Source organism: Xenopus tropicalis, chromosome 1 (assembly GCF_000004195.4).
Source record: "Xenopus tropicalis strain Nigerian chromosome 1, UCB_Xtro_10.0, whole genome shotgun sequence".
Classification (NCBI taxonomy): Eukaryota; Metazoa; Chordata; class Amphibia; order Anura; family Pipidae; genus Xenopus; species Xenopus tropicalis.
In genome coordinates this window covers 161,082,199-161,134,643 of record NC_030677.2, presented here as the reverse complement: position 1 = coordinate 161,134,643, position 52,445 = coordinate 161,082,199, and the positions used below count along the sequence as shown (strand labels likewise).

Sequence of the window (52,445 nt, the reverse complement as noted above, 5' to 3'; positions counted from 1 at the left end):
AAAATATTTTTGTTAGCAAGGTGGCCCCCTTTCAGACTGTCTTCCCTTTTCCCAAATGACTGATGGCTAGCACTCCACTTTTGCAATTATTGTACTTATGAAAATCAGTTTTTAAAATCTTAGTTTACCCATAAGTTTACTTATGTTATAGACCAGCGGTTCTCAACCTGTGGGTCGGGACCCTTTTGGGGGGTCCAACAACCCTTTCACAGGGGTCGCCTAAGACCATCGGAAAGTAGTCTTTCTGAGGCAAACACACCAGTTGTAGCAATGCAGGTCAACAGTACATTATATTGTAATTACTTTTATACACTTTAATTTTTTGGTGTTACTGTTCCTTTAAGGGCTCTGGCACACAGGGAGATTAGTCGCCCGTGACAAATCTCCCTGTTTGCAGGCGACTAATCTCCCCAAATGCCATCCCACCGGCGAAAATGTAAATCGCCGGTGTGATGGCATACGCAGCGGCGTGATTTCAGTGAAATTGCGGAAGTTGCCTTGAGAGGAAATTCACTGAAATCGCACCGCCGCGTATGCCATCCCACCGGCGATTTACATTTTCGCTGGTGGGATGGCATTTCGGGGAGATTAGTCTCCTGCGACAAGGGAGATTTGTCATGGGCGACTAATCTCCCCGTGTGCCAGAGCCCTAAGATTATCACTTTCTGTATCATGCTAATAGTAAATGTAAAGGTAAACTATCCAGTAAAAGTAGAAGGAACAATAAAATCACTGGGGATGCCAAGTTGTTGCACATCCCAGTGATTTTAGTCACTTACCTCCTACCTTGGGCTGGCGCTCCTCTCCCCCATAAAATTTACAACCAGCCCATGAGTCTGGTTTCTGAGAACTATGCCGTCGTTTTCTTCACCCTCAAGTTCACCACGCCTTGGGTATTGCAATTAAAATGCTGTTTTGGTCTGTGTTTCCTGCCAAACCCTTTATTACTTCATGTTTATCATGACCTAGCATGCTTTATTTGTAATGCAGGAGTGTGTTATACCTACCAAAGGAGTTGATCTTTTGCTTTATTAGTGGCTTCAAAGGAATTAGTCTTTCATACTGAGGGTTCAGCAATAACATGGAGAAGGCTGTTGTAGTGAGTCAGGTTATATTAAGGGAAACTATACCCCTGATTTCCCGAAATCGCGGAAGTTGCCTTGAGAGGAAACTTCAGCGCTTTCGGGAAATCATGCCGCCGCGTATGCCATCACACCGGCGAATTTTAATCGCCGGTGGAATGGAACAGCCCTTAGGGCAGGGGTTATTAATCACGCAGCTACAAATCTCCCCGCAATGCCATCCCACCGGCTAGAATGTAAATCACTGGTGGAAAGGCATACATGCCGCTGCAATGTCCCACAGTCGCCCGAAGTTGCCTTGAGAGGAAACTTTGGGCGACTGCAGGACATCACAGTGACGCATATGCCATCCCACCTGCGATTTACATTACAGCTGGTGGGATGGCATTGTGGGGAGATTAGTCGCCCGCGACAACAGAGATTTGACGTGGCGCGACTAATCTCCCTGTGTACCCCTGCCCTACCCCCTTACCAAAAGTAATGCTACTAGCATCAACATTTACAGTTCATTATGCCTTTTTTTAAAGCAGAAATAGCTTACCTTTAGCTTTACCTTTTATGGGTGTGGCATCTACCTTAGGCAACAGCATCCCATGAGGTGCCTTTGGCTACATCACAGGTTCTCCTTTAATATCACTGCCTTCCCTGTAACTAGTTTTATGGGAGACAAAAACAATTTGGATCTTTATTGTGAGTTTGTCTAAGGCTCATGCCACACGAAGCGTATGGCACATATTTTCGCCAAGCCGGAAAATGCTTACTGAGAATACGTGCCATATGCTTAAAACTCCCCCTACCTGTGCCTGCACCTGAATGAATTAAATACGCTTGTGTGCAGGCACATGTACCCGATAATACAATTTACTGCAAAGGGGATCATTTACTGCAAAGGGGGCCTTGATAAAGCCCCAATGTAATGGGTAAAATGTGTGTTGGCACTTTTTAGTTTCAAATCAGGTAGGGTGTCTCTCTTTTTTGTTATTTACCTGATGGGGATCTAGGCACTAGATGGGGAGTTGTTTTCATGAGGGGCAGGTTTGACCAATTTTTGGCCACTGAGACTCATTACTGGTGAGCGTGGTATTGGGTCACTGTATGTAATGTGTGAGGGTTTGATTAGGTGTGATTTCACACATTGATGGCAGGATCTTTTAGCCACTTTTTTAGATAGTGATATCTTGGTTATAGTGTTTCAGGAATCTAGTATATAATCCAGCATTCCACGTGTGTTATAACCCAGTAGTGCAATTGTTTACTGACTTTTTTTTTCTCCCTTTGGGAGTTTGATTTTTTCAATTTTTCTGTCATTACACATACTCATGGTGTGCATTTTATCTATATTGAATAAAAGTTATATTTTAACAAGGAACTTTGTCTTGGACATCTAAGAAGGGGAGGTGCATCTTTATGGTCATGCTTTTTCTTTTCTTTTGTAAAATAATAGGTACATGTAGCCGTTATCCGCATAAAAATGTGAGACTTTGCATTTTCTTGCGTTTTTATGTGGATATTGGCTACATGTGCCAGCACCTGAGCGTATTCAATTCATTTGGGTGCAGGCACAGGTATGGTGCGTATTTTCGGCAAGTGTTCTTAGGCTTTCCGAAAATATGCGCCATATGCTTCGTGTGGCATTAGCCCAAAGTATTTAAAACACAATAGAAGTTATATAATAAAAGGTGCAACCAATAATTATGTACCATTCACTGGTCACATGTTTAAAAGCAAACATCCTATTGATCATTATTAATTCCTGAACCTGGGCAAATGCTAATAATTTTATTACATATGGGGTAAATTTTTTATTCAGTTCATAATATTGCATGTGTGTTTGCCTACCAAAAGGTAAACAACATTCCTCTGCATCTTTTCAATGTTACAGTGTGTAATCATTCCAGATACTGCCCATTTGTGGCATCTAATAAACCTTTTCTTTGTCCAAATCATGGCTTTTGTTTGTAAATTCAATTTAAACTAAATAGAATAAATATACAGAAGGAAGGCTAGGCTTGATCAATCAATCGCCACATAGTGGACGCTTCCCCTGATACTTCACCTGCATCACCGTATCGCCTTTCTTCAAATGACCGGAAGCCAAATTTAACAGGTATTTTGTACTACAGCATTCAAAATAATAAATGGTTTGCAAGATAGAGCAATTATTGGGGCAGGGTAGAATATATTTTTTACTTGAATTTTTTTTGTGTTACTTTTCCTTCAAACTAAAAATGATTCAAATGACCTGATACCAATACAGCCAGCTTAAGATTGTAAGCTCTATGGGGCAGGGACCTCCTTTCTACTGTGCTTCATACCACATGGCACTTAATCTCTGTGAATTTATCCTTATTTATTGTATTTATAATAACACTTGTCCCTGTGTAATTGTGTATATTGTAAGATTGTATGGTACTACGTATCCTTGAAGCGCTTTATAAATATAATATATAATATAAATAAAGTTATACATACATTCATACAAGAAAAGAGTGGGGGTTGAGAGTTGTTGTATACTATGTACTGTACTAAGTGGGAAAGTATAAGCTTATTGAAATGATAATATTGATAATGATAATGTTGCTTTGTGTCTGCCTGGCGTCTAATCAAATGGAGACACAATGCAGATAGTTCCAGAATCCCATGCCTTAGACCTAGAGAGTAACAATATGTATAACGACATGTTAACTAAATTCAGATCACTTAGGGAAATGGCACATGTGGCCATTAATCACTGACTGACATGTAGAACAGAAAGGTATGACAAAATGGTTTTCTTTCTTAGGCTTAAAACTGTCTTTCATGATTTGCATGCATGTGAATTAGAGGTGGCACTGTGTGGTATTGGGTGTTTCTCTGCCGGCTAAAATACACTGGTGCATAACTGTTACATATGCCATAGGCTCTAGTCTGATGTCAAATGCCCATTGGGTGAAATGGAGGCACAGACAAAAACGACATATTATAATTTGAATGGGCTCAAACTCCCCCTACTTAGCATGCAGTATACAACAATACACAACCCCCACTCTTTGCTTATGCTGGCTGTAATAATATCATATACCAAATGAACACTTTTTGTGCCGTATGCCTTAAGATTAACAAACATTCAAGCTGAGCAGAAATCACACTTAAGGTGCCCATACACATGAAGGTCCACTCGCTTGGTGAGGTATCGGGGAACATGTAGGCTAATTCGATCGTTTGGACCTGGGGGATCATGCAAGCAGGAGGTCATACAGGCAAAGGTCAGGTCCGGCAGGGTATTGCATCACAATAATTGCATTGCTCAGACACTGGAGGCACACTGGGGAAATCAAGGGGCACCCAGATAAGTCTTCCTACACTGAGTTACAGTGGTGTGAAAAACTATTTGCCCCCTTCCTGATTTCTTATTCTTTTGCATGTTTGTCACACAAAATGTTTCTGATCATCAAACACATTTAACTATTAGTCAAAGATAACACAAGTAAACACAAAATGCAGTTTTTAAATGAGGGTTTTTATTATTTAGGGAGAAAAAAAATCCAAACCTACATGGCCCTGTGTGAAAAAGTAATTGCCCCCTGAACCTAATAACTGGTTGGGCCACCCTTAGCAGCAATAACTGCAATCAAGCATTTGCGATAACTTGCAACGAGTCTTTTACAGCGCTCTGGAGGAGTTTTGGCCCACTCATCTTTGCAGAATTGTTGTAATTCAGCTTTATTTGAGGGTTTTCTAGCATGAACCGCCTTTTTAAGGTCATGCCACAACATCTCAATAGGATTCAGGTCAGGACTTTGACTAGGCCACTCCAAAGTCTTCATTTTGTTTTTCTTCAGCCATTCAGAGGTGGATTTGCTGGTGTGTTTTGGGTCATTGTCCTGCTGCAGCACCCAAGATCGCTTCAGCTTGAGTTGACGAACAGATGGCCGGACATTCTCCTTCAGGATTTTTTGGTAGACAGTAGAATTCATGGTTCCATCTATCACAGCAAGCCTTCCAGGTCCTGAAGCAGCAAAACAACCCCAGACCATCACACTACCACCACCATATTTTACTGTTGGTATGATGTTCTTTTTCTGAAATGCTGTGTTACTTTTATGCCAGATGTAACGGGACACGCACCTTCCAAAAAGTTCAACTTTTGTCCCGTCAGTCCACAAGGTATTTTCCCAAAAGTCTTGGCAATCATTGAGATGTTTTTTAGCAGAATTGAGACGAGCCATAATGTTCTTTTTGCTTAAAAGTGGTTTGTGCCTTGGAAATCTGCCATGCAGGCCGTTTTTGCCCAGTCTCTTTCTTATGGTGGAGTCGTTAACACTGACCTTAATTGAGGCAAGTGAGGCCTGCAGTTCTTTAGATGTTGTCCTGGGGTCTTTTGTGGCCTCTCGGATGAGTTGTCTCTGCGCTCTTGGGGTAATTTTGGTCGGCCGGCCACTCCTGGGAAGGTTCACCACTGTTCCATGTTTTTGCCATTTGTGGATAATGGCTCTCACTGTGGTTCGCTGGAGTCCCAAAGCTTTAGAAATGGCTTTATAACCTTTACCAGACTGATAGATCTCAATTACTTTTGTTCTCATTTGTTCCTGAATTTCTTTGGATCTTGGCATGATGTCTAGCTTTTGAGGTGCTTTTGGTCTACTTCTCTGTGTCAGGTAGCTCCTATTTAAGTGATTTCTTGATTGAAACAGGTGTGGCAGTAATCAGGCCTGGGGTGACTACAGAAATTGAACTCAGGTGTGATAAACCACAGTTAAGTTATTTTTTAACAAGGGGGGCAATCACTTTTTCACACAGGGCCATGTAGATTTGGAGTTTTTTTTCTCCCTTAATAACGTAAACCTTCATTTAAAAACTGCATTTTGTGTTCAATTATGTTATCTTTGACTAATAGTTAACGGTTTTTGATGAGCAGAAACATTTAAGTGTGACAAACATGCAAAAGAATAAGAAATCAGGAAGGGGGCAAATAGTTTTTCACACCACTGTATATATAACTGAGGGATAGAAATTAAATAGACAGGCTTAAGTTGTCCAGTGCTGGCTGATCCTGAAAGCACAGAATCATGCACAGTGAACTAAGATGACTGCCTACACACCAGTATAATAAAATTTGAAATAAAAGAAGACATTATTTGCAATGTACACTGTGTAAAATAGTATTAAAAACTACACCATAAAAATCATGATATAATCCACTTGAGGGCTGCAGTCCAAATCATGGAGAGTGGATACATTATGATATTGTGTTAGACAGGGCACATATTGAGTGTAATAAAATGTCAGGCTAGGTAATCCACTATGAACTAGAGCATGAATTGGTTGTTTTACAGTGCTGTAAATATAGATGGGGGCAGATGCCATGGCTGGTGGGGGAGGGCCAGAAATCGAAGTAATGGTTATTTTAAACATTAAGATATAATGATAGACAGGGCAGATATTAGTTGTACAGTTAGGGGCCTAACTAGTGTGCACCAGGCTCCCCTGCACAAAAAAATCTTCGGAGGGGCCCAATGCACAGCAACTCATGTCCAGCCCCCTCCCACCAACTCCCCGCCTGCCCCCTGTTGGTGTTTTCTACCTGCCTGAGCCTTCCCCATCCATTCTACTACTTGGAAGTGGGGAGGGAAAACTTTACAACTGTAGAGAAAGCTCCCCTGTTCCCCGGGCCCCCCATGAGCTCAGATGGAGTGTGCATTTGGTGTCTAAGTCTGGATAGAGGATCCATACATCAGGTTTACTGTGATACCTGGCTCATGATGTCATTAGAGTTAGAGCATTCATCAGCTATAGCATTGCAAGGCATTTGTATAAAATGCATAATGACCTCATAATATCATATCATAGTTAAGACAAGTTAGATATTCCAAACATAATCATAGTCATAGCTGACACGAAGTATGACATTATGAGCGGTGAAGCATGCATTACTCAATGTTTAGTATAGTTTATAACAAACAGGTCTTAACATAATTTTGGTAGACTTTGTCAGCACACTTTGGCCTCATTACTAAATAAAGCTCAGGGAGTGGCACCCATATACAGCAACCTAAGTACAGCATTGTAATACTGCTTTCCCACTTGCATTTCTCTGTTGTGCCAGTATTGCAGTACTTTCATTATAACAGGTAGGGCTGCAATCCTAATGATGTATACATTATGGCATCATAATAGATAGAGTATGCATTGGCTGTAATAATACCTCTGTCTAAGCAAAGTATTTTAACTTCATTAAAGGTAGAGCATGTATTATGTGTTTTCCAGTGGAGTAACTATATTGGGAGCAGACCCCATAGCCATGGGTGGACCCACAGATAAGGGTTCGGTAACAACCCACTACCACAACCCATTACTCTCTTCAGTCCATCTCAGGAAAGGATGGTGTCTGTGTGGGTTGCTTGTGGGTCATTATCTATAACTAATCCTCTGCATCTATGGCACTCTTTTGCTCCTTTCTCAGATATACCACTATGAGAGTATATGGGTGCATTTATTAGCAAAGCAGACAACTTCTGAGTTCATTTTGATTCTCTAGCCTTCAAGTAACCTGTTGTCAAACTGCACATACCCCCATGTGATGTAGCCCTTACAGAAATGGCATATAGGGCACTTTGCTGTCCCCTGGGAGTGCAATTTGCTGTGGGTCAATATACCCTGCAGCTAAACTGATCTTGCATAATTGCACGGGAATGCGCCCTTCCACATTTTTGCACATTTACATAAGAAGTCAGTTTTACCGGCAGTGATTCACATAAGGAAAAATTCAAAAATATTTTCTGGTACTCTGTTGCCTACAGGGAGCACAGTTTCTCAAGGCTGTCAAAGTGCACTGTCTCCCATTGCCAGCATTTTAAAATCTGAAGCCCCTCCCAACAATCAGAGTAAAAAACAGTAGTAATTACATCATTACTGACTAAAATGTATTTCATATACAACAAATGTACACTGTTTTTGTGTTTGATATATGTGTCCTTCCAGTATGGAGGAACTTAATGATTGCACAACAGACACTGTATTTTTAACTCCCACTATGTTGAAAGTGTTTAGAGATTTTAAATGCAGTTTAATTAGAGTATTACACATTAGTTAGAAAAATATGCATTAGCTCGAATGATTCCATGTTGGGAAGAAGAAATTTGTAAAACTTGACTCAGATTATGGATAATAAAATGCATTGCCTAAAGAGGTATAATATTGCATAAATTAATGTCAACCCTGACAATTATGATGTCCCCAAACATCCTCTAGCTATTATGTATTACCATATCATAATGTACATTCTAGCCAGGTCAGGAATTACAATACTTGGGAATGGGAAAACGTGTTTTTTTTTACCAAACACATCAGTTAATAGAGCTTCTCCAGCAGAATGCATTTCAAAAACACAAATAGAGTTTTTAGATTTAATTTTGAAATTTCACATGGTGCCACAGCCATGTGACTTGTGCTCTGATAAACTTCAGTCACACTTTACTGCTGAGCTGCAAGTTGGAGTGATATCAGCCCCCTCCCATCAGCAGAACAATGGAAAGAGAGCAGAATAGCACTCAATAGTAAGAAATCCAAGTCGAGCTTGTGACTCCTCCAGTTACATGGGAGTAGGAGAAACAATAGGTTACCTGAAAGCAGTTCTATTGTGTAGCGCTGGCTCCTTCTGAAAGCTCAGACTCAGGCACAATGCACTGAGATGGCTGCCTACACTCCAGTATTACAGCTAAAAAAATACATTTGTTGGTTCAAGAATCAAATTTTAAATGGGAGAATTATTTGCTATGTAAACAGTGTAATTTAGAAATAAAATGTACAGATTAGGGATTAAAGGAGAAGGAAAGGCTAAGTCACTTGGGGGTGCCAAAATGTTAGGCACCCCCAAGTGACTTTAATCGCTTACCTCATAACCCGCCGCGTACCCTAGCTGCGAGTGCTTCCTTCTTCCGCGCTTGCGCATGCACATTAGAGTGAAAAGCTGAACTTTAACAAAAAAAAGTTGGCTTTTCACTCTAATGCACATGTGCCAGCCCAGAAGAAATGCTGAAGAAGGAAGCGCTCGCTGCAGGTACCCCGGGCACCCCCAAGTGACAGCCTTTCCTTCTCCTTTAAGAACCCAGAGAGATGAGACATCTTGGGTTCTTAACCACAGAGGAGAAAGCCAGCATACTACCTTTACCTTTACTTTATCCCTCCAAACCCCTGTATAATAGGGGCCCTGCAGGTGCCCCCTCCGGCCGCGTCCCCTACCCCCCCTTGCAGGGCCCCCCACCCAACGTCCACCCCGAGCGTGTAAATTTAACGCGTCGGGGGAGAGCAGTCGGGCAGGGGGAGCGCCTGCAAGGGTCCGGTCTGGCCCGCCGGGGCCCACTGGGATTTTTCCCGGTGTCCCGACGGCCCAGTCCGACCCTGTGCTTGGCTATATTGAGATGGAGCAGGTCATGGGGGGATGGGTTGCATTGGTAGAGCAGAGAATGTAGTTGCTCTCTCTGCACTAGAAGAGCCTAATTTCCATTTTAAAAGAAAACATCAGCTCTTAAAGTTAACAAAGGTGGGTTTTTTTTGCCAACCCTAGTAACCTCCCACACACCACCTCTGGAAGCAAGTAGGGGACAAAATGGTACCTCCAGTGGGGTAAGAGAATGTCATGTTGGGGGTGGTATGGCGCAGTAGAGAAAAGTGATGGTGAAAAAAAGCAAAGCAAAGAGATACTGTTAAACTAAAAAATAAGGAAAGATCAAGAACGAAAAAATATATGGAAAAAATCTATAAATCAGGAGAAAAAAAACATGAAATAATTGGACATTTTGGAGCAATTGAAATATAAGTTTCTTCTATCATATTTAGTTTTAGTAGGTTATGCTGAATTGCCAAAACCTTTCCATTCTATTTTTATTTACATTTTACAGAGCATCTCAACTTTTTTGGAAACAGGGTTGTATTTTGGAAAATAAAAATTCGGAACAATCTGGAATATATTACATATATTTCTTATGTACAAAGGTATAACATAGATAGAAACATCTTAACTATGAATGCCGCGGAACTTCTGAAAAGTCTGATGCCCAGATTTGGGATATGGGATTACCCATATATATATATAGTGCATATAGGCAAAAAAAAAAAGTAAGGACAATGCAGAATGAAATAAAATGACTAAAATCCAATAAAAGCAATCAAAGCAATAAAAAACATAATTGCACAAGACTGGTGATCAAAATTCCAATTCCAACAGTCCTGCTGTGCAATTAACGTTTAATGGGGACAAAAACAATCAATAGCAATAGGAAGAGCTGAAAATGCAATAATAGGCTAATAAATTGCTAATAAATTGCCAATAAATTGCTAAAAATGCAATAAACACACCAAAATACAATAAAGAACTAATTACACAGTGTGATAGCGCTCATGCTCGGCAAACTGGCCAATAAAACACTTTTTACGTAAAAAAAAAACTTTAAAAACGAAAATGTTAAAATCTGCATATGTGTTTACATATCTTAAATTGTATTTATTCCTGTATATGTGGTTTGCATGTGCCTGCTATTAACTAGGCTCTCTGGTGCCCCCTCATGCTTCTTCCTGTATAACTCAAGTTTCCTAAGACTATTATGTCATAGGGGACATTTATATGTGAACGCTCCGAGCGTATTTTCGCCGTTTTTTTCGGGCGTCCGCACAGGTTTTACCGATGTTTACAATTGTTCGGTACGAAAATTTCATGACTTTTGGATCGCCAATACGATATTATCGCGACTAATACGATTTTTTCGTAAGCATTTTCGTGATATTTGCGATCTTCCGAAATTTTCGTTTCCAATGCGATTTTTTCCCATTCATAATTCGGATTCGTGGATTAGTAAATGTGCCCCAAAGTGTAACCTCAAACTAAGTCTAGATTTAAAAAGTGTAATGCATGCTCTACCTCCTGTTATGCGAGAATGCGCTTACCTAGCCGGCATACCATTACAGCAGGGATCCCCAACCTTTTTTTACTTGTGAGCCACACAAGAATGAAAGAATTTAAAGAAAATTTTTTAGGGATGCCAAATGAGGGTTGTGATTGGTTATTTGGTAGCCTCATGTGAACTGCAAATCTGCAGGAGGCTAAACAGGATTTAACTTATCTCCAGCCCAGAAATTAAAAAAATGGGCACCTACTTTGAGGCCACTGGGAGCAACATCAATGGGGTGGGTGAGCATGTTGCTCCTGTGCCACTGGTTGGGGATCACTGCATTAGAGCAACAAATGTCAACTCTGACATGATGTCATAATACACCCTCTAGCCATATCTTGCTCTGCAACTTTCCTAATGCCGCGACCCTTTAATACAGTGCATCATGTTGTGGTGACCCCCAACCATAAAATTATTCCTAAAACCATCAGAAATGTGTTTTTTCCGATGGTCTTAGGCAGGGGTCCTCAAACTTCTGACTCAAGGGGCAGCGCCGGATTTGTGGCCCCCCCCTCAGGGAGTGCGCATGCGCGAACGCGCGAATACCCCCCCACAGCAGAGAGCGCGCATGCGCAGAGCATACATTTAAACTCCCATACGGAGCAGTGGGGAGAGGTCCCCGTTGCTCCGTATGGGAGCAAAATTCAAAAATTTAGTTTCTGCCGCCCTAGGCCTCTCCACAAATCCGGGCCTGCCAAGGGGCCGTATCAAGGGCCCCTCAGACTATTGGGGGGCCGGACCGGCATCACCAGCACCTCCCCCCCGATGGGCAGACTGTGGCATTCCACTTAAATCTAATGTGAAAGAGTATTGGTCCTTCTCTTTACCTGCCATGATCAACGCTGAATTTTTTTTCTCTTCCTCCGGCTTTTCTTTTCTGCCTTTAAAAAGGAATTAGCCCACATCCTCTTTCATATCCCACCCGCCATTAAACTGTGGCCCAGACTGTTCGCATTACCCCCCAACCCCTTCCCCCCGGCAGTATGTTCATTAATGCTGAGTCCTACCTGTACCAGTTCCCCCCGGTCTGCTGTCCGTCCTCCATCTCCGCTCCCCTGTGCCGCTCCCCACTGAGTCCTCTCTGTCCACTTCCAGGGGTGAGGACGCAGCGGGGAGCTGGGTAAATTCCTCTGGGGGGCCGGCCTACGGGCCGTATTTTAAGGGCTGCTGTTCTTAGCCGACCCCTGTGAAAGGGTCGTTTGACCCCCAGTTTGAGAACCGCTGCTCTACAACATCAAATGTATGTTATACCTTTTATGAAGTTACAATGCGTTGCCTAGCCAGGCATTCCATTACTGCAACTTATATCAATATATAACCTTTAGCCATGTCTTGTACTATATCTACTAGATTCTCTTCCATTTATGATGTCATAATAATCTTAGCTATTCAGGCATAGTAGTACAACTTCTGATGGCCCCCATCTTTTAAAGCACATAATGAGCGCATATTATGGGCTAGGGTTTATATTAAATTACCTAGGCTTGCATAATGTAAAGACATAAATTATGTAAAATGATTATTATTATTTATATAGTGCCATCAAGTTAAGCAGCACTTTACATTAATTTATAATGGACAAGGGTCTTATAGTAATTTAACAAACAGGAGTTTCAGGGTAAAAACAGGATTAGAGAGCCCTACTCGCAAGGCCTTATGATCTAAAGGGTCTAATGATACAATAGCTAATGTGTGCTGTAACTGTTATGTCAGAATGCATTTCCTAACCAGGCATACAATTAGGACAACTGAAAAAGGGATGCACTGTATCCACTATTTTTGGATTCGGCTGAACCCTAAATCCTTTGTAAAAGATTTGGCCAAATACCAAACTGAATCTGAATATGTAAATTAGGACATGGAAGGGTTAAAGTTCCTACTTCCATGTTACGAGACAAAATAGTCACGCGACTATTTTTTGGACCATGGATTTGGTCGAATCCTGCTGAAAAGGGCTGAATCCCGAACTGAACCCTGGGTCGGTGCATCCCTAGCTACAACAGCTCGTGCACACTAGCAGTAGAACAGTCTGCCCTGACCATTAAAATGCTGTAATGTATCCTGTAGCCAGACTTAGAATTCAAACATGTACACTTGATGTTACAGTTTAACCAACGCCTTCCCTATTATGAAGTCATGATATCTCCACTAGCCATGATGTGAGCCTCGGGCCGACAGCCCATATACCCACTTTAAACAACCCAGTATCACCCACCTTAGCTGGACATATGGGAAGGCGATGTTCTCGCTGGACACATTTAGGCACACACACAGATCTTTAAAGGTACATAACCCCATTCCTTAACACACTATTGGTGGACAGGGCCGGATTTCTAAACTGGCCGCCCCCGGTCGCACACCCCCCCCCCCAGTGCGCATGCGCAATACAGGGGGAGAGGGGTACGGGGGGGGCGGGGCGCCTTGTGCGCGCATGCGCAGTGGGCCAATCTTGAGGTTGTGGAATGCCCTTCCTAGAGATGTGGTAATGGCAGATTCTGTTAATGCCTTTAAGAGGGGCCTGGATGAGTTCTTGAACAAGCAGAATATCCAAGGCTATTGTGATACTAATATCTACAGTTAGTATTAGTGGTTGTATATATATATAGTTTATGTATGTGAGTGTATAGATTGGTAGGTGTGGGTTGTGTGTGCTGGGTTTACTTGGATGGGTTGAACTTGATGGACTCTGGTCTTTTTTCAACCCTATGTAACTATATAAAGCAGTGCTGTCCAACTGGCGGCCCGCGGGCCGGACCCCTTCTGTGTGGCCCCCCACCTGTCTGGCTGCTTTGATGGCTTACCTTTGAGTAAGCATTAAATGGTATCAGTACTGAGATTAACTGGCCCCCTGCATGGTTCTCACCTCAGATTCAGGCTGTAATCCCTCTGTATTGTTTAAAAATGTAATCCCCTGTGTTGTTCACACCTTTTAATACCTGCATTGTTCACCCCCTGCAGTGTTCACACCTCAGGCTCAGACTGTAATCACTCCTATTGTTCACTTCTTCACACCTCAGACATAGGTAATGTAGGCAGAGTATGGCACATACAGCCAGCATAGGGCAGGTAGAGTATGGCACACACAGGCAGCATAGGTCAGGGAGGGTATGGCACACACAGGAAGGGTAGGGCAGGCAGAGTATGGCACACACAGTCAGGGTAGGGCAGGCAGAGTATGACACTCTGCCTGTGTGTGCCATACTCTGCCTTCCCTATGCTGCCTCTGTGTGCCATACTCTGCCTGCCCTATGCTGCTTGTGGGAGGTGAACCTGGCAGGGGTTTGTTGTGGGAGTTTGTTAGCAGTTGGAAATAGCCATTAAATGGTCCCTAAGGTGTGTAATTATGTACTGGGGGTTGCTCTGCTATCCACAGGGGAGAAGGAGGCATATGGAATTTAAGGGTATATCTTAATATGACATAATTCTTTCACATATGAATGATGGTTGATATCCCCACTGTAAGGACCAAGCATTTGGGATTTTGCTGTGCTACCACCATTGTGATAAAATAGGTGTGGTTTGAAGTGGGTGTGGTTTCAAAAAGGGGAGTGGTCAAAACTGGCTTCCATTAGCGGCCCTCCACCATGTATGATAGAGAAATTCCGGCCCTCAGCACCGTAGAGGTTGGACAGCATTGATGTAAAGGATAACTAAAGCTTAAATAAAGAAGTAGGCTAGAAATATTGTACATTATGTTTTGAATTTCTGTACCAGCCCAAGGCAACCACAGCCCTTTAACAGGGAAGATCTGTGCTTCCAAATATGCCCCAGTAGCTCCCCATCTTCCTTTCTGCCGATTCCCAGCACATGCTCTGTGCTGCTGTCACTTACTGAGCTTAGGGACCAACTCACAATATACTGTGTACATAGATATATAAGGCTTATTAGTAATTAACACAGATAATGACTACATGGCAGCTTGGAAACCAGTGCAATTAGCATCACAATTTAATAATCAGCCCTGTAGCATCAGCTTTTATTATAGGCAAACCTTTGTCAGTTGTCACTCCCACCATGCAAAGATTAATATTTTCTTACCGATTAATGTCCATTAAAAGTTAAACACCTTCCACAGCAGTCATTTCAATGTTTTTTTTCTTAAAAAGAATGACTTTAATCCAGAATGCACATCATCTTTAACCCATGTTCTAGATATTAACCTGAGATAATTGCGCTACACCAGACACATGACTAACCATCTTTCTAAGGGCATTTTAATCGTCTCATTAACTGCTCTCATAGAACATCATTTCTCCCTTATGTGTATATATTTGATCCATGGGCTTTCATTACTGCGTGGGTATGACACTTCAACCCATCAATTCTAATTACTAAGTGAATCACTTCTAATTTGTTTTCACATTGTGCACTTGCTGCTATTGGACAGAAAGAGAGTGGTAATCCATCTTCCTCCGGCTTCACCTCAGGGCTAGAACTAGTGGTAGGCAGAGGAGGCACATGCTGAGGGAGCAAAGGTATGCTAGGCACATACCACTTCAGTCTGCTACACATAATCCCTGAGTGAATGAATGCAAATCTTCATGACAGCATTTTTCATCTTCCTGTAACACACACCCCCAGGGGGTTAGGAGTATTATTTGAAATTGGTGTCTGCTTGACTTGGACCAGTACTGCTCCACCCAATCAATGGATTTGTTGAATAGAGGGGATCTAATGATCCTGCGCACAACAAAATACAGTTAATGTTTCTAAGGAGCTAAATGAATTTTGAGCATAACGGACTAAGCACATTTACATCCCTCATTAAAAGAAATATTTAAACACAATTTGTTGGTTAGTACAATAACGTTTATTTGTTCCATACAAGATGCCAGTACCTTGCAGGAGATTTAAACAGGTTTTTACAGTCTCAAAACGTTCAATAGTGCAACCTGTGCAAGCAAAAAGAGAAAACAAAAAAAAGACATTGTCCTTTTCACGTCCTTATAAACATGAACTATTGGAGGCAAAAAAACCTTACCATATTATAGATAACTATTCACATTTGTACATTACAATTTTAAACAGCTCAAGATAAACTCTACAATGTCTTACAACATATTAAATGGTATTCAAGTTACAGAGAAGGCCAAAACACAACAGCAGGGAGCCTCGAGTTATACAAAGAGGTACAGCTCAAGACTTCAGTGAAAACCCCTCCTATTAAATTACGTTAAGCTACGTAAGAAAAAGAAACGTGGAGGTGGAATTGGATTGTTCCCATTGTGGAATAAAACAGGGAAAAAGGGTTTGTCAGTTTGGATAAAAGGCACAAGCCCTTTCTGTAGCACAATAGAAAACCCCATGGTTACAGAATTTGCAAAGAAGTTCACAAGAAACTTTTTATAAGACCAAATGTTTTGAAAGTGGGATAAAAGATGGAATTTAACAAAAAGCAGGAAAACAAAAGTTTCTTTCCTTACAACAGGACTTTCAGAAGGCTTTCTATACATGCTTTCAGAGACATGCGCTGCATTAACCAAACGGAGGAAGAAACACAAATATACCCTTTTTTAAATACAGTGCATTAATGAAAGCATGCATCTTTAACATTACAAGAGAGGGAAAGACAACCTATATATACACATATATTATATGCATCATACCTTCCATGTACATGCATTTAGGGAACGCTTCCTGTGAATTCTCACTGATTACCAAGTGAAACCCTGAGCACTGTATTGAAACATGAACACAAGAAAGCAGTACAGTACAGGTCGCAGTTCTGCTCCGTAAAAGCAACATGTGCAGTTGGCTTCAACAATTTCATTTAAATAAAATTAAGATTTGGGATCAGGGAAATTAAGTGGAGATGATATGAAGCACCTAAAGTAAAACAGGAAAAAAAGAAAAATATGTGCCACTATAAAAAGGGACTTGTGGATTGACACCAAAACCCCAAGGAACTCTTATGTCCTGACTTCTAACAGAACAGAGTGTTCCATATATATATATATATGCTCAAGTAGACGAACTCTTTGGAATCTGTCCCTGATTTGTATAGCTTTGCTTTGACAGTTACCAGCCACACCCAGGTCACCGCTGCCCTACTCTCATGTTACAGGGTGCTGAAGTTGCTGATACTCTGAGGGTGGAGTTGTTGCCACATCTGTTGCTGTTGGACTGCAATTTGCTGAGACTGGTCAGAAGTGGACAGCAGTGTCACTAGTGAGGAGACACAATTTGCAGGAATGATCAAACCTGTTAAACATAAAAAAAGACTGTGTGTAAGCAACTGCAATGCTCATCCAGATTTGTAGAAATAATCGCTGTTGTCTTGCTCCCAAGCAAATAGATATATATAAATAGTTGTGTACGTTTGGCATGCTAAAGTCCTAACTCTAAATCTACTTTAACAGTTAGAGAGGGTTTTTTCTTTTTTTTTTTTTTTTTTTTTTAAAAGAAATAGGGCAAAATTCACTTAACTGAAAAACACTGAATGCATCAATTTTTGGGGGTTTATATCCCCTTCAAATTAAGACTTTCAGACTCTGATGCAAACTGTTACACTGTAACATGTTAAATGGACCATAATTGTTAGATGCAACAAATTTGTATGTTACTTTTACTAAGTGTCAGCTTTTAGTTATTTTTTTCTACTACTATTTAAATAAACCAAAAATTAGGATCTATTTACTTTATGTACCACTACTCTTAAGGTCCAGTGTCTGAGGTGAAATGTATGGTATTTGTAAAGTATTTTTTATGTAAGTGCTATAAAAATTATGGTTGCAGATATATGAAAACAATGCTCTATCACATATTCAGCAATATTTAGGGCAAAGCGCTCGCCTCGAACCTAAACCAAACCTAAACTGATCTACAAGCTGGGAACCAAGCCATTGTTCTGTCTGCACGTCCCCCTCCCAGGGGGCCAACTGTACTGTTTGGGAACCACTGGCCACATTCCAAAATGCAATACAATACAACCCTTAGATGATCCTTTGAATAACAGAAACTCAAAATTGTCTGTAAAACGCTAGAAAGAAAATCTCACCAACAATTCTCTGCCCATCTTCAGTTCTTAAGCGGACAATTTGCATTTTGACATTTGTACCACTGACAGAAGCTAGAACTCCTTCCACTTTAGTCCACACGCTTAAAACAGAGCCACACAATACATAGTATGTCCGGCAGCGCAGTCCAATCTCGCAGACCAGGCCCAAGCTTGCTTTTTTGCAGTTACCCCGCCTGGAGAAAAGTGCACACACGTTAGCTTTAAATATTAAATTATGCATAATGAAACAGTGTTATTTGGACTTAAATTTCAAATAATAAGTCCTTTATTGATCTGTTACTTTACATTGAATAATGCTGCTAAATCCTTCCCCTTATGCCTAAGCATAAGCCTGGGTGCTTTGTTCCCCTAACTATTCTGCTAACCATTAACTAACACAGTAGATCTGGTTGTGAATGGCCAGTGAAAGGCAGGAGCAGCTGTAGCCTTATTTCATGTTAAATACTGATTTAAAGTAATGCCACTGCAATTAGTGGACTGCTAAAGCAAAATTATAGCAATTGCAATTCTAAAAAAGGTTCTGATCAGTTTAGCTCAAATGATAAAGCATTTATACTTCACAAACAAGGCGCAGTTAAAATAAAGATGCAAGTAACTTTTATTTACTTACCAATAAGCATGAGTACAGATATCTGCAGAGGATATGTACTGCTCTTTCCAGTGAGACTGGGCATCTTCAGAGGTTACCTTAACAAAAGAAATTTGTTTTTAATGCTTTTAATAATCAAATGTATGTGCAGGGATTTTGTATATTTACATTTACAAATCAGGCAATTTTACCTTTTTGTACTTCTTTTTTAAATCCAATAAAGTTTCTAATTTCAGTTGTTTCCCTGTGTTTGGTCTGTACACCAGGAAAAGCTTCTTTTTCGGATTAATTTCCTTCACCAATATGCCAGTTTTTTTGTTGTTCCTTATCTGCAGGAATAAACGATGGATGTATGATGTCAATCAACAAACTACTTTAACAGATATTGCATTAGAATATTTGTAGGTGATAAAAGGTATGTAAGCATGTTTTAATCAGATCACACTAATAACTGAATTTTTCCAACCTGGAGAGATAAATAAAATCCATCATCTGGTCCAGTCTGTTCAGCCCAGATTTTAGTTGCATCTTCCCATGACATTCCTCTTTCAACACTTATCTGAAATAATATATAAAAGAAAATAAAGCTGAAGTGTCTACATTTTAATTATGTGCTTACAATGTAAGTTTACAATGTAAGTTTATGTTAATCACAAAAGCTTCCACAGAGAGAAAATGAATGTGAAGTTACTGAGTGATTGGTCTGTTGCTTCTGAGATAGCATTTTTAGACTGCTAATACCAGGCTTCTGGCTCAACATCTGTCAGAGTCCGCATTTTCTATTACAGGTATCGGATCCCTTATCCAGAAACCCATTACCTAGAAATTATCAAATTACGGAAAGTCCACCTCCCATAGACTCAGTTTTTAATAAAATAAAAATAATTTCCTTTTTCTATGTAATAATAAAACAGTAGCTTGTACTTGATTCCAACGAAGATATAATTAATCCTTATTGGAGTCAAAACAATTCTATTGGGTTTAATTACTGTTTAAATAATTTTATTAGCAGACTTAAGGTAGGAGATTTGAATTACGGAAAGACCCCTTATCCCTTATGGTCCAGAGCATTCTGGATAATGGATCCTATACCTGTATTAGCACTTTGGGATATTTGCACTGCAAATACTCAACTCTGGCTCAGCAACCCTAGGGTTAACTTAGGAAATTCATAGAAAGTGGACAGATATGATCGCAGACACTTCAAAGAGAGCTGCTCAGCAGAATGCCTACTATTAGCAACTTAAATTTGATTTTTTTGGGATTAGATCTCCTTTAAATTTTATATTTGGGTCTTGATATCCTTTATGACTTTGCCTATTACATAGAGTGTAATTAAGCAACATATACATACTGTATACAACTCCACATGGCCAGAAGTAGAATAACCAGGTGTTAAAAACTTTTTGGCATCAGACTTCCTCACTTTCTCATCTCCGGATCCAAGATCTAAGGGGAAAAAATGGTTTGAGAAACATATTAAGGCCATCTAAACGTTAAACTGTTTCACTTACTGGTCTTTTTAACCTGGGCAATAAGAACTAAATAAAGATACAAAAAAAATAAAAGTCTGCACGTAATTTCCTTTTACGTGGAAAAGTTTCCATGCCAATGTTTTGTCTTCTTTTCTGGAAGTCATCCTGAGAAACTACACTTTCTTCAATTAAATCTGAAAAAAGGCACAATGTTGCAAACATGCCTTCAGTTATATTTATGACCCTTAGTTTAACTGAAGTCCTGTGCATATAAGCAGCATCCAATCTGGAACAAACAAGCAGGGACTCAAAGGCACAATGCTGCTTTAAATGAACTTTAACATGTAGACAATGATATTCTGAGACAATTTGCATTTGGCTTTCATTTTTTATCATTTGTGTTTTTTCAGGTTTTAGCAGCTCTCCGGTTTTGAATTTCAGCGGCTCTCCCGTTGCTAGGGTCTTGTTTATATTAGCAACCAGACAGTAGTTTGACTGAGAGAATGGAATATGAATAGGATGGGGTCTCAATAAAAAGATAAGGAATAAAAAGTACATGCTGGGGTCAGTGACACCCATTTGAAATAATTAAAAACAAATGAAAAGTTGCTAGGAATAGAATATTCTATAAGATATAAAAAAGTTAACTCAAAGGTAAACTACCCCTTTAAAAGGGATAGTGCCATTCTTAGCAACTTAACTGATTAGAATGTAATGTTAGCATTGTAAAAAGTAACCTATAATCTCACAAGTAAGCAAATTACGCAGTTTCAACATTTCCAAGTTAGTTAATAAAATCATATATATTTTTTTTTTTTTTTTTTAAAAGACAAGAAATATTGCATATATTGAATGTTTATACCTAAAATGCCCATGTCATATCGCCCATTCTTTTTGGCATTCTGTATAACAGCACTGAGGGTATCAGAGAAATACTGGAAGAGGGCGTTTTGTTGATGCACTTCCATGCCCAAGATACGGTTAAGGAACTTTCCAATATTGTTGTAATCTGTAAAAAATAAATATTCCCGTTAGAATGCCATTCTCATAGCTTCCACTTAACTTATCCTACAGAACAGGGATCCCCAACCAATGGCTCATGAGCAACATGTTGCTCACCACCCCTATTGACGTTGCTCATAGTGGCCTGAAAGTAGGTGCTTATTTTTATATTTTTGACTTGGAGGCAAGTTCTGGAAACACTGAGACACCGTTTTACTCAAAGCAGACCCTCCAGCAAGCGATATGGGGCTACCTAATAGCCAATCACAGCATGCCTAAACCTTTTAGGCTTGTGTGGCTCACCTACACTCTTTTCATCTGAGTGTGGCTCACAAGTATAAAAAAAAGTTGGGTCTCCATTATGTCCTTCCAAAATCTCTTTATAGGGGGACATGACCAGACCATGTGTATTACGTTGGCACCTGGGGTGTTGCATTGGGGCAGAGATCATCTTGCCTTTTGCCAATTCTTAGCAGCTTTAGAGGGGTTTTTAGGGGTTATGTACACTTGGTGGAGAAGTTTATATTGTATGAGCCTGTCTTTAATTGATATTAGAAAGTCCCAGGCAGTGTCTACTGCTTCCTCCCATTGTTCCTCTTGAAGGTCTGAAACGGCTTGCATCCAGAGATGACATGCACGTTCAAAGGGTGCTGGAAGACTTTCCACTATGTTCTTGTATAAGTTGGATTGAAGTGTTTTTGGTATGGCTGCTTTTAAGGCATCCCACACTATGCCTTCTGATGCAGACCCGTCTTAAGTCTTACCGAGCAGTGAGAAATATTTTCTGGACTCTTAGTGCGTCTCCTCTTGGGAGGTGCAGTCAAGTGGATTAGACTGGGGATCTTCTCTGGAGGTCATACTGTATATGTGTCTTCAGAAAGGGGCCATCAATACTCCAGGGGGTTTCTGATCAGTTGCTGGTTAGAAAAGTTGCCATGATATCCTGTTTGCAGGATGGTTCAGGATCATCACTGGAGAAGAACTGCTAAGAGATGTAGAGGAGAATGTTCATCGCAGAATTCCCAGGATTGCCGGGATTAATTAGGAGTTAGGTGGCTTGTTCAGATCCAATTGTAGGCTGCAGCTTTCTGGTGAGAGGTTAACTTAAAAGAACTCTGTAGATCACTGTTACTGGCATCTGGCGACTTTTTGGAGAAGGGAGATTGCCTGGCCCTTTTAGTTGTACCCATTATGCACTGATGACGCAGTGAAAAACTGTGTGGTATCATTATTTTGAATCCTCAGACGAGCTAGGTAGAGCACGCTGTACTGCACTGGTTGATACCCCTCTGTCCTTTCCTGGAGGCCCACTATCCTTACATTGTTGCGCCTATGTCCATTTTCAAGCTCTTCATTTTTATCTAGCACTTGCTTAAGATGAGTCTGTACTGACCGCATAGTGTGGACGTGTGGAGCCACTTGATCTTCCAGCACTGACACTGTTCTCCACTTCAGCATTTCTTTCGCGTATGGCCTGCATATCCTGCTGAATGAGCGAGATGTCTATCTTGAGGCCTTCGAATTGGCAGGTGGCAGTGGCACGAGTCTCTAGAACAGCTCCCATTATATCAGCAAATGAGGGTTCTGGCAACGTTTCTAAGTTTGGCTGCTGTTGTGGAGAGTGCGGAGGAGAGACCGGGTCTGCCGGTTGCTGTGATCCGTGTGAAATACTCGAGGCAGGCCGCGGCCTCCTGCCTTATTTTTGGCTGTACTTGCCCATGATAGTAGCGCAGGAGACAGACGATCTGTTGTCCTTGGCTTGCAGCTTATATATCAAGCTCTTTTAGGAGGGTGAGCAGGCTGCAGCGGGCAGGATTCATACGGGGTTCACAGAGCAGCGAAAAGCACAACTATTTACTGAGCCATCTTGGACATGCCTCCACACATAGATTCTTATTCGAAATTGAGTTGGTCACTTGAAGGGAAAGAAAAGGAAACTTACCTTTATCAAGAGTCAGAATTCCTGATCTGTCTTCAACATTAATAAGGCCAACGCCAATTAATCCCTGTCGCACATCTAAAAGGGTAGGAGATAAAATGTTAATTTTGTTTTGGCATATATTTGCTAGCGACTCAATTTTTCTTGACAAATAGGGATATCTGGGAAGAGAGGGCAGATTTAAGAAGGGGATCATGTAGCACTATCAGCAGAATGCACACAGAAGCACTTATTGATGATGCCTTTCTGAAATGAATGCTTGCATTGTGCATACCAGGTAGAAAATGGACAGCAGTCAGCATATCAGTCCTACAGCAGGCTGTACTGGAGGGCAGCAGACTGGACAGAACCCTACAAGTGATGTAGGGTGTGTGTTCAATGAAATTAAGCATTTAAAAAAAACAATTTGGTAGGATTCTTTATAGGTCACTTATTATATAAATATTTTTTCATGCTGAAAGAATAGTTTTCCTTTAAAATGATAGTCATACTATAGTGCCAGTATAGCATGAATTACAGAGCAAGAGACCCAAATTACTAATCAAATATGTATATGCATACCTTTGAAGAAGTCACCAGGAAATTCAGGTGGGGGAGACACCAGTGGGGAATCCAGGCTTACAATGGATTTCATAACAATTTCCAGGGCATTTCTACCATACTGTAGGGGAAAAACAAAGCCAACATGTACACATTTTTATAAACATACATTTAAAATAATGCAATTCTGACAAAAAAGCAAAAAGAAAGAACATGAATGTGTTACATTTAACCTACATTTATGTAACTTGTACTAATGTAATCATTTTTGTATATTTGTTCAATTTGTCAGCTTTGGCTAATGGTTACTGCTAACCCAGGCTTTACAGTGGAAATTATGCAATAGAATTTTAGTGAAGACTGGCTTTGCATAGAGTTTTTTTTGGTGCATTTTTGTGTTTTTCAGGCTTTTTTGTGATCTAAAAAAGTTGCAAAGATGACAAGCAGACCAATGTAGAAATTTTAATGGATTGCAGAATATACTGTAAAAGTAGCTTATTTTTAGGGAAATGTATATACAGTTTTACAATACATCATAAAACAAGAATAACAGTCTTCTTAAAGTTAAATTTCCACCGTGTGTTCAACTGATCACTACCTCCCTCCTGCATCATCTCCCCATAACCCTTCCCCATCTTTGCCTGCCCATGTCCCATCATCCCCCTCATATACCATTGGTGACTGTAGAGTTGTGCAGTGTCAGATCTGGATCCTAACTCTTTGCCAAGCAGCAGCATGCACAGAAATAGCTTTTACTGCTTATGTGCCTAGCAAGTTATCAACCAGATTTGACAAGGGCAAAGATAACTGCTAACCACACTGCACAACTAAAAGGCGGGCCCAATCCGGTTAAGAACTGTGTGTGTGTGTGGCGGGGGGAAATAAAGTTAAGCAAATGGCTTAGCAGAGAAGATGGGACGGATTGCACATACTGAGGAAGCCACAAAGTTCTATGTTGCTTGAAACAGAGGCAACCACAAAGGGAAGTGGCCAAGAGAACCTCTCTATAGGCATAAATAAAACCAAAATATTTAAAACATTACCTTGTTATCAAAATTAAATCTACTTAAATCCCTTGATTCAGTTGCTCTCCTGTCTCCATGTGTTAATGCCCCCTAAAAGAAGCAAAGGCGTTATTAAGAAAACAAATGTCTATCATGTAACTAGGTTTAAGACCTAGATCAACAGAGAAAGGGTTTCATTTCAATGGCTTCTCATATTTAAAACCATTTTAAACAGGAGAAACATATAAATTTGTTTCAATTACAAAACACATGCACAGTTTGGCCTTGTAAGTTTGAATACTAGATGAAAAACCTCAAGCTCATTAAATTTCAATGGGAATTTATTCCTATTATTGAAGCCAAAGAAAAGACTATGGTATATAATAAAGTTATAAAACGAACTTGCTGCAGTGATTGGCCAAACATCTGTGATAAAAGCTTAAAACTATTGAAGGTTTGAGCAATTTTGGAATGGGAAGTGCCTAAGACAATGTATCGTGCAAGATATACTTACCAAGCTTTCTAATCTTTTTGCAACAATTGAAGCAAATCTTTGTTCTCCAGCTAGTTCAGAAATTAGGAAGACATATTCAGGAGCTGTAACCTGATTGGATCTGTGAGTTCTTCCTACAAAGAACAGAGATAACAATCTGAACAAATAATTACAGTTAGATGCCATAGAAGGATGTTTGCAAATACTATAAGCAGTTCCACACTTGCCATGGTGAAAATTCTAAGCTTGCTAGGCACGCAACTGCTGTGGTTCTGGACTGCTGTTAAGATGAACAACAGAAGCACCATTATACTTTTCAGTGCATCTAATATAACCATACTGAATAAGACTATCACTTTGAAAAAGCCAGGATGGGTCCCAAAACCCGGCCTTGAGAGTAATACAAATCAAGTGCACATTGAATCCCGTATATACTCGAGTATAAGCCGATCAGAGTATAAGCCGAGGTACCTAATTTTACCTAAGAAAACTGGAAAAACTTATTGACTCGAGTATAAGCCGAAGGAAATGCAGATGCTACTGCAAGTTGGAGTGATATCACCCCCATCCCAGCAGCCAATTAGCAGAACAATGTGAAAGCATCAAGATAGCAGCTCCCAGTATATATCAGAATAGCACGCAATAGTAAGAAATCCAAGTCCGGCTTGGGACTCCCCCTGTTACATGGGAGTAGGAGAAACAATAGGTTATTGTGCCGCCTTTCACAGTCCATCTCTTTCCTCTCATAGCTCTAAGGCCTCATTGGGGATACATACATTAAGCCCTTTAAATCGTTTATAAAAAATCTTTGTCTAAGGCTCATTTTGACACTCACTTTCCCTCTTGCTCCCTCTCTCTTTATCTGACCCTATTTAAAAGAGCTTCTTTTAAAAGAGAATCCTCTATAGTCTGCTAATCCACTGGGTGTACTGACAGAGAGAGAGACAAGAAAGGCAAAAAGATACAGCCCTGGGAAATATAGCAGTGCTGTGACTGACATCCTAGGAAGGAAATATAGGCCATACAGGCCCGTATAGGCAATGGACAGCCCTTTTCATTGACACTGGAGGATGGCAGTCACAATACAGGAACCCCCACACACAATGACAGCATTGTCATTTATTCCCTGCCGCGTATGATACCGCCGCCGATGGTCACATCGCGTCGCATCGGTGCCCTGTCTGTACTCTTTCCCTGTAATGTGAAGCCAATGCTGCCGGTGCTCAATCATCTTTGCTGTTTGTTTGAATGCTACCGGCGCTCAACGTGACAGCACGCACGTTCGGACGTCCACAACGTGCGCGCTCGCAACGGTACCGTATATATGCGAGTATAAGCCGAGGTTTACTTTTTCAGCACATTTTTAGTGCTGAAAAACTCTGCTTATACTCGACTATATACGGTAAGTGTCAGTAAATAATATGCGTTATAATATAAAACTGTCTTCATATATCCAAACTACAAGCCTTGCACTATACAGTGCTTTGGCCACTATATTTCAGTTTACTTGGTCACATGGGTGGCCAAACTGGACAAAGGCGAGGGTGCCAAAGGAGTGGATCTTGGTGAACATGGCAAGCTTTATAATGAAAAATGCAGCAGACTGTTTGAAGGATTTACAAAAAGTAGAAAGAGTATTACATACATTTATACTAAGAAAATACAAAACTGAAGCATTTCATACACTATCAAAATTAAATTATTAGCTCACCAAACTGCTGAATGGCTCTATCTGCACTCCAAGGTAATTCCAATGTCATGTGAACCCTGCGCCTCTGATTTTTAGCTCGACGGTCAGCTTGCAACGAAATTCCTGAACTTGCTGCTTCAGAGATGATTGCTATATTCTACAACACACTGTACTGTTAATAACAGACAACTGTACATTAAATGAGGTTTACAGAATATAATTTAGAACACATACCTTCTCACCATCCATAAATCTCTGCTTTTCTGTGATATTTAATATTTCTACTGGCACATCAAGTTCTGACCGCGACTCATAAGATATGCTTCCATCATCGTTGCTTACGACTCTACCCTTCCGTCCAGTCATCTTTATAGAAAGAGCAAATTACAGCAATCAATATAACACGTATCAGACATTGGCAGTTGTATGACAAAAGCTCAAAATTGCACAGTCAGGATGAAATTATACAAGGTGAGATTAAGTTTTTTAGTATACAACCTAAATCCCATAATTACATTAAGGAATGAGTCTTCATCACTCACACCCAATAAGATAAACTATGTAAATTAACGAGACATACATAAACACATACTGATGAACCATTGAGAAGACCATAAAAACATGAGGGCTCGTTTATGTCCGCAAGTTCAGTGAGCAAAGTGCAATTTCGACTGCAATTGCCATTTCCCCCCCCCGATAGGGAACCATCCCCCACCACAGAATTCCATTATTATTACAGATGCAAAAGGCCAATTCTTTTAAAGGAAACTGCACTGTGCCTACTGCAACTGCATCTGATTTGCCAAAACTGTGCATAACAGCGCATTTTGATGCAAGTGCCTTTATTGAAAGTGGATTTTATGCACAACTGACTGCAGGAAAAGTGAAAACTGCCCACTGTGCCTGCAGGCACATATGTGCCCGTATGGTTACCTACCTCTGCTACATTATCAGGACCTCCCAGTTCATCAATGAGCTCATCTAGTGTGTTTGGAGGAAGAGCTTCAGCCAAGTTTTCTAGTTTGTCCAGCAGTTCCTTCTTCATTTGCTGTGCCCTCTCCACAGCATCCTGACTGGTCACACAGCTATTACTTACATTAGTATTATTTAAAGGTGCTGAGAGATTAAAAAAAAAACAAAAAAAAAAAAAACGTAGAATGTTATATTTAGGCAAATAGCCAACTTGAGCAGCACAAAACTAAAGTTTTGCCAATTTATGTGTCTCACCTGGAACGCTTGTAGTGGTAGTAGTACTGGTAGCTGCAGCTTTAACAACAGACGAGAAGCTTGGACGTTTAGATCCAAGCCCAGAGGCTAATAAGGCACTTTGAATGGAATCTGGATCAATGCTTTTCTTTTTCTTCTTTTTGTGTTTGTTTTTCTTATGATCCTTTCTAATTAGCCATGGATCTGATCAAATAAAACAACAAAGCAAAAACCTAAAATGACCAACTTTTAAAAATAATTTTTTTGAGCTTTAGAGCTGAGCCATAGTCCCTACATAAACAAATCTGCTCTGGAATAAATCCCTTTTTAACAAATAAAATTAAATTATAATATAAGAGTTCTTGAGACATTTATTCCACATGCAGCATAGCAGGGAGGACACCCACTTCTACACTGCCAATGGAAGCATTTAAGGAAGCCGTTTTAAAGAGGTACTTGCTCTATGGCACTAAGGTGCACCAAAAGGATAAAGGCGTTCTGATATCGTATCGTTTTCTACAAGATCATGGTGACCAAAATAGCTTTTTGTCAGTGGCTTACAAACAGAGTCTGAGACACTCCTAGATTTAAATTAGTTATTAAAATTGTTAGTAAGTTAGTAAGTAAGATACTCATTTATATTACGCAAAATACAGAGTCAATGCATTAAAGGGCCAGTTACATCAGAAAAAATTAGATCATAATCCACCTAATCATAAGCTCAACTTTTTAAACTCTTTTGCCAGAACTATACTCACAGAATATCTAAGAAGTGCATGCATTGAAAATGTATGTTTCTGTTGACGTGTGAGCCACATTTAAATGTAAAATGTTGGGGAGCAACACAAGCATTAAGTTCCTGTGGGTGCCAAATAAGGGCTGTGACTGGTAATTTGGTAGCCCCTATATGGACTGGCAGCCTAAAGGAGGCCCTGTTTGGCAGCACAAGCCTCCAAGCCAGGAATTCAAAAATAAACACCTGCTTTAGGGACACTGGGAGCAACATCCAAGGGGTTGTGGGGCAACGTGTTGCTCACAATCTCTGGTGGGGAACAATGCTCTTGCCAATCCTCTAGCTCCCGAAGCTTTGACAGAATGCAAACATAAATTTACACTACAGATACTACTGACGCCCCACCACTTTAAAGATGTCTAGAGTGCCAACGTTTGGTTCAGAGCATGTGCAGCACACAGGAGGTATGCACGCCCAATCAGCCTGTTTATAACTGTAGCAGAGCTAGGAAACACATTTTGTTAAGTATTGCTTGGTTAAGCAACTGAAAAATAAAGGGGGCTTATTAAATCAATTAACAGATGGATTCTGTATTAAGATTTTAGTATTACTGTACCCTTAAAGGCTCAGAAATCTGTAGCAAAGATAAATTGCATGGACACAACCCACAAGAAAAACACAACTCACCATCTTCTTCATCCTCACTTGACTCATCTCTAAATGGATTAAAATCATCATCATCACCAGAGCTGACAGATTTAAAGCTTTCACTTTCACTCCCTGCGTCCTTTTCAGAAGTGTCTGACTCGCTGCCCATATCATCTGAGCTACTGCCTGCAAGGCCACCTGATTTACGAGGTTTCTTGGCTTCCCTTAATAATTCTTCACCTATGGAAAAAGCAGATGGTCAGATATTTTATGTGACAAAATGTTTATAATCCACTACAATATTAAACATTGGTTGTTACACGGCTGTTATTTTAATGGGCATTACACAGCCTTACACAGGTTTTTGTTCTTTCTTTAACTAAACAGGGCTACCAGGGAAACTGAAGCTACTCCATGCTTGCGTGCATTTTAATCAATACAACAGCCTTAGTACATACCACAGGACAGCTACTTGTGTTTATGTTTAAACTGTTAAACACACCCAAAATACTTTCCAATTTACTCTATGCTGCTTTCAGACTCTATACAGATATCTATGCAAAATATTTGGGATATTAAGATTGCATAATTAAGTATTGAGGTGCAAAACACTGACAGTCTCACCTTTCCTTTTCTTCACTTTGCTGTCTTTGCTTGGACTATCCCTAGGGGAATTATTATTGCTTTGTGCTGATAAGTCTATTCCAAGTAAGCTGAAGAGTTTTTTTCGATCAGGAGCAGGAAAATGCTTCTCAATCAGAGATTGCAGAACTCCTCTGTAGTCATGAAAGAATACACAGACATAAAAAACAAAAAAAAAAAAACAAAAGCATTTAGCATTTTCACAAGTGCTTTATAAAACAGAACTCCTAGTACAATATTTTAGAGGTATGACTGCTATCATCCAAAAACACAGATTATATTGATATCAACATGGATTTAAAATAGATCTAATCTAACTGAAGTACAAGGAATTATCTTATTAGGGAGAAAAAGGAAATAGGTCAAAAAGAATCATTTAGTTGGGACTCCATGAGAAATGCCACTGCAAAATATTAAAACATTCTGGATGAGACACAGGAAACAGGTTTCAGGATGACAGGTACTAACTGTGGTCACCATAAAGCAGAATGTCAGTGGAGAAATCTTTTCCAGAGGTATCCCGGTAAAATCCCAAATCCTTTCCGGGATACCTCTGGAAAAGATTCTGCACTGACATTCTGCTTTATGGTGACCAGTTAGTACCGATCATCCTGAAACCTGTTTCCTGTGTCTCATCCAGAATGTTTTAATATTTTGCAGTGGCATTTCTCATGGAGTCCCAACTAAATGATTCTTTTTGACCTATTTCCTTTTTCTCCCTTTCATGTCAGTGGTACTGGAATTACCAATAAAAGGCACATAAGTGAAATAACCTATTAATATTGTTGACCACAGAAACGCCACTTATAAGGATATATTATTTCACAGCATTGTTTCACAGTGCAAAAAAATTTATAGTTTAAAACATAGCAAGTAGCCAGGTTACAGAATACCCTTAGCTAGTGTCATGATAAGTTAAAGGTGTTAAGGATATATAAATGTATATTAAACTTGTTTTATTATTACAGGGAAAAAAGGAAAACATTTTTAAAAATTAGAATTATTTGCTTATGGATGTATATCCATTTACAAAGCGCTACTTATGTACGCAGCACTGTACAGTAAAATACATTAATACAAGCAGGGGGGTTGATAGATAAATACAAAGTATAATGGAGTCTATGGGAGATGACCTTTCCGTAATTCTGAACTTTCTGGATAAGGGGTTTCCGGATCAGGGATCCCATACTTGGGGAGCTTATATCTTCATTAACCTTGCCTGGGTGCAGCTTGGAAAAAATCCATGGGGGGGTGGGAATAGGGGGAGTGCCAGACCTCTCTAACAATCAGATGCACAACCTAAAGCAATAAGCGATTGGTGCTTGTTGTACGAGATGTAGACTAATTGGAATTTACTATTTACAGGCAAAATCATGGCAAACTATGTATCTGTATTAACCTCTTATCCATGAATACCATTCAAAGAGGACAAATTGCCATTTACGGAAACATTAGGACAAAAATTTTTAGGTAATATCGGGGAAAACCATTATGTAAAATCAGGGGAAAAGCACCCATTAAAATGCATTATAAATTGTTGGATCCACAAAAAACTATGTAAATTCAGGAAAACTTAAAATCAGGGCATGTAAAATTAAAGGTTTTACTGTAAATACTGCAGGATTCTTCTGGCAGAGTGCAATAACTGATGCATTTTGTAAATTACATGTTTTCCTATGCCAGTATTACTTTGTTTCATTTAAAGCTCTGCAAACTTACCTTGCTGTAGAGACAAAGTCATTTAGTTCCCCACCTCCTTCCTCCAAAGCTTCCAAAGTTCTCGCCTCTCCAGTAGATTGCAAGCCAATTACAACACACTAGGTAGAAACATGAACATTTTCTAATCAAGTTTTACATATTCCAATTTACAGTGTGAAAGATAAATACAAAAAATTATTTCCCAAAAAAGGCGGGGGCTTACTAAATCCTGCAGAACAGGTATAATAAGTGGAAAATTGGTGTGGGCTAAAATGCTGTAGTTTGTAAATAGAAACATACATATATACATATATTTACAAAAACTAAGATTACAGTATGAACTAAAAAAGTCAGCAAACATATGTGCAGATTTGTGCTGTTACACAGAGCTGCTGCATTAGTGATTAGGGGAGGGCGAGCAGAAGAGCTCAACCCGAACCCGCACGCAACCCGCAGATGATGTGCTGAGAACCCGCCTGCGGGTCCCGGGCCGGCCCACACATCACTACTAACCACACTTGAGACCAAATTGAACGGACAAAGATGAGCGTACTCCAGGAGTTTATAAAACCTATGTCCAATGCTGATAGGCTGCACAGCCAGTGCTTGTTAACTCATACCTCACCAGCAAGTCAACCAGCTCACCCTAACATCAATCATAACAGATGGTTTCGGACATCTCTGGATAGGGACTGACTTTTAACACCACCAATAACTACAACTACCGTGACCATTATTAGTTATAACCTCAAACCCGGTTGTAATAAACTCTATGGATTTTAAAAGGTAACCAAAAAAATTTGCATATATATTACAACGCTTTTTTTTTTACATTCAAAACTTACCTTGCCATTTTTTATTTCTTCTCTTGCAAGCTGAACAACTCTTCGGACTTTGGATGCTATACAGAGATATTTAAAAAATCTCTGATGGGCAGACCAAAACTGACCCCACATGGATTTCTTCATTCGCTGTTCTGCATCTATGAGATCTGCTGCCTGCTGGAACCTCTCTCTGGCTAACACCCACTAGTTAATTAGAGCACAAAAATGATAAGATAATGGCACTCAAAATATGTAAAAAAAAAAAAAAAAGTACCAAATACTTTATGTAACTAAACACCTTAAACAAAACTAATAGGCCAAAGTGTAATGGATACATGCATATCTCAATAACAATGTGGTTTACTGATCTAATGCAACATTTCAGTCACTTAATGTGACCTTCTACAGGAAAGTCCTGGTCTAATATAAATAAAAATTAAAAAAAGCAAATAGATTCTGTTTTTGGCAGCAAGAGTTTACTTAAGATTTAAAAATATTTTTCTGTTTAAATGTAATACTGGCAAAGTACATCTATTGTGCCAGGATTCATTAGGTATATCCAAACAGAAAGCTTTTCATACTGGAAGGATACTCTTAATGAATTTTTTTAAAGAAATAAACAATGTCGTTGCATAAAACCCAAAAGATGCTTAAGCTTAAGTTATTCTTTAATAAAAGGCACTTAAAAAAAAAAAGTTTGTCGGTACACTAGACAACAAGACAAAATTGCTTACCAATTTGACAGATTTATTGTACATTTTTACATAATCGTGGCCGAGAGGAACCTCTTCAATCTTAAATGTGACTCCGGTGAAGCTCAGCTGTCTTGCAATATACATTCCTCTTAGTTTCATATCCATGGCAACTATCTCCATTGCACCCACACCTCTATAAAATAAAAAATAAAAGAATTATTGACGAGTACAACTAAAAGGACCAAAATTAAAAACACAGCAATATATCCCCATATGTTACTATTCAGTTTTCCTCCTTCCTCTAATAAACCTTATGTTGCTATATCTCTGCTTCAACTGCTAAAAAAAAGTATATGTACAACAATATATTGTAGATCTCATCATTAGAGATTTCTTGATCATGAAAAATCTGAATATATTCAATAAAAATGCTATGTTGTATTGGTTTGAAATAACAAAACTACAATGAAAATCTACTGAAACTGAAAAACTGCACCAGTCTGAGGAGTGCCATGCTGCTACAATTTTTTCAAAAAGATTTAAAAACTTCAAAAAGGTTAGTGAATAAGCTGGGGGAGTGCCCAACATATTGGCACATCCCACAACATTACCCTTTCCTTCACAAACAAGTATAAAATGTATCTTGGGGCAGCATTTGAAATCAGAGAAGTATGTATGATTACAGTGCTCTGATATTTGTTGCAAATCATCTTATTTAAAAGGTCAAAGAAGGAAATCTACTTATGGTTTGCTTTTTCTCATTGTAATCAAACAAAAAAACTTTGTAAATATTAACATTTAAAAAAAAAAAAGAAAAACAAATACCTTCTTTCAACAGCTTGGATAAAATCATTGAATTCTCTGAAAGGAGTTCCCTCACCCCAAATTCCAAGTCGACTCATATAAGCCATATTTCTTGGCTCAGAGGCACCTAAAAAAAAATTCTTTTAGAATGCATAGCTAACATGGAAACACAATTTTATGAACAGTAAAAAACACAAAGGCTGCACCTACCTGTGGCACTAGCATATACGACCCTAGCTTTTGGCAGCTTGTTTTGAAGTTCTAACACTGCTAAACCGGTCTTTGTAGGTTTGGAAGAACCAACGGGGCACAAATTTTTAGCTTTATGACACTCATCAAACACAATCTGAGGTTTAGTAAATTAAGGAGCATTAATGGCAAACAAGAATCAAGCTAAAATTAAAAATGTTATTATTATCTAAAGATAAAGAATGCTGCATGAAAATGTACTCTGAAGCTAATGAATGATTTTTGTGGCACATGCTTCCAAATAGCATGTGTTAGGGATATCTGTCCACATTCCAATTCTACTTTAGGAAGCATACTGTTAAGATTTTCCATTAGTTGATATTATAGGCTGGCTAACATATTAGAGTTACAAATTCAGGTTTTTACAAATGAAAAATTATATTTTGAATTAATGATCTTCATTATCAGGTTCTGACAGCCCTCTGCACTCATGCAAATAGCCTATACCAAAGGACCCTGCCTAGCCTAGCTTACAATCTAAATGAACAATACCAATAACATTTCTGCCTTTAGTTAAAAGGATACAACACCATCAAAGTCTTCTCCACACCAATGCAGAAGCTGCTTTAAGCGGGTTTTATATTTTCCACCAGACTGGCTTTCACCAATAAGGGAAGAATAGGTAGCAAATATGACTCCTTTCTTTACACTGCCATTATGCTTAGAGGATATTTTACCATACTTGAACTGCAGAGGGGAAGAAAAATGATTATGATAAGAATAATTTCTGCAACAAATGTGTGTAAAAGTATTTATTACACTGAAAAACCTATTAAATATTAATCATTAATGTGTAACTAATACTGCAATACTGTTACCTATGCATTGTATATATTGACACTGTGAAACCAAACTAATAAATGCCTGAAGTTAAAAAAATATTAACTTAATGCCTGAATTGCCAATGCTGCAGACTGATATAATCAGTCTTTATTTATACACATTGTAATTTATAAGACACTTATAGGGTGAGGACAGATGAAGTGATTAGTCAGTGCAATGATGAAGTGATTAGTCCAGTCGCGGCAACTTATAGTCACGCTAAAAAGTTGTGGCAACTTGTACCGCACTGTACATTTCGAACGTGGTGGCATATATATTTGAACAAAGGTTAGTCAGCGTGACAGGATATTTAGTTACTATGATTGCAGCTTTAAAAAGTTGCAGAGACTAATCACTCCATCTGTCTGAACCCTTGAGAGGGAGAATAAAAAACTGAACAGAGGAAGAAAGCTGTGCTAATTGTCACTACTTATATAAGATAAATCCAAGACCAGAAATATAAAATACCAACAGGGAAGGTGCCAAGAAGTCCTCACTGATAAACCTGCTTTAGGAAAAAAACGCTAGAAATGGCCTAAAAATGACTTTGTCCTAGTAAAGGACCACAAATAGAGATGCATGTGAGCTGTTCTCCTTATGAAAATGGCTAACAAGAATAGATTCTGAAGAGTCAGACATGAGAAGAGGATTGTACGCTACATGTGACTGTTGCCTAAGTTGGGATGATTCTGGACAAATAGGCAAGGAAAAAAAAAGAAGCTGCATGGGAGACAGAAGTCTCAACCAAACCACCCTTCCCAGTATAATCAACTATTCGACTATTTGACTATATGTCAAAGATGAGAGGTCTTAAATATTGACCTTTTATGGGGAAAAAAAGGAAATTGAAGGGAATTTTTCCACCCTGTGAAACCACTTTATATCCTATATACATCCAAGTTTCCCTGCAAAGGGAACGATAGTCCATTGATGTATGAGACCCCCCGGGAAGAAACTGGTTGTAAAATGTTACAATAATTTTTTATTTTATCTGCAAGGCTAATTTTCAAATATGATGGACAAGCACATTACCTTGTTAAGAGAATGAACCTGAATATTCTTAGCCCCAATGTCTCTCAGATCTCGTTCAGCATCATATTTTAAGTCATTTGAGACACTAAACCTGTTAAACAGTTAAGAGGTTAGATTACACTTACGGTAGGTACAGGATTGCTACATTTATCTCCACTCTTTCCCTCCCACTTAAGTTAGTTTATTATAAACAAATCTTTAAATTTTGTTTTACATGTCAGATAAAATAAATTGTTGCGTTAAAACAAAACAAATTTCTCACCATAAGGACCTTTTCCTACTGAGTAAATAATTTTCAAATATGATTCCAGCTATAGTTCTTCCTTTGCCAACTCCTGCACCATCACCAATCAAAAAACCAGCTCTTTCCCCGTTAGGCAAGAAAGTTTCATGTTGCTATAAGAAAAAGCATAATGATATAAAAATACAAATACACCATGTACAAAATTGATAGAAAACACTGCCTGTTTTTTCACATAAATAATTACTATACCCAAGGATGTTAACCTTTATGTATCCCATACACCCATGTTTCTATGTATGCCATACACTATGTTTCTATGTATGTATGTATATATATTTCTATGAATATTTATTGTTTTTGTTGGCTGTTCCAATCAATAGATCAAAGCTAAACAGTGGAAACTGTAATGACATTTATGTATGTATGTATGTATAAAGATCTCAATTAAAAAAAACAGCATCAGCAGATACATAGATATTTTACACTGGTATTTTCCATATATTAAACTTTTTTTTTTTTTTCAATCTGCCATTATCACATCATCAATTCTTAATACCATTAAACATTCCTCAACAGTAACTTTATTTAAGTATTATAGTTATAAATAAGGAATGCAAGGAAAGGAGAGGAAACAAACCTGAGCAGCATAGGTTACAGCTTCTAACTGAAGAGCAGACAGCCAGCCATTATCAATAGTTTCCTCTGGTATAGTGGTCTGAAACCAAACATCTGGAGGCGTCACACTAGACAGAGAGCTGGTTTCTACAACAGGGTCAGGATGACGAAGCCCAACCTTTACTAAAAGAATAAAATGTAAATTATATTTTAAAAATAAAATCTATGCAGTCAGATGTTATTTACAGTATATAGATCTATCAAGATGTGAACAGCCTAAAATTTTGTTGTAACTGAGTACTATTAACAGGGGAACTATTTTTCAGAAACCCAGCAATTAATTTAATGTCCTATGTAAGATAAAAATTCTTATATTAAAATGTATTTATAAAGCACCAAAATATTACGCAGTGTTGCTATCTACAAAAATTAAATGTACTGATCCACTGGATGAGAAATAATGCTCCTGCAATTAGGCAATGGGTCAACTTAGTTAATAATTTACTCTCCACTATAAGACTCACTTATGAGGCTGGGTGGTGTCCTGCCAAATTTGGGCCCCTGGCTCAATGTTGAGCCAATGGACATTTTATGCTCTTAAAGCCTATTTTTTGGGTTAATATGATATCTCCCCCTGATTCAGTGAGCTCTGTAAGTCCTTTATCATGTAAAATGTATTAACTATGCTATTTGATTTCCAATGTACCTAACTACAAGCCTAAAATTATGATCAACTGCATTCACTACGAAAGCTTCCTCAGTTCACCTCATGAATGAATATGTGTCTCAAACATTCACAAGAAATGTGTGCACACTAGCTGCTACTGGAGAAGATGAAAACCAGTAAGTGGTTCTAAACAGGCTAAATTAAATTAAATCTAAACAAAAATACGTAAACTTTTACATTTTCTCTTCATGAACATTGTTTTTTGTATACACAGAGGGTGAAGCATTGGTCACATTTTATGAACTCTCTAAAATAATAATTGTGTGGAAACAATGGAAAATTTGCTGACCAGAAACCTTGCAATACACTAATAAGCATGAACAAGTTAAACTGGTCTTTAGCAAGGATATGATCAGTACATATCCTGGCTGTGCTTGTACGAGAAAGTTTGTTTGCATTAGCCAACCGCAGTGATGTGTCTAGAATTGCAGGATTTGGGAACTACAACTGCCAGCAGTCACAACTGTTTAATGATGAGGAACGCTGGGATAAGTAGTTCACAACTAAAGGCTAAAGATGGCTACACATGCAATGATCATTCCTTCCTTAACGACCAATTTCAGTGCAATCTGACAAAACTGTCAAATTATCTTAAAGGACAAGGAAAGGCAAAGTCACTTGGGGGTGCCAAAATGTTAGGCACCCCCAAGTGACTTAAATCGCCTACCTTTTACCCCAGGCTGGTGCCCCTGTTCGGAGAGAATAGTACCAGCCCGGGGTAGCTGCAGCGCTTCCTCCTTCCTGCTTCGCGCGCATGCGCAGTAGAGTGAAAAGCCGAACTTTAACAGAGAAGTCGGCTTTTCACTCTACTGTACATGCGCCTGTCGTGGGGTCCCGGCAAAACGAAGCAGGAAGGAGGAAGCGCTCGCTACAGGTACCCCGGGCTGGTGCTGTTTTCTCCTAACAGGGGCACCAGCCTGGGGTACAAGGTACATTTTGGCACCCCCAAGTGGCTTAACCCTTCCTTGTCCTTTAAGGTTACTGTGCACTGAATGATCGTACATCGGTCAGAAAATCGATCAGGCAGGTTAGAAAATTTTCAATGTTAACAATGACATTTGTCAATTGTCCAATTGGTTGCAGGACCAAGCAGGCAACTACCCACAGTTATTCCTAGACAATATTGCTTGAAATAGTTTTTTTTTTTTTTTTTTTTTTAAATCGTTCTGTTTAACGATTGCTTCAGGATAAGCTTGGTTGTCCTATAACAAAAACATATTTTAAAAATCTACAGGTGCATGATTAGCTTTAGAGTCTGGGCAGGGTAGGAACTTAATCCACAGTTTATGTTCTCCCTTGGTTCTCTCGTTAAAGGAGAAGGAAAGGTAAAAACTAAGTAAGCTTTATCAGAAAGGTCTATGTAAATACAGCCATAAGTAGAAAAGATGCCTTGAGTCCTCTATCAAAAGAAAGACAGGATTTCTTGTCTCCTTTTTTGCAAACATGTTCTTAGGGTATCTGACTTCCTCTCTTCTAGGGCTCCTTCAGGCTTGGGGCATGAGCCTGCTCAGTTCTCTCCTCTCCCTCTTCCATAAGAATGCATAAGAACTAATTTCCCCCACCCTTAGGAATGTGTGATCGAAGCTTCCAATGGCTATAACTGCAGCAGGAAGCTACCAAGGCCAAGCTAAAATGGCAGCTGCTATCAGAGGGAGCTTCTTAGGCTCTTTATTCCAGTATAGTAAAGCTGTCTGCTGAATAAATTTAGTGTTCTAGGTGGCACTAATGTGTTGAATCTATTGGCAGTAAAATGCCAACATGACTTTCTTCTCCTTTAAAGGTGAACTATTGCGAAAATGATCTAATAGAAAATGTAATTATTTTAGCAATGCTAAAGAATTTATAAGATACTTTTCATTATCCCCACTTTGCAATCTGTCCCTACATGCAGCTTTGTGTCTGCGATGGTTATTTTCAACACAGTCAGCTCTAATACACTGTCTAGGCAAGGGCAGCAGACACTAATGTATTTGATCCCACTGTCAATAAGAGTCTATTGTTGAGAGAGGGATATACTGATGGTTAAATTGGCTATTTCAGAAACGTTAAAAGAATTTATAACGGATTTAAAAAGTTTCTTATTTCCATGGAATGAAGGGCATATTACATTTTAATTTTTGCAATAGTTCCCCCTTTAAAATCATAACATATACCACTATCATTTGGAGCACTCATTATCAATCTGTCAATTTGCTTAATGTATGTTATGCACAAAATTCTGAAGCATGTCTGGCATACATGCCAAGATTAATTTTAGGACGATCATAAAATGTTGCAAAACATTAAACGGAAAGCACAGTATGCATAAATTATATGTTTTGCAAGTAGGTCAAAATCCAAGCTTTTTGTATTCCAAACAAAGATAAATGTACTAGCAAGCTTACATTTTATGGGCATGTACTCAGCATAAGTCTCTGCATGCCCCATTTCATCTTCATCTTCCTCTTCAGGTTCTTCATCTTCTTTAACTGGGACTTTCTGTTAAATCATTAAATAGGATTCTGAAATGTACGAGGGTACTCAAAAATTTAACACTCATTTCTGCAGCTTTGTATCATTCCCTGGTGCTTCTCTCAATCTCTTATTTTTCAAATGGTTTCTTTGACCTATGCAGCAGCATTTCTAGGGCTACTTCCGCTGGGGTCCTGATGCTGCCTGTCCTCAACCGCTCTGATCTTACCTATTCTGTAGTGGAGCGAGTCAAGGGGGGCCGCATTGCTTGTGCAGAAAGTGCTATTGCGCTCTCTGCACTACAAGAGATGGAAAATGGAAAAAAAAAAAAAAAAAGGCTTTTTGCCACTCCTGGTACTATCTGCCTATCTCCAAAGGCAAGCTTCTCGTCTTGGCTCAGGGCAGGAGCATCCCTGGACCTATGACATACACATGGGCTGAAAAATTCCTGAGCTGTCCCAGCAGCATTATGTCTAGAATACTTGTTTACTATGCATATTTTTTTTTTAAGTCAAAATGAATGCTAGTATAGTGACTTTAAAACAACTACAGTTGCACAGCATGATCTGGAGCTTTGTGCATCGATGCATCATTAAACACAGTATAAGCTTAATTAAACTCCATAATGCAGAATTCCATAGTATAAACACTTCTGTATTTACATTTAATATACTCCTATAAAGAGATATGATCAGACAAGAGGTTTAATTCATATCAACTTTACCAAAACTCTCGCTCATTCTTCAAAACCTTGTCACTATTTATCAACACACACAACATTTTCTGGCAAACAGAGAAGCATAACAAAAATTAATACAAGAGTTTCTACTTACATTAGTAGGGGAGAAACTTCTCATTTTGATATCCTCATTGATCCATATCCTTGTTACCTCCTTAGAAATATCTTTCTTTGCTCCATTGGGTAGGTCAGCTATAAAAGAAAACAATCATCCTTTAAAAAAGCTATTAGTAATAATGTGGTAAAAAAAAAAAAAAAAAAAGTCAACACCCTGTAAACCTTTATCACCATTAACACAAAACTTGTTTTCTATTGGCTTGTGGCCCATATCTTTAATGACTGTTTAAGGAGGAGGAAAGGCTAATAAAAGAGTTAATCTAAAGCTGCAGGCATACTTTTAGTTCTTTCACTAGTGCCCCCTTAAGTCTCCCCATATTTCTCCCGTTCAGATGATCAGAAGCCTCATAGGAAAAAAAAACGCTGAGCTCTGTAAAGAAAGTTCCCATAATGCCTCGCTCCTGCACCAAGACCAGTGTACATGCCCAGTTAGTTAGACTATGAGGAAGCTTCCTGCTGATTGGCTCAGATCACACATTCCTAAGGGGGGGGGGAACAGGAGAGCTGCATGTCTCTGGCACAGGAAAACAGAGACAACAAATCTTTTGACAGAGGTTTTCTGTGAGTGCTTATGGCTGTATTTACATAGACCTTTCTGATAAAGTTTACTTAGTTTTTACCTTTCCTTCTCCTTTAAAGGACAGTTAAACATGAGATGTTTGATTCATCTTTGCTAACAGCATAGTGATTTACATGGATTTACTGTTTACCACCTTTAACACCTACTACTCTATTGCAGTAAGGGGCAGCAATGTACTACAGAGCATTTCAAGAACTATCACAAGTCCATGAGCCGGTGGTTATTACCCAGCTGAAGATTCACATAAATGAGCTGAAAGCAAAAATGGAAACATTTTATTCCCTTAAGTAATGAAGGGAAAAGGAAAGTGAAACCAAGTGGGTGTGCACATCACCAATGTAAGCAAGTGGTCTAAAAACTGCATTTCAACTGTGCACGCAAATCCCAGAATATACAGAATATTAATGTCCACCCTTACCTGATTTGGTTGGGCATACTACCTTTGGAGATAATATTAGAAACTCTGCAAAAAAATTTGACATGTATAGCATCTACTGAAATGTTTGTAAGTACAGAACATCCATGAATGATTTACACTGAACCTGGCAAAAGTTTCTAGCATACTGGCCAGAAAAGAAAAATTACACAAAAGAAAGTAATGCTTAGCCACAGATTGCTATAACAGAATACAGTTTAGAATTGTAGCTCTGTGTAAAGCAAAAAAAAAAAGCAGCCTAGGGGGATACATTTATGAGATTATCAATCTTTGAAACAATTTCCTTTAATATTGCTTAAAAAATTTAAACAGTTCTGTATTGTTGTGACTTGATCCTATAGTATTAAAAATTAATAAACTTGTTTTTCTGCTTTTTGATTTTTTACCTTTATCAAAATTTTTGACAATTATTTGGCTCTTGTGTGGGAAAACATAACCCCATAACCCTGCCCAGGCGCAGTCACAACCAATATGGGTTTGCCCAGAAGCAGAAACCCATAGCAAACAAACATTTTTAAACAGGCAATCAGTAAAGGCTTCCTGCTGATTGTTTTTTATGGGTTACTACTCCTAGGCAAACTTAGTGACTTTTATACATAACCCCCTAAAGGAATATCAGGCAATTAAACCAGAACCATGTGGTCCTGTATTCACAGCACAATGGCTATCCTATTCTTGCACCTAGTACCTATACTACTAGAATCAAGTATGAATACACTAACCCCCATATGTAATAAAAGGCATTAAGCTTTCCCAGGAGCAGTAAGCCTTACCAACCAATACGTTTGCTTTTAAACAGGTGATCAGTAAATTGCTTCTGATAATTGGTTACTGCAACTGGGCAAACAGTGTCTCATTAAATAACCTCTTAAATGCTTTAAGTTTCCTAGACTTGCCTCCTCATATGCAATGGAGTGAACTATCCACATTTATATTCTGAATAGAGCTTATCACACCCTTTTGACACTAAGGGGCTGATTTACTAAGACACGAATTCGAAAAATTCCGATTGGAAAACGAACATTTTGCGACTTTTTCGTATTTTTTGCGATTTTTTCGGCGCCTTTACGACTTTTCGGGAATTATCGCGACTTTTTCGTTACCAATACGATTTGCGCGAAAAAAACGCGAGTTTTTAGTAGCCATTACAACTTGCGCGAAAAAACGCGAGTTTTTCGTAGCCATTCTGAAAGTTGAGCAAAATCTGCCGATTTTTTCGTAGCGTTAAAACTTAAAAGGCGCAACGTTTCGCGCAAGTTTTAACTCTACGAAAAAAATTGCGACTTTTCGCGCAAGTTTTAACGCTACGAAAAAAATCGCCAGATTTTGTGCAACTTTCGGAATGGCTACGAAAAACTCGCGTTTTTTTGCACAAATCGTATTGGTAACGAAAAAGTCGCGATAATTTCCGAAAAAATCGCAAAATACCGATCATTACAAAAAAACGCAATCGGACGCATTCGGCCCATTCGTGGGTTAGTAAATGTGCCCCTAAGACATTTCCACCAGGGCACCCACATGATGATGTGCAAGAAGTCACTCTGATCTCCTTCACTCCTAATATTAAACCTGGACCTCCCTGGTCTTCGTTAACTTCTGGGAATAAACAACTAAATTCATACATGATATAATAGATTCCCCTGTCTCTCTGGACCCCATAGTGTACCTACTGGGCATTATAGTGGATCTTTACTCCGATAAATATTTGAAAAATATGTATTCAAATATGTAGAGGATTATTATATCATGTTTATAAATTACCTTTGAGAATCACTATGTTACAGAGACTGTATTGGAATGGGCTGTTGGGTGTGGCCATCAAATGTTAAGTATGGAGACCACAGCCCACTTCAAAATACTGCACCCATATGCATCTATGTAAATGGGTCAAACGACCCACACAATGCATCTGATCATATGCGCACTTTGTTAATTATGCATATATTCTGGGTGTCAGCTGGAAGTCTAGCATGTTAAATATACTAACAAAGGTAGAGATACCACAGTGTGTTCTGATTATTAACACATCATTAGACACATTTATAAAATGCGTTATATTAGCATTTATAGTTGTGCATACATACCAAACCTTAATTATACCCATATTTTCCAATAAATATGATGAAACCACACTTTTTTTTTTTTTAAATACTTACTAGCAGCTGTCGCAACAGGCTGTGCTATGTTTGAAGGTGGCTTCAGTTTCATTAGTTTATTCAAGCTGCTAGTTTTAAGCAGGTCTTTCAGTTGTATTTGATCTTTAGATGGCACAGCAGCCACTGTAGTCTGTACAACAGGTGCAGCTGTGGATGGTCTTGTTGTAGAATTGGTTTGCAGGATTTTGGTTACCGTAATTGTCTGTCGAGTTGTGGTTACAGGTGTGTTCTTTGTCATTACGATTGTGTTACCCAGTGTCGGTAATTGATTAATTTGATTAAGTACAAATGTTGTTGTTGATGGAGGCTAGGTTAAAAAGAAATTCACGAGTTTAGAATAGGATTTACAAAATAAAATTAAAAATGTAGAATAAAAATGACAAACTGCCTTCTGTCACAGAAAATAAATGTCTGAATATATTAAAAAGGTTAACTTCCTCTTTTTCTGCTTTAACCTTAAAGGAACAGTTCAGTGTAAAAACGAAACTGAGTAAAATAGATAGACTGCGCAAAATAAGAAATTTGTAATATAACTAAGCAAAAATGTAATCTATAAATGCTGGAGTGAGCAGATGTCTACAACTCTACTTCCTGCTTTCCACTTTCTAAACTCTTAGTCAGTGACGTTGGGGGGTGGGGGGCACATGGGACATAACTGTTCAGTTAGTTTGTGAGCACACAGGTCTGATTCAAAAGAAAACCCTCAACTCACTGATTGGCTACTGATTGCTAACAGCTTAGAGAGCTGAAAGCAGGAAGTAGTGTTCTGCCCATTATGTTATGACATCCACTCACTTCAGCCTTTATAGATATTACTATACTGAAAACATTTTTTTTATTTTGCGCAGTCTATCTATTTGTCCATTTTCATTTTTACACTGAAGTACTGCATACAGGTCCTCACCATCTTGGATTTTGTTAGGGTGCCAGTGACACACACATACACAGTGTTCTGGGCAGCTGTTCAGGGGCTGTCTTAAATCATCAAGCATAAACGTAGAATAGTCTGTCATAGAAGCTGATGCCACAGGGCATTATTAAATTCTGATGCACGCTGCAATGGTTTCTATGCAGCCATGTGATGTGCATTTGAGTTAATTACTATCATAATTAGCTTTGGGACTTCTATATTCTATATACACACAGTATTTTGTGAGTGGGTCACTAAGCTCAGATAACTGGAGAATGTGCAGTGAATCAGTAAAAGAAGAGATGCTACTGGGGGCATCTTCAGAGTTTTACTGCCAAAAGGCTATTTTTAGCTGGTACAGAACCCTAAAATACTATATGTATAATGTTGAGCATTACTAATGTTTTATTAAGCTTTAGTTCTCCTTTAATAAACAACTAACACAATTTTATCTTGACTTTCTGCTTTAGATGTCATCTAACAATTAATCATAAATTGTCTTGTGTATATAAACTCCTTAAAATACTTTATAGCAGAAATACTTTATAGCAGAATATATATTATATTATAATACTTTATAGCAGAAAAATAGTACTAAAAATTTTAATTGCAAAACTTACATTCATAAAAATTCCCCTATCTATTGTTTATTTAATAACTTAAGTGTATCACTGGTCAGGTAGCCTTTCTCTGCCTGACAGCCTTCAGAATCGGTCAGAAGGCTGCCCCTTCTCCTGTGGGAACTGCTGGATGGAGCCAGCACAAGCATCTTGATCTCCTCCATCAGTGGGGACTGAATAATTAATTCTAATAAACTTTACAAAATGCATCAAACATGTTCAATACTTCAAAAAGTTACTAGCAAACATAGTGCCCGTGAGGGGCAATTGTGGATACTCCTTGTCAGTTTTAATATTTAAATAAACCCCCCATGTGCAGAAATATTTACCCAACGGACATTATACCTTTGTCTGTTTGTATATTAAAACTGACAAAATTTCCAATCATCTAAGGGTGATAGCACAAGGAAAGAATAGTCACCTAGATAAATCTGATCTAATGTGGGCAACAAATTGCCTGAAAATTCTTTCCCACCAGCAATAATATAAATCACCGGTGGAAAAACTTATGCATCACTTGCTTTTTTTTTTTCGGGTGACTTTGGAAAAATTAAGCAACGTATATAGTTTCCCATCAGTGATATACATTACTACTGGTTGGAAAGCATTTGAGAGACTTGTCACTCACAGCAGCACAGATCTATTGCAGGCAACAAATACCAGGCACTACCATAGCAAGTCCCATGTACAACTGGCTCCTTCATTCCTTCCTCTACCGTTTGCCATTACCACCCCCCCCCACCATGCAATTCTCTTCTCAATTCATCTTCTACCACATAACATTGTTTCCTCCACACATGCCATTATCTCCCCTCTTTCTCCATATCACCATGAGCCATTTTCATTTTGTCTACTCAAATATATAAAATTCTGTTCCTTTTTCATCCTTTACCCATGTTTTCTATTAAAGAGGACCTGTCACCCAGACATAAAAAGCTGTATAAAAAAAATCCTTTTCAAATTAAACATGAAACCCAAATTCATTTTTTTATTACCACATCCAAACCCATTATATAAGCATTTTAAAATCCCAGCTGTCAATCATATAATGCCTGCCCCGCCTCTATGCCTTAGGCATAGAGGTGGGGCAGATAGTTACTTTCACTTTCAATTCAGAACCTCTTAGATGTTGCTGAACTCCTCACATTCCCCCTCCCTCCTCCCCATCTAATTGTGTAACCAGTGCATAGACATGGGCATCAGGTCCCCCATTCTGGCACAGAAACAAGATTTTGGCAGGATGCAATGCCTGCTTTGATAACAGTGTCCACAAAATGGCCCCTGCCTGCTTGCTGCAATTGTGAATTCCAAGGCTGAAGAAAATAAGATTAACATAATTTATATAGTGTAAGTGAAGTTTATTTTGCTTGCCAAACACAATAGAAAACAATTTGAAATTATTTCTTAAGGTGACAGGTCCGCTTTAATTTCTCCTTTTCCATTTATCATTCCCTTTAAACTTGCCCTCTTCCGATTTACCATTCTCTGCAAATTTAGCCCCTTGTATACATGCCCACTCTTCACCTCTAGTCCCCTTTCAACGTACCATACTCTTAACCTTTATCCCCCTCCCACTGTGCCGTCCACCTTTAGCTCTTGTTCCCTGCCTCAGCCCTTTTGTCACTCTTCCTTCTTCCAACAGTGTCCCCAAAGAGCCATTCTGTTTAAAACTACAATGCATGTGTCCCATTCCTAAACAAAGTACTCACCCGAATGCCATTCTTTTACCTTGTTTTCGGTTTCAATGCCAGTTTTCTCTATATACCCTCATGCAGCATTGTACCCATCTTCCAAAGCCATCCCAAAAGCCTTTTGACTTCCTATAAGTTTATAGTGTATTGAAATTTATCTATGCTGCTTTTTCCAAACTTTCAGATTTTTTCCTACACTCTCTGCACAGATTCCAGTAGTCTGTCAACTTTCCTCCCAGTCACTCCCTTTTATTCTGTCTCTGGATGTTTCTTTCCGTTAACAAATGCTTTTAAACCCGACCCTGTCCATTTCAGTACACTGTCCCTCTCTCTATAGCCCACCGGCACTAAATTACTGAATTCCAACAGAATAAATTGTGTGTGTGTGTATGCAAATGCATCAACTTAACATGCATGTTGTGTGTGCATGTGTGACTCATGAATACTCAAATTGATCAGAACACATTGATTAGACCATTACTGAGCATGTATGTGCCGCAAGCCAAACTTTATATACAGGTATACTTAAGGATTTGTAATCTTGCATATTAAAATAGCGTTTGCTTATTCCTTTGTTACCTGCACCAACTCCTGATTCTGACCCATGTGACAATATCACAAGTCAGTTCTCCTATAGGTCAGTTAAAGGACAAGAAAAGGCTAAGTCACTTGGGGGTGCCAAAATGTTAGGCACCCCCAAGTGACTTTAATAAACCCTTTATGACATAATTGAGTTTGTAGAAAAGGTGCATAAACACTAAAAACATACATAAAATATATATGTTTTTGGGACACCCACTTTAATGTTTTAAGTGCCCTAGTAGTCCACTTTGATGTTTTACCAAGCAGCAGTCCTTGAACTGTTTCAGATGTATAAAACTAGTAAATATTACATACAGTCAAAAACTGCAGAAATACATGATGCTGAATACACAAGCAGTAACTATCTTGTGTATTCTGTACACCTCACATACTTTCAACCCAGTAAGGAAGTTACTAATTGCTGTACTAGACCCACCTAGCAATGCCCATGGGATGAGCATGGGAAATCATCCCAAAAACTTTTGTAGGTTGCCTGTTCCCAACAGCCTTCTGCAGCCTAGATTTTCTAATTTCTTATGTGTTCTAGTTTGGTTCAAAAGACATTATTAATAAGGATTAGATCTGGGCATTTTTGTCTAAGTGCCAAAGAACATTACTCACAGTACTACTTTTTGACCGGAATCACGATCTTATAGGCACTCTCTTCCACTGGGTTATAGGTATAACTTTTGAAGTAAACATTGCACCAGAATGCAAAAAACCTTGATTCTAACTTAAGAAACTACACAATATTTACCAAAAATGTAAACATTTATTTGAAAGCACCATTTAACATTTTCAAAAAATATAATTCTCACCCTGACATTCAATAAAGCAGAGGCAGATGTAGCCAATGGTTCTTGCTTTAAAACAGATGCCTCATTTTCCTTGCTGATTCCTGATCCACTAATTGACACAGCCTAAAAGATAATAAAAAAAAAAAAAAAAAGTACAATTTAAACACTTTTAATATAAAATGAAACACACCTAGATGGCTTGTCTAAACTCCAGTCTGCCAATGCACCATATCTGCCATTCATCTGCAGATGAGGAACACTTCCTGCTTTTAAAATCATTCAGACTGTCTCCTAAAGCATAGGAATAATGGAAAGACTGCTATCCTGCATATGGCACCTCATACAGTATCCATCCATTCAGCCTGCAAACCAATCAGTCAGATACTGTACAATACCAAATTATGTATGGACACCTAAATAGAAAGGCAGAGATCAACATTACTCTGGGTTGTTCCCTTATCTAGAATTTATGCCCTGCCTCACAAACTATCCTTTTCAAACCACGAAATTCCCAGTACCAATCTCTCAAAGCAGTACACTGATAAAGTGTTATTGCTGTTCACTCTACACACAGACAGATACACACTTACCTGCTGAATGGCTGGCAATGGTGTTGGGGCAATAAGGCCAATATCTAAGGAATCTCCATCAAAAAGGTCATTGGCACTTATACCACTTTCACTCAGAGCAGCAAGCAATAAATCTTGGCCTGGATCCATCATCTTAAAAAAAGCAAAAAAAAGGCATAAAAAATTGTACCTCAAATATAGATTTAAAATAGTTTACTTTTTAAGCTTACATGTTACAGAAATATTACTGGGTCTAAAAGTCAGAAAAAAAATGTAGCCAAATTTCACAGAAGCAATGTTGCGCTGTGGTGACCTAAAACAAGTAGTTACTAAATAACTTGTGCCTTCAAGCAAAACTGGAAAAGCCAGAGTCTGGCATCACCAAAACAAACCACGTATTCAGACTCTTCAAAATGCAAATAATAAATTTAAGGCTTACAACAGCCCACGTGCATAAATATTTACATTTTACATTTGTATTACATATATATATTTTATTTATTTTTTTAGGATATAATGAACAGGTTGCTGTATGACTGATGTGCTCTCTTTACAACTGCAAGGTCAGCTCTATCAAACAGTCTGAAACCCTCACAGGCTTTTAAAAGTAATATTATATATAAATATATGTATAGGTTCTGTCAACAAGTTAGAGTATTCCATTAAATAGTCTTTAATAGTCTTCACAATATTCAAATAAAATTAGTGTAACCTATATTCTTAACACACGGCTGTGAAGTGACCCAAAAATAGGTTCCATTTAATACAGTAATAAAAAAAAACAACAAAACACAAATACAAGAGTATTGTAGAAATGATACCTATATTGGCTAACAATAAAAATACATTGCAAGCTTTCAGAGCTCTAAGGCCCCTTCATCAGGCAAAATACAAATGAACTGAAATGGCACAACATTTATACTGATAGAAGTGTTTACAAGCAATAAATTAGGAAGTTACAGATAGATAGAGATAACTTGTGAAGATAGTGAAAGTAATTAAGGTTTATTAGGGTGGGTTGTAAATAGTCCAGGGGTCTGGATTCAGTCAGATCAGATAGTTTTGTTTCATTTAATAGAGTAAACTTTCTCCACACTATAGTGATTAAACAAGATGCATAATTCAACCCGACCCAATTACTGGGTCGGTAAGTAAAATCCAAAAAACTGACTTGAAATGACAGTGATTAAATGTTATTAGATATATAAGAATGAGCAAATAACATATCTACAAAAGAGGTATAAAGCCTATAACTGTATTTATGGCTTCTAGTACATTAAGCACCTTCATCTTCTCAAATCATTTACAAAATAATGCAAAGGATTATCAGCCCAACCAGACAATAAAGATCACCTTAGAAGAACTATTTTCGGAAAAAAAGTAACAGAAGAAAGGTGATGACCACGATTCTCCTCAACCTTCCTCCTTACCACGTGCTATAAGAACATAAACTTCCGGGTTGGGCCAAGATGACTAATGTAATGTCAGAGGATTACAGGACAAGCAATATATTCAGGCTGCTATCACAGCCAAGCGCGTTTAAACTAAAAAATCTTTACACAATAAAAAAAAAGTCAAATCAGCTTTGGAATCTTTTAAACACGCCCCTTGAGAAACTGTGGAACTACAGGTCCCAGCACACAGAGTAGAAGCGAATATTACACAGCTCAAGTGACACCGCGCTTCCCAAGGGCAGTGATGTGGTAGCTATGGCCCCAGGGCATGTTTCTAACGATATAACTGTATACACCCTACGGCTCTCCCGTTGGCACCGATCTGCATCGGCCGGCGACGCGACACACTGTAAATCGAAGGACAGTGCGGAAACGTAGCTCCACTTCATGCAGTTTTATATGATACAATCCAACTGCTAATAGTGGGATAGAGCAAAGGCAAGTGCCAGGCCCTGTGTGTGCCAACTGCTGGCCAGTGACTTATGATACACGTGTATCGGGGACAACGTCTCTCCAACAGACGTTTGCGCAAATGAAACCTGGGCCGCAACGTTTCGAGTCTCATGGAGGGACAGTAATATGCGATACATGATATCGCAGCCACCGCTGGAAGGCTCGCTGGGGCCTTACCGGGTCCTTTCGGCAGTCCGGCAGTAAACAGTATGCTCGTTATTTTCGCTTTTGTGATACCTGTCGCCCCCCTGTCCTTTGTTATTATCCCAAGTATATTCACACTTACAACTCAACTCCGTATTCTTCTTCGTGTCAACCTCTCTGTCAGTGGGGAAGTACTGATGTTTCCTCAAACCCGACGCTTTCTACCTCACCGCCGCCATCTTTACCGGGGAAACACCACAGTGCAGTACCACGTGACGCGCAAAGGCCTTGGCCTGTTTACCCCCAAGAACTCCGTCCAGTAGGTTCACCGTTCGTTCGCCTATGTATCCTTCGACTTATCCCTTCTTCCAATGCACAAACCATATCCGTCCATCTATCTGTGTTTGTTTTTCTACATTTCATTATTATTGTTTTTTCGGTTACGAGGAGCGGGAGGCGGTTGACAGTCACGTGACCCACAGTAGCACCTCCTTTTTCGGAAGTGATGTTGATGGGCGTTTTGGGGAAAAGGGGACATCCTTTGGAAGCTACCATATTGAGAAGGTCAGAAGGCGAGTAGGCGCAATGTGAGCGCATGGAGCGTATCCCGGAAGTTACACGATAATTATACCACCAGGCAGCTCTAATACATGGGAATGTGTGTGCCTTACATTGGGCAACGCTGGTACTGCCACAAATTTCTTGATGAAAACTGTATAGACCTCCAATGTGGTCTTTACCCTGGGCACACCAATGTCACAAAGATACATTTATCTTTTGACCTTTATTAATAAAGTTTTGTCATAAATCACTCAAGTGCAAATTATGAAACTATATAAAGCTGCTGATTTTTTTTGCTAAAGATCATATACATAAAAGACACCTTCCTGAAAGCTAACTTCTGATTGGTTTCTATGGATTAATAGAACTAGTTCACCCTGTGGCTTTATTTTGAATAACGCTGCCATCTTTTCTGGAAAAATGCCAACCTTCCAATACCTTGTTCTCATTTAACCCTGGCATCAATTATCATTTTTATTAGTTGGGCT

At 38.9% G+C, this 52,445-nt stretch overlaps 1 protein-coding gene and 1 long non-coding RNA gene across 5 annotated transcripts; one reads left to right on the top strand and one right to left on the bottom strand.

Moving 5' to 3' along the window:
- Positions 1-15,795: 15,795 nt before the first annotated feature.
- Positions 15,796-51,863, bottom strand: sbno1 (strawberry notch homolog 1). 4 transcript variants are annotated; one of them, XM_018090435.2, is made up of 33 exons: positions 51,539-51,863; positions 49,367-49,498; positions 48,798-48,899; positions 44,177-44,483; positions 42,003-42,047; positions 40,982-41,079; positions 40,082-40,175; positions 36,993-37,153; positions 36,374-36,507; positions 36,112-36,202; positions 34,783-34,944; positions 34,219-34,354; positions 34,030-34,135; positions 33,244-33,397; positions 32,531-32,713; positions 31,707-31,804; positions 29,970-30,121; positions 29,385-29,585; positions 27,986-28,168; positions 27,696-27,874; positions 26,993-27,124; positions 26,780-26,915; positions 25,090-25,202; positions 24,615-24,686; positions 23,593-23,692; positions 23,035-23,109; positions 20,953-21,099; positions 19,970-20,064; positions 19,082-19,174; positions 18,807-18,944; positions 18,637-18,713; positions 18,006-18,199; positions 15,796-17,209 (listed from the first exon to the last, which is right to left on the bottom strand). In XM_018090435.2, exons 2-33 carry the CDS (start codon positions 49,496-49,498, stop codon positions 17,067-17,069), a joined length of 4,233 nt encoding a protein of 1,410 aa, XP_017945924.1. In that variant the 5' UTR covers positions 51,539-51,863; the 3' UTR covers positions 15,796-17,066. The 4 variants fall into 4 exon arrangements, with proteins under 4 accessions (XP_017945924.1, XP_017945927.1, XP_002935243.4 ...); XM_018090438.2 differs by lacking the exon at positions 51,539-51,863 and adding an exon at positions 50,776-51,354; XM_002935197.5 differs by lacking the exon at positions 42,003-42,047.
- On the top strand, positions 51,623-52,207 carry LOC116407493. The gene is made up of 2 exons (XR_004220351.1): positions 51,623-51,715; positions 51,844-52,207. It is a non-coding gene; the product is annotated as an uncharacterized LOC116407493 (long non-coding RNA).
- The last annotated feature ends 238 nt before the right edge of the window (positions 52,208-52,445 follow it).

Excerpts from the sequence above, each read along its gene's own strand:
- sbno1 (XM_018090435.2), bottom strand. The coding sequence starts at position 49,498 with ATGATGGATCCAGGCCAAGATTTATTGCTTGCTGCTCTGAGTGAAAGT. Across the intron at positions 41,080-42,002 it reads AGTATGCCCAACCAAATCAG|CTGACCTACCCAATGGAGCA; the intron begins GTAAGGGTGGAC and ends TTTCTTTTATAG. Across the intron at positions 26,916-26,992 it reads GATTTATGGATGGTGAGAAG|AATATAGCAATCATCTCTGA; the intron begins GTATGTGTTCTA and ends AGTGTGTTGTAG.